This window comes from Amborella trichopoda, chromosome 2 (assembly GCF_054954075.1).
Source record: "Amborella trichopoda isolate Santa Cruz 75 chromosome 2, AtrichopodaSantaCruz75HAP2 v2.0, whole genome shotgun sequence".
Lineage (NCBI taxonomy): Eukaryota > Viridiplantae > Streptophyta > Magnoliopsida > Amborellales > Amborellaceae > Amborella > Amborella trichopoda.
This window is the reverse complement of record NC_142337.1, coordinates 2749660-2821748: the sequence shown is the minus strand read 5'-3', so window position 1 is coordinate 2821748 and position 72089 is coordinate 2749660. Positions and strand designations below refer to the sequence as shown.

General features: G+C 35.5%; 2 protein-coding genes and 2 long non-coding RNA genes across 7 annotated transcripts; 2 read left to right on the top strand and 2 right to left on the bottom strand.

Annotated features, from left to right (window-relative positions):
• The first annotated feature begins 5184 nt into the window (after window positions 1-5184).
• Window positions 5185-13099, top strand: LOC148783037 (uncharacterized). The gene is made up of 2 exons (XR_016048845.1): window positions 5185-6302; window positions 10852-13099. It is a non-coding gene; the product is annotated as an uncharacterized LOC148783037 (long non-coding RNA).
• On the bottom strand, window positions 11741-15380 carry PID (Protein kinase superfamily protein). The gene is made up of 2 exons (XM_006836240.4): window positions 14346-15380; window positions 11741-12620 (listed from the first exon to the last, which is right to left on the bottom strand). The coding sequence occupies exons 1-2, from the start codon at window positions 14900-14902 to the stop codon at window positions 11873-11875; spliced, it is 1305 nt and encodes a 434-aa protein (XP_006836303.1). The 5' UTR covers window positions 14903-15380; the 3' UTR covers window positions 11741-11872.
• A 26348-nt stretch (window positions 15381-41728) lies between these two features.
• Window positions 41729-64040, bottom strand: LOC18427184 (nucleolar/coiled-body phosphoprotein). Of its 4 annotated transcripts, none has more exons than XM_088857405.1 (7): window positions 63723-64040; window positions 63015-63079; window positions 45610-45641; window positions 44037-45200; window positions 42633-42722; window positions 42471-42532; window positions 41729-42024 (listed from the first exon to the last, which is right to left on the bottom strand). In XM_088857405.1, the coding sequence occupies exons 4-7, from the start codon at window positions 45117-45119 to the stop codon at window positions 41919-41921; spliced, it is 1341 nt and encodes a 446-aa protein (XP_088713531.1). In that variant the 5' UTR covers window positions 45120-45200; window positions 45610-45641; window positions 63015-63079; window positions 63723-64040; the 3' UTR covers window positions 41729-41918. The 4 variants fall into 4 exon arrangements, with proteins under 4 accessions (XP_088713531.1, XP_006836304.2, XP_011620761.1 ...); XM_006836241.4 differs by having other exon boundaries at window positions 44037-45178; XM_011622459.3 differs by having other exon boundaries at window positions 44037-45175.
• A 7222-nt stretch (window positions 64041-71262) lies between these two features.
• LOC148783036 (uncharacterized) lies at window positions 71263-71716 on the top strand. Its single transcript, XR_016050362.1, has 3 exons — window positions 71263-71377; window positions 71464-71539; window positions 71619-71716. It is a non-coding gene; the product is annotated as an uncharacterized LOC148783036 (long non-coding RNA).
• Window positions 71717-72089: the final 373 nt, after the last annotated feature.

Genomic DNA, 72089 nt, shown 5'->3' with positions numbered 1-72089 from the left:
TCTGTACCATCTCTGTAACTATTCAAAATATATGATATAAGAAATTTTGAGTTACAAAACCCACACCCATTTATTATAACTCCATTTCATACAACTAAAAGATTGGTTAAAAGGAGAATAAATCAAGACAACTATTGTTTTTTGCTTTTATTATAATTCAAATGTTATTTACAACAAAATACAAAAAACAACATCCAACAACACAGAGTAACATCCAAAAATCTGTAGTAAGCAACTAAATTTGAAATTACAAGTCCAACATAGGATAAGTCATACATTTTCAATGATAACATAGGGTGTTATATTAAGCTATAGATTTCAATTTACAGATGGATTCATTTACATACAGTCACAAAACACAAACCCATTCAACTACTAAAAAACCAAACCCCCAAAACGCAAAATGAAACAAACAATATCCAAAAGCTTAAAAAAATAATATAAATAACCCGTAAAAATCAAAATAAGGCATTGATGGGTCAAAGATTCAAAGACATCCAAAAAAAATAGAAAGCAATTTTATTATATTACGCATTTCAAATTGCAAACCAATATAGCATAAGTTATACGTTTTCAAATACAAAGGCATTGACACAACAACACATTTAACTATATTAAGTTATTGATTTCAAGTTCTAATAAAACCCCCGAATTTGAAGTTCTCAATAGCCCAAAATTTATAAATTCTTAAACAATATATAAGAAACAAATATAACTCAATAACTCATGTATATCATTAAAAAATTAACAAAAACCCCAAATTTACAATTATAAAAGCCCCAAATAATTACACTTTTTAAAAAACCTAACTATCACTCAAATATGTTGTCATTTATGGATATGAAATTTCCATCAAATAAACCCTAAATCAACCGTTTCTACTCAAGTGTAAAACCCTAAATCATAATATACGATGCTAACTTCTAAAAATCGATGAAGAAATCATATTATACATACCTTCACTACAAATTTGAAGTCCATCAAATGCCGTCAAAATGAGTAAAATGCAATAATGATCTTTCAAAATACTTTTATCCATATCTAAATAGCTATTGTGATTGTGAAAAAGGTAAGAGAGAAAAATGGGGGGATTGAGAAATTCTTCCACCGGTGCAGCCCAAGAAACAGTTCCAGATTTTAAAATGGGCCCCGTTGAATTTCAGATGTTCAACAACCGAAATTGTATTTTCAATTGTTCAACACCCGAAAACTCTAATTCCTGTATTTGAACAACTGAAAACTCTAATTTCGGTTGTTAAACAACCGAAACCAGAGCGGGAAGGTTAAATGACCTACTGCCGTTTTCGGTTGTTGAACAACCATTTTTTTTTTTATTTCGATTGTTCAACACGAAAAAGGGTAAAGTCATCGTTTTAAAAAAATTATTTTTGAAAGGGAAAAAACAGAGATCCTGATAATAACGGAAACTAAAAGGTGGATCCGTAATAACGCATATTATAATGGATATTAGTGTAATTTTCCCAAATACTTTTCTACAAATTTTTCTTTGCTTAGGCCAAAGAGGCTGAAGCTTCGGTTGAATTGGCCCGAAGCAAACCTGAATCATCCCAATGCGGCCCGAATCTGATCGAAGTGATAGCACCATGCTTCATTTCTCTTTGGTTTAAGCCTAAAATCCATAGGCTTTGGCTTCTCCGGCCAAAGTGAAGCGATTTTGACAACACTACTTTAAGTAGTGGGAGACGGGTAGTAGTGGGGAATGGGGTCCATGACTCGCTTGAGTTAACTTAAACTCCCTGAGTTATCTACAATTTTGGGGTACAATAAAAAATTCCAAAAAGTAGTCAAAATATAAGAAGGGAATATAACCTTTTTTATATAATTTGGGTAATTTTTTTTCAAAATGATTCGTGAGTGTTTTGATATAATATCTATTTTTATATTTTTTTAAATCTCCTTTTTATAAATCAATTTTTTTAGACCCATTTTTTTATACTTTTAAGCCCATTTAGATTTTTCAAAAAAGAATATTTTTTATTTTTAGAACCATTTTTATTTTTCGAAAAAGATTTTTTCGAAAAAGTTTATATAGAGCTGAGGCTCTAAACAATCAAATTGGAGCCTACCACAAAATTTTCATTAGAAGGGGTTGTTTTGATGCCCAAATATCCTCAAATTGATCATCTCGACATCAAGGTGTATGGACATGAGAAAAAAATGGATTTTAAGTTTTGGAAATAGTGTATTTTGTAACGTATTTTTTTATCGTCAATTTTCAAGATTTTCAAGTTTTCATAGATCTGTCGAACTACACTATTTTTGAAGCTTTAAACTTTATAAATAAATATGAAAATATATTTTAAAGTTATCACAAAGATTTCCAATATTGAAGCCACATTTCTCGACACTATTTGAAGGTAGGCTCTAATTTGATTGTTTAGAGCCTAGGCTCCATGCAAAGCGCACCCTTTTACTATAACTTTTTATTTTTTATGACTTTTTTCCCTGAAAAGTACTCACTCGGGCCCAAGAACTGACCTTACTTCCTTCCCTCTCACTAGACAGAGCACTCACACGTGAGAGGAGGAGAGAAGTTAGAAGCTGTATGTGGAAGTCGAAATTCTTATAGTTGGGAGGGAGGATTACTCTGCTGAAGTCCTGTTTAGCGAACTTGCCAATATACCTTATGTCGCTTATACACATGCCAACCTTGATTATCAAGAAAATTGAAATGTCAATGTGCAATTTCTTGTGGGGGTCCTTTGGTGAAGAGCAGAAATTTCATCTGCTCCGATGGGACCAGGTTTGCAGCCCTAATAGTGAAGGGGGTTTGGGCCTTCGTGAATTAAAATTTATGAATGAAGCTCTTCTCTGTAAATGGTGGTGGTACATCTTTTAGTGTTCCGACCAATTGTGGGTGGAGGTTTTCTCTTCGAAGTAAGGCAGAGATAGGCAGGGGATGTAGTTAGGTGGTGGACGGCTTAATGAAGCGTCCTCTTTGTGGAAGCCCATTTTCAGATGTAGACCGACGATTGCTAGTTGTTGTCGTTGGCTTGTTGGTAGTGGTACTTCGATTGCTTTTTGGCATCACTAAGTGGTTGGGCGACATTCCCTTGAAAATTAGCTTTTCTAACCTTTTTGCCAAGGTTCTTCATCCTGATGCCTTGATTTCTAAAGTATTGGAGGTAAGAGGATCCCGGGTGTTTGGGCATATCTCTTTCCCATATGATAGGCTTAATGGAGTTATTTATCGAAGGTGGTTAGAATTGTTGAAGTGGTTGGAGTTTGTCTATATATCTCAGAGCTCTCAGGATGAGCTCATCTGAGAATTTGAAAACGATGGTATTTTTTCGGTCAAGTCTGGCTATAGACTATTCTTCCATGACATATGGAGATGGTCCCTTCCCCAAGTGTCTAAAGTATGGAAATGGCCTATTCCCCAAACAGATGGAGATGGTCCCTTCCCCAAGTGTCTAAAGTATGGAAATGGCCTATTCCCCCAAAAAATGCAAGCCTTCCTTTGGTTAGCCGCACTCAACAAAACATTAACAGTCGATAATCTGATTAAGCGAGGGAAAGTGTTACCAAATGTATATCTCATGTGCAAATCTGATGAGGAATCTGGTAACCATATGTTCATTCACGGTAGAGTTGCATCCAATTTTTGGTGCTGGTTCATTAGACCCCTTAGGGTTAGTGCTCCTCTTCCGTCTTCAATGGTCAACATTGTAGCTCAGTTTGCATTCGACCATCTTCCTTCTGATGGAGTTCTGGTTTGGCAAATTGCCAGAGGTGCGGTAGTGTGGGAGATCTGGAAAGAAAGGAATAGGCGTACCTTTGATGGTATCAGCCTGTTAGATGATCGTTTGTTTGATAATGTCAAACGTATGATCTGACAGTGGTTCTCGGTCATTTAGGACGGTTGGGGTGTATCCCAAGCAGATGTTATGCTCAATTTGCATAACTTATTCCTACTCGGGAAAAGGAAGATGAGAGCCAAATGCTTCTGGTCTCCTCTGGAACTTGGTCGATTCAAGCTGAATTTCGACAGAAGCTCGTTAGGCAACCCTAGGCCAGTTGGTATTGACGGCGTTTTACGCAATGAGTAGGGAGTGTTCATTTTCTCCTTTGCAGGTCCATTAGATTCTACCATAGCTAACCATGCGGAGCTTGCCTCTTTGTTGCAAGGGATAAAGTTGTTTATCTCGAGCAACATTGACAATAATTGTATCTTTAAAGGGGATTCTTTAAATCTGATTAGTTGGTGCAACGAGGAGTTACGTATCTCGTGGAAATTACCGTTGGCTGGAAATTTTGGACCACTCTGCCCCTCTGTCTGTTTCTTTCTCTCGTGTTTTACAGGAAGTAAATGCTCTTGCGGATTAGCTCGCTAACGGTGGTGCGTCTTTGCATTCCCTTGTGATTTATAAAAGTGTAATCTCTTTTGTTTAGTATGATCTAATAAAATTTGGAATGTTGTCAAAAAAAAAAAAAAGAAGAAGTGAGAAGCTTTTCCACTGCACGGATCGAAAAATGACGATATTTTGGACATCACACTTTTTCGTACGTGCCCATTGACGTGGACGTAGCGTGAACAGGATGCAATCGTACCGTATCCGAAAATCGTCCTTGAGAGGCTCTCTGATGCCCGTCAAAATGACGAACATGCCCTTGCTGCACTCCAATGGGGCGGTCGTTACGTAATCGGGTGGGTTTTTCTTAAAAATGATGAAAAGTAGCCTCTCATCCAATCTTTTTCTTGGCCTTGGAGGCGGCGTTTTTTTCGCATCATCAAAACTAAAGTCTTGAAGGTATTTTCGTCAATTGGACAACAGTTATTGAAGACAGCTCCATTCGCTCCAAGAGAAATAAGGAGGTACAATCCTGCACGTAAGATGAAGGTATTTTTGTAATTTTATATTAGGGGTACTTCGGTTATGGAATCATCAATTTCCATCCTCAGGTCAGGTCGGTCGTTTCCGACTTTGTAAAAAAAGGGTAATCCATTCGACTCCTTGAGATAGTTTTATCGGAATTTTGAGCTCGTTCGTTTAAAAAATAGGCAATTTGGATATGTAGAATAACCTATTTTTTACCTATATGGTTTTTGTATTTTTTATATTTTTAAAATATTTTGAATTTTTTATACTAATTATTATGATGAAAAATTGGTTTTTAACCCTGATCGATAATCCAAATCGGTTCAACCAAGGGCCGTGAGAATTTATGGACCCCTCTAGTACGCACTTCGCAAAAATGGGCATTTTCGTCATTTTACAGCCATCCCGTCCCTTCGTTTCATGCAGCAAGCAGGAGTACTGGAACCGAGGACCGTTCATTAAGAACCAGGGTTATTTCGGTCATTTTTCAAGGGTCGTTTTGTTACTTTGACGGGACACGAGGGGAAAAATATCGACAGGAGAGTGAATTATGTCATGCCCACCTGTGTGTGACTACTGTGAATGAAAGGAGGGAGCAGAGGTTCAGGTCAACGGCGTTTTAGAGAGAGAAAGCCTCGGGCAGAGCGGCGCATGCCCGGCCGCCATCCGGGCAGGCTTGCCCAGTCCTCTTCTTTCTCTCTCTTCCATCCCTTTCTTTCCCCATCTTCCCTCTCTCCACATTTCATGGTTCGCTCATCTCTTTTCCCACCCCACCCCAGAAAACGGTCACGTCTCTTCCCCTCTCTCTCTCACCAACTTTCCACGCTTTCTCTCTCTAAAAATCACGGTCATCATCTCTCTCCCCCTACAAAACCTTTGGGAGGTCCTCTCTCTCTTCCACACTTTCTCTCTCTCTACAAAATCCACCGCCCTTCCCCTTTCTCTCTCTAAATATTCATGAGTAACCGACCTCTTTCCTCCACTATATTTCTTGGCAACCCTTTCTCTCTCTCGACATGGCGAGCCCCCTCGCTGCTCTCTCTTTCCTCTCTCTCTCTCTCTCTCTCTCTCTCTCTTCAAATCGCGATCGAGTCAACACACACTCCTCCATGTACATAGGTATGGCACGTGCGAAACTGAACCTTTGGGTTCCAGCCCCAACCCTAGCCCTTTGCTCCTAAGGGACGAAAAGCCTGCGTGATCACACGCCCGAACGGCCAGAGACCAGCGCACTCTTTACCCCTTACACGTGTGGAATACGTAAACGCCCTCGTTGTGACACGTGTCGAAGCGCTGATACACATGAGGCCCAGATTCTCCAGGCGATATCGCAGGTTTGCACGACACGTGCGGAGCGACGGGAGATTTGCGCTGAATGGATCGTCAAAGTTTCGGTCTGTTTTTTCGTCACTCGGCCGAAATGTTATCTTTTTACAATCTCTTACATCCCCGCATCTGTAGGTTGGTCTCTCTCCTATGCTGAGTGTCTTTTTTTTGTTAGATTAGTGACAATTAAGTGGATAAAGCCCAGTAAACACGACACAAACAGGCCCTTAATTTATTGTTTCGAGGTCATCAACATCTAAATCTTATTCCAATGATTTGAGGCTAACTATATGAATCATGTTCCTTCATTTTTCTCTAATATAACAGTAGAGAAGGGAATCCCCGTTTAAACCCATTTAAAAAATAAATTTTTAATCCAACATTTCAAGAATTCAGGATCTAAAGTTAAGATGAATTATAAAGAAGAATTTTTAATATTTAAACCCATAGTCTATAAAGATGTACAAGTATTCTCTCTCTACTCTCTCTCTCTCCCTAGAAAACGTATGCAACAAGGCAATAGATGCCTGCAAAGGCAGATTATGTAGGAGTGCGCGGAGACACAACGAGAGGACACAACTCAACAACGAAAGACACACACCCACGAATTTCCTCACCCACATAAATATTAAATTAAAATAAAATAAAATAACCCGGGATTAATGACCCTAAAATCTCTCCCATAAGCAACAAATCTAATCTAATTTAAATTATATTAGCAGACACTCAAAAGTCAAAGTAATTATATATATAACTACTCTAACATGCATTTTTTTATTCAGCTGTTTTTTATTGCATTCATTAATTTGTTGTTAATGGTATTTATTATTCATCTAAAGGGTTCGGAGTACAGTTTAGTCGGGCATCAACTTTAAACAATGCATCTCTAAACTCTAACACGTGATGTTATTTGTGTTAAATATCCCTACGATGACCGGGAAATCTATTTTTAGTCTATGAAATTTTAAACTTAAAAAATTATATAAAATGAACAAATTTATACAATGACTCGAAAATCTACTTTTAGTTTTAATTATGAATTTAAACCTTAATAAATTATATAGAATGAACCAATTTATATGCACTTGAAAATCTTGAAATAAATTATTTAGACGAGGAAAAAGATTATAGAAGGTTGCAACTTTAAAATGTAGAATTAAAAGTGCACCTCAAAAATCACTTGAAAAATGTTGTTTCAATGTTGAAAACCCTTGTAATTGATCATATTCATATGGGGATGTATGATTATGGAAAAAAAAAAATTTGAGTAAAAAAAATAGTGCATCTTGCAACACATTATTTAGACCATCCGTTTTCAATATTTTCTTATGTTTATAGATCTACTTGATTTTTACCATTTTTGGAGTTTAAAATTTTATAATTAGATGTAAAAATAGATTTTCAGATAATCTTAAGAATGTTTTGCATCAAAATTACATGTTCTGATAAAATTTGGAGGGGCGCCTTAATAGGATTGTTTAAGGTTGCAACCTTATTATAGAAACCACACGTGGAAAAAGTTTATATAGAGCCGAGGGTTTGAACAATCAAATTAGAGCCCACCTCAAAAATTTCACTAGCAAAAGTTCCTCAAATTGATAATCACGATATCATAAACATGAGAAAAAAATAGATTTCAAGTTTTGGAAATAATGCTTCTTGTAATGCATTTATGGACCGTCAAATTTCACGATTTTCAAGTTTTCATAGATCTGCTTCATTTATACTATTTTTTAAGCTTTAAATTTTATAGTTAAAGAAGAAAATATATTTTAAAGCTATCATAAAGATTTACAGTATTGAAACCACATTTCTCACCACTATTTGAAAGTGCGCTTTTTATTTTGAATGTTTAGAGTCTCAGCGCTATACAAACCACACCCTTTAATTAAAGGAAAACGCTTATATAATGTTGCAACCTCAAAATATAAATTTAAGGTGTACCTAAAATATCTATCAGAAAACATTGTTTTGATGTCAGAAAAAAATCTAATTGATCATTTCGATATCAAGATGTATGAATATGAAAACAAAACATATTTTCGAGTTCTTAAAAATAGTACATCTTTCAATACATCATCTGGACCGTTTATTTTCAAGATTTTCATGTGTTTATAGATCTACTTGAAGCATCTTTGAAGTTTAAAATTGTATAAGACAGGAAAATGGATTCTAAGATCATCTTAATAATTTCTTACACCTAAATTACATCTTATGATAAATTTTGGAGATGTGCCTTACTTTGATTGTTTTAAATTGCTACATTGAGTAAACTGATATATTTAACAATAGGAAAAATAAAATAGTAAATTAATCGATTAGAATTAATATTCGAGTTATACGCACTCAAAAGTCAAAATGCTATTAGTTATTTAACAACATATTTACTTATTTAATCACTTACAGTACATTTTTTTCCCTCATTCTTATTGTTTTATTAATCGATATGCTGTTACCAAGCTAATAGATATTTATCATTTAATTAAGGGTGTGGTTTCTATAAGGTTGCAACCTTAAATAATCCAATTAAGACGCACATCCAAATTTTATCATAATATGTTATTTTGGTATAAAAAATTCTTAAGATTATCTGAAAATCTATTTATAACATTTTAAACTCCAAAAAAAAAGGTTAAAAACAAGTAGAAATATAATCATATGAAAATATTGAAAATGGACGGTCTAGATAACGTATTGCAAAATGCACTATTTATGAGACTGAAATCTTTTTTTTTTAATTCATATATATTAATATCGAAATGATCAATTAGAGGGTTTTTCAACATTTAAACAACCTTCTATGATGAATTTTTAAAGTACGCCTCTAATACTACATTTTAAGGATGCAACCTTATATAAACGTTTTCCTTTAATTAACGAGTTTGATAAACATACAAGGGTTTCCCGTCTGTACGTGGTACCTTTGTTTCAGGTTTGAAGTGCTTTTTTAATTTTAGCATGTATAGCATACTCTCACGGCAGCATATTGTGTATCTAGTCCCTCATTCAAAAATACATGGAGATTTTTTTAATTTAAAATTACATAAACCACTTAAGAATCACTATATAATTATTTTTACAATAAAAACCTTAAATTTTGAGTTTTTTTTTGACACTTTGATCTAATCATTCAAAAATTAGCTCTCTAGAGATATCATTACTTTTGGTACATTTGAATTATTTTTTTATTGAGATATATAAAATATTTTGGCTTTTTTTGGGATGGTTTCAAATTTTTTATCGATAAAAATTTGCAATAAAGGGAAGGCGGGAATCTAGGTTAAAAAATGGCGGAATCTGATTGGTGGAGGGGACAACCGTTGTAATGTTAGGTTTTGGGGACAAGGGAGGTAGGGATGCGGGGTTGGACGGGGGCAAGAAGCATGTGATGTGGTCATAAGGAGAGAGAGAGAGACGAAGGGAGATTTTTAGAGAGAGAAGGAAATTTTTAGAGAGAGAAAGAGAGACTATTTCCTCGTAGCAACCTCTGCCTGAGACACAAGCCCACGCCCCCCGTTCATGGGCTGCGCAACAAGATTTGTTTTATGAACAAACAAAACGTCCCCCTTTCTCTCTCTCTCTTTCTCTCTCTCTAGAGCTTAGGTAGCAAAACATCAGAAAGGATTGCGATAAGAAGCCGTTCATTCTCTCTCTAAAAAACAAAGCATGTAGAAAAACGACTACGCACATTTGTCTCCTCTCTCTCCAAAAAATGATATGAATGTGAAAACATAGCCCTCTCCATCTCTCTCTCTCTCTAAATAAACATGTCTTCTCGTATCACATTCTCTCTGTTTTTGGTGAACTGTCTCTCTCATCTTCATAAACAACGATTCACCACATGGTAATATGATTCCCGTTTCTAAACTATCCCCATCACTCACTATCTCCCCTTTTTTCTCTCTCTACAAATCATTAGACTTTTAAACCTAGAAACTTTATTCGGGAATTTTTTTTTTTTTTTTTTTTTTTGGCTAATGTAGTGGGGAGGACAAACCCTACCCGTCTTTTCATATAGATTAAGGAGTTAGCTTTTGTGAAATTCTAAGATTGAAAACCACAATGTGATAAGTAAGCTCGGGAGCCCTACCCCCGTTCCTTCATCGGGAATAGTTGATACATATAAAAACATGGTGGATGGGAAATCCGGTTACCCACCGTCCAATATTACCTTAATTTATTTTTAAGCACAAAAAACCTAGATGAAAGAAGGGAAAAAAAAATGTGGTGACTTATGATCCGACTGAAGGGAGAGCATAATTCTAAATTATTGAAACAATATTCGGATGATGGTAAATTTTTGACCGGTTTAATTAGTAGAGTGGGTGGTCCCAAAACCCAACTCGAGGATAAACGCTGCACCGGCCAAACTTTTTAACTTTTTCACAGTATGTGAAGATCTCTCACTATTTATATTCTCTCTGAAAACAACCCTCAAGCTATTTTTGGAAATAAAACCTATTTTGCTATTTCTAGAAGTATTTTATTAAAAAAGGAAATTTCCTTTTTCTAAGGCCAATTTTATGATACATCTAGCAAATTTATTCAATAGAGATTCTAAAAAATCTTGTGGGTGACTTTGTTTTCAAGTGCCTTCATTCTCTTTTTCTTTTTCTAGTTTTGTTTTTAAATGTTAATGGTGATTTTATTAAGTGATTGAAAGTTTACAACGAGTGTACATCAGATAACAAATGCAAAGAAAGCCAGGGAGAAAAAGATAGAAAAGAAAAACCAAGAAAAAGGAAGACAAGATGGAGGGAGAGGGGACGAGAGTCGAAGAAGAGAAAGGAAGGCGGCAGAAGCTAAGTTGTGGTCATTTTTGCTAAGCTATCTGCTGCTTCATTCTTTTCTCGATTAATGATCTCTCTCTGCGATGTAGATTGAGTATTATTTCATCCATGGGAGGGGTCAAATGGCATGGCCAGATTGAGCAATATTTCATCCGTGATACGGGTCAGTCAAAATACTTTGGGACCGAGTATGGGCTCTCACACCACCCGATGATATTCACAGATGTTAAAACTATTAAAGTGGATATTTTAAAAAGTATATTTGTTTTGAAGTTATTTTATCACGAGTGATGTAGAAAAAGTTGTACTCGTAAGTTTGTGTAATAAAAAGTTGTAAAACTATTAAGTAATTAGTAGTTATTATTGTAAATTAGTAATTATTATTGTGAGTGGGGAGTTATTGTATGAAATAAAACCTCTATTTAAAGAGAGGTGTGTGGTGAAAAAATTGGGTCACATGTTTTAAAGTTAATGTTGAGTGTCAAGATTGTAATGCCTTCGTATACCCTATTTTTTATTTTTGAATAAAGTTTTTCTTCCACCTCATTTTAGTGCTTCCTTTTTTTTTTTTATTGGGTTGTGAGTCTTGGGCTAGTATGACATTGTTACACGAGTTGAGAAGCGGATTGTTCCAATATTGTGGTATGCGTCTTTCTCTACCGCATAATCTCTATCTATAATGATGCAATCCGGTCCATCATTAAGCCTTAAAACACCTTTTTTAATTTTCTAAACTATAACCAAACTAATAATAAAAATAAGGGGCCATTTCCATCAGTAAAATTACCAAAGAGCAATCAGCATGTAACATTGTATACAATATATACAAGTAACGGTCAGCCCCAATACCTGCCAAATTTAGGACCCCCACTAGATTTAGCAGAGAGTTTTCTTTTCTGAACAAAGAGGAAACAATTAAAAATAATCAAAATAAGATGGTTTTCTCTGATAACTTGTCTTCGTTCGCCGAAATCCGGGAATTTCAGGGGGCGTTGCAGACCGAATTAACGCAAAATTCAAACCACGAAAAAACGGTTGCGTCTTGATTTCGGCCGCACCCCTCTTGGAACCGAGCCGTTTTCTAGGGTCCTTTTCTAGAAGCCCCGTTATCAGGCTTCTTAACGCCGTTTCCAACGTTCTTTCGAGCGAAATCCCAGGCGGAAAGGTCAAGGGCCTCTTCACAATGTTCCTCAATGTAACGCTGTTATTTTCCCCAGAGAACGGCGTGCAGCCGTACACGAGCTCGTACAAGAAGATGCCGTATGCCCACCAATCTACGGCGTTGCCGTGGGCCCCGCCCGATGCCACCTCCGGCGATATATATTCGTGGGTACCCACAAAAGAGGAGGATCTCGCATGTACCGGCTCGGCGATGAACTCGCGATTAATAGCCGGTTTTTTGAGTTTGGGCCTCAAAAAACAAAGGCAAGATGGAGCAACATCATCATCCGGCCACTTCTCCGGTGAGTTTCGGTTTGCCGGAGAAGCGACGGGGATCTCAAGTGATGCATTTGTAGCTGTTGATTTGAGGGAGAGATCGAAATCGGAGAGCATGATATGACCGTCCGATCTGAGGAGGACATTCTCCGGTTTGAGATCTCGGTAGATGATGCCCAACATGTGGAGATACTCTAGTGCTAGTAAGACTTCGGCTGCATAAAATCTGTAAAAAAACATAATAAATAAACAAGTTTTGATTATTACAAATAAAATAAATGAGGGCTAATAATTCAGGTGTTAGGTATTAAGAGTTAAAAAATATGAATGGGAAAATGAACGATGAAAAACGGGGAAGAACGAAATAAAGGGATCAAGAAAATAAAATTTTCAGAGCAACTCATTTTGGAATAAATAGTGATGAGAATAAAGATATTTTTATTGAATAAAGTAAAATTCAATAAAAAAATATCATGGAAGAGAGAAAGAAACAGTTGTATTGAATAAAAAACATGAGCTAAAGTTTCAGTGAATATTTTGAAATCAGTTCATACGGTGAGAGACAGCATAGTTGGAAGAGTAGATAGATGAAAATTATCTTGGGGTTATTTATGGTCATGTCACATTGACTCAAAAATCACAACACTATTGAGAATAACAAAGTCCATATGGCCAATAGAAGTAAGGGAAATAACATAGTATTGTACCATTAGCGGGCATAGAGAAAGGTTTCTTTTTTGACAAAATGAGTGTTAAAGGATCGCATTTTCTTACATCTCCATCAATATGAGAGAATCTTATTCTAATTTTAAAAAAAGAAACTTTTTATTTTGATTAATATTCATTGATAATAAAAGCAAATTTCTGTAAAAAAGTCAGGTCCTTCTTTCCCCACATAGATATTGAATACAAGCAACTATTTGTATCACCACTGTAATTTTTAAAATGAACGCGTGAATGCCCTTCAAAAGTAAAATAAATTCATACAAAACACATGAAATGCAGATAATCCTGGTCTAGAAGAAGCTATTATCCCAGACGGGAAGACTGGCCGGAAAGACCCAAAATCACTAGAGTCTCCGTATTTTCCAAATCTTTTTATTCAATGTAAAACAGTCCGACTCCCATTCGGACAAAATGATCGAGTTGGTCAAATTGATTCGGAATCGACCGCGGCCCGAGCCAAAGAGAAAGAACTGCTCGTATTAATGCATGGACAAGTAGCTGACCGGAAAAAGGGAAGAAAACCCAACAACTGTTATTAAAGCCCAGGAAAAGGACAATATTTTTGAAAAAAAATGGTCCAGGGTGCCTTATTGGATGGTTGCAGAGCCTCAACTAACACACTAATTGATAAAATCTGTAAAATAAAGAGTGAAAACTTCACAAAAAAATGAAGCAAAAAAAAGCATGAAATTTAGGACTAAACTCAGTAGAAAAGACAAGAGGAAAGAGAATAGAGAAAATGATTAATTTGGCATAAATTAGTTTATTGTATGGAGATTTGAGCAAATGAGAAATGGATACAGATTTTTTAAAAAACCAAGCTTTGTATTGTGTGGAGAGAGAGAGAGAAAGCAAAGTAAGAGAGAGAACGCGAGCGCGAGAGCAAACTACACCCATTGAAGAGGAGAAGCGTAGAGAGAGAGAGAGCAAAAATACTCCATTGAAGAAGGCAGATAGAGAGAGAGAGAGCTAAAACTACTCCGATTGAAGAGAAGAGACGGGGAGATTACTAAAACTATGCCCATTGAAGACGAGAGAGAGAATGTCAGCTACTTAGCTAACATAGAACCCACCTTAAAAATGGAAAAAGAAAGAAAAAACAAAAAATAATTTCAATTTTTCAGCTCTTCAGAGAAAACCCACAATCCAATCAAACCAATTAAAACCCTAAAAAAAAAAAGATAATTTTTTTTTAAAAAAAAGAAGCTATTTTTCATTAACGCACCTGGCTGAGCTCAAGCTGAACCTCTTCCGCTTTTGGCTATGTCTGAGAGTATGGAGATCCCCACCAGAGCAAAACTCCATTACCACACAAGAGAAATTTGAAGCCTCAAACTCTGCGTAAAGAGTAGGCAAAAATGGATGATCAAGCATGGCCAGAATCTTCCTCTCCATTTCTGCTCTGTGAAGCTTTTTCTTCGCCTCTAAAGCCTCTTTGTCCACAACTTTCATGGCGTAGTAATAATCCCCTCCTCTCAATCTAGATAGATAAACATTGCCAATATCGCCTGAACCCAACCTCCTAATTAGTCTAAAATCCCTGAAATTGAGGCCCCCATGCTTGATTTTTGCAGCTTTAATGGCTTCCCAGGCCGAGTCGTGGGTTTTGTGGGGCTTTAGTGGAATGGCCGGAATTTGATTTTCCGGCGACTTTCCGGTGAGGTTTTCAAAGGAGAGGCGGCTCAAGAGACTCCCGCTGCTGCTATCGCTTGCTGAGCTCTGGCCGGAATTTAACATGTCGGAATTTGTCTCACTGTCAGAGTCCGGTGAGTAGTCGGACATTTTCTAGTGAGAGAATGGGAAGATGCTTTAGACTTTAGAGATAGAGAGAGAGTGGGAGTGGTGGAGAGAGAGAGAGAGAATGGGGTGGGAAGAGTAGGAAGGGTTTTGTCGCTCTCGGTTTCTCTCTCAATGGGTTTGAAACCTTGAATCTCGAATGTAACGAGTTACGGCGAAGGATTTAAATCCCCCTCTCTCTCTCTCTCTCTCTCTCTCTCTCTCTCTCTTTTTTGGCAATAAATCTCCTCTCTCTCACTACCTTCTTGGCGAGAACCCTCTCTCTCTAGAGTCTCTCTCTTCTCTCACCACAAACACTCTAAAGCTCTCTCTCTCCTCTCTTTCGAATATCTGATGTTAAGTCTCTTTACTGCATTCCATAATATAAAGGTCTCTCCCTCTGTGTTTCTCTCTACACATGCAACCCTTCTGTCTCCACCACAATCTAAGTCCTCTCTCTTTTATTCATTAAACTCAAAAAGAATAGACAATAGAGCTCTCTCCCTCTCTCTCTCTCTCTTGAAAGAAAAATATATATGTATGTATACATATCAGGTTAATATCGATGAGAAGATGAATATTGTAGTTAGTATACATGGAAGGGTGTGGTTTCCATGATGTTGCAACCTTAAACAATCCATTTAAGGTGCACATTCAAATTGTATCATAACAAATAATTTTGATGTAAAATGTTCTTAAAGATTATCTCAAAATCTATTTTTATATCAAATTATAAAATTTTAAACTCAAAAAATGATTAAAATCAGGTAGATTTATAAATATATGAAAATCTTGCAAATGGACAATCTAGATAATGTGTTGTAAGATGTACGATTTTTGAGACACAAAATCCTTTTTTTTTTTTCGCAGTCATTCATCTTCGATGTTGAGATGATCAATTAGAGGGGGTTTTTTCAATATTAAAACAACATTTTCCGATGGATTTTTTAAGTGCATACATAGTTCTATATTTTAAGGATAGGTAAAATGTCTTGTATTCTATGGTAAGTATAGTATAGGTGTGATTTATTTCTATTATTGTTATTTATATTTGTCTATATAAAACAAGCCCCTTTAATGAATGAACACCAAGTCTCTTTAAAAAAAAGAAAAAACCCTATACCCTTCACATCTCTAATATTTTAAACCGACAGGCTCACCCTCTTTACTCTCACTAATGAGCCCTTTCACACCTTGCTTAAATCTCTCTCTCTCCACACAATGCAAAGCTTGTCTCTTTACCACACTCTAGGCCCTCTCTATCTGTTATTAAACTCAAGAAAACATAGAAACAACTCGCTCACCGTCTCTCTTCTTCTAATATTTTAACTCACAGGCTTTCCCTCGTTTCTCACACTAGTGAACCCTTTCACACCTTATTAAAGCTCATTATATATAAGAAAACTTGTAAGTTTCAATGGTGAAGGGTTAAATTATATTGACATCCTTTCAAATCAAACCCATGTAATTTAAGAAGCTAAATTTAGCTAGAGAAGATCTAGACCGTTCAATTAAGTTTATTTTCAACATAACGTCTTACCCTCCATACCCATCATTAACATGTCCAAAAACAAAAAAAGACAAAAAAAACCACACATCCTAAATTTTAAGCCAAGGCTCTTGCGCCCAACCCCCCCCCCCCCCCCCCCCCCCCAACGGACAGGGTCATTGTACCCTTAAATTAGGGTTTAACACTCGGTAGATGTTACATGGAGCTACATATGTGGGGATCTAATTGCACAAAAAGGTCCAACCATGACATAACACCATTTTTTATAGAAAAAAAAATTAGTTAATAATACCACTTATCTATTTGATATAAGAAAGTCACAATCAATTTCGGTGGTCAGACACAAATTTTGTGGCGGGGAGTGACCCGTTACTCATGCTCAACATCCAAATGAAATTTTTTGAACTCTGCAACACCCACCAACTGCAAATTGTGAGATTTATAAACTTTGTCACACACCAAGTTGTTAGATTTCAAGTCTAATGGCTACAAGTGATTTTAAAATCCTAAAAGGCAATGATGAATGTTGTCATGGTATACGATCCTTTTTTGTATGGGAAAATATAGGAAGTGACCATTTATTTTTAATACAAAGAGGTGACAATCACTTTGTTCATCAAAATTCAAATCGGATGGGTGTGAATATATATTAAACTCTAAATTTAAAAAAATATTCTCGAATTTTATGACATACTTCAAGCCATCCAATTTAACATTTAATATCTATTACCAACTCTGATCTCCTTGCACACAAAAAAACAAAAGGTTCTTATGGTATTTGTAAATATTTTAGCTCATATTATGGGTGAAACGCAAAGAATTTGACGGAGTAAACGGTATTAAAGCAAAATTTAAGGGTCCTCCTATCGAACCCAAGAGTCTTATTAGGTCAATTTCGTCACCAAGAAAAACTAACCTTGGGTTAAACATACTATAAGCAGAGTTTAACCAGTGTTGAGGTAAGACTGGTCGGTTGCATGCGTCCTCAGATCACACGTGACACCGTGAGTAAACTTTACACGCCTGTGTATGACAAGCCACATGGTTCTTACTTTGCTTTTTACACGTGTGGTGGAGTCATTGATTCATTCATTGGAAAAGGTCTATGTTAAGGTAAAGTTTTGAACCTCACAAAATAATTCCTAACTTTTTGCGTGCAATGTTAGGTCAAATCAAAGAGTTAATATTTTGACACTTTACCATAAATATGAATATTTATTTCCCCTGCACTATGATATGACTATTCTTTTCCATTGTATTGAACTTTTTCACTATTCATGGTTTTAAATCATTAATTTTGCACATTTAAGTTATAATTGCCTTGGGTATTTTTTAAAGTGATGCGTTTTTTCATGCTGTTGTCATCATTATTGTTTTATTATCATCTTCTCATTATTATTAGTATCATAGTATCATTTCTCAATTGCATTATTAGTATCATTATTGTGATCATTGTTACTCTGGATATTGCAATGATATTTCTTTACGACCTTTTTTGCTCATGGAGGAAACCGTGGCCATACCTAATTGATATAGTAAGGTTTTTCTGGACCCGAGTGGTTCGGTTCTGGAAGGACCTGGGTTGCATTTGGTTCAAGTCGGAACAAACTTTGAACGACCCCCTCTTCCCTGTCCACCTAACAAATTTAGACTCGGACCTGGACTTGATAGACACAGTGAGTAAGTTTAGTCTAGTTCATTAGATTTGGGGTTTTGCGGCCTGATGCCCTCCTTTAGAGATATTATAATGATTTTGAAAATATGGTAATTAAGAAAATGAATCATCAGTAATTTAATTGGAAAAGACTTAAAAGCGGAATTCATGTCCTCGCATCCAGGTCTTAGCACTAAGGAAATGGGAAGGGCGCACAAGCAACTATACAATGCTTTAGGTTAAACATGGCCATATCCAATAGCTACAAAAAAAGTTTTGTATATTTTTTTAATAGGATGTATTAAAAAAATAAAATAAAATAAAAATTTGAATAAAAACTTAACGAAAATCCCTTTAAATTATTTTCGGGGTATTTTGGTAAAAATAATTATTGAAAATAATTTAAATTTTTTTATAAAATGCGCCATGTAAAAATACACCTGTATCCCACGGCATATCTCTCATGTTAGTATTTTCTTGTAGAAAAATATTTAGGTTATTTTAAATTTCAAAAAATATAATTTAAAAAAATGTGCTTTTGTGCATATTTATTTTGTCAGAGGAGAAGCATTGATAAAGTAAAATGAGAGAACAAAGTGTATATAGATATAATAAATGGGATTGTATACAATGAAACCATTTACCTTTAATATAGGGAGGTCACAATTACTTACAAAGTTGGAGAAACTTTCTTTTGAAGCCACTCAATTTTACATCCAATTGTCTAGATTAATTGTCACTACCTATTACCAAAGATAAATGGTCTCAATATGTACTTCTTTTTTTGGATAAGTCAGTGGAGGAGAAGGTCCCCCTACCCGAATTTTCATTAATAGGAAAAAGAAGAACACATTAATTTACAAACCCAATAATAGGGCAATTGCATCAAGTCATATACTAATAAAAGAGAAAGAAAGTCTAGCGGTCAATAATGCCAAATAGTTGCGCCTGCATTGGCCTATCCTCTCTCAGCAAGAGCATCAGCTATCATATTCACCTCGCGAAAGATATGAGCAGTATACCATATATGGAGCAAGAGCCTTCAACGACAGTTGTCAACTAACGTTTGTATGTTCTATGGGGCACTGCAATGATCCTGAATAGCATCTACTAGCATGGATGAATCACTTTATATTTGTATTAGGAAGCAGGCCATATGAATAACTAAGAGAATACCTTCTTCAAGAGCCTAGAATTCTGCATAATTATTAGATGCAGCTCCAAAGTGTTTAGCAAATGCTACAACAAACCCACTATTGTTGTCTCTTATGAGTCCACTCCCTCTTGTCAAACCAGGATTGTGTAAGTACGTACCATCAATATTCAATTTATAACACTAAGCTCAGGAAATGACCATGTGACTGAGATCGATGATTTTGGCTTCTGCGGGTGCCAGTTAATCTGTAAATTTTCGATAACCGTATTTTCTGACAAATAGAATGTGCCCATTTTTTAACTTTTGCTAGAGTCTTGACATGTGAAGTAACACGAATTACAACCTGCTCCCTCCTTAGAGCATTAGATCTAAAGATTCATATGTTCCGCTCCTCCTATAGATACCAGATGGTTGTGAAAAAGATAGTCGTCCAGATGTCGAGTAAACCATGTGATTTGAATTTGAAGGCTAGCCACCGAAGAAGAATATCCAAGGTCGTAGTACCATGTACAAATCTCTTGCCATACTGCCAAGCTAAATATCGCCAAACAATCAGCGAAAAAGAACAGTGAAACAAGATGTGACATAAATTGGCATTATTGTTTCTACAAAATGGGCAGATAGTAGCCATATGTGTACCTCGTTGCTGAAATATGATTGAATTCGGTAACCGACTATGCATAGATAGCCATGAAAACCATTTGGGTAACATTTTGAAGACCAAAGAGCACGAAATAAGGGTTGGGGTGACCTTTATACCGAATGAAGTTTTGCGCTGGTTTGATTGAGAAAGTTCTATCGGTAGAATGAATCCATACCAATTTCTTGAGCCACATGATAGTTTTTCCCTACGAATTTAATGGAAAGATCGTTCTTTTATTTATATTATTTCTCAGCAATTCATCCTCCTCGCACGCACCCTCTAGTTTAACCTGCCGGAATTTGAGTTTTTCGTGTGAATTTAGGGTTTAGTTTCTCTCTCAATTGAGATCTCAAATATGCCTAAATTTAAGTTTTCTAGTTAACTTAGTGCTCAGTATCTCTCTACAAGTATTTGAGTTTTTAGATTGAATTTAGAATGTAGTATCTCACGCCAAATGAGTTCTCTACTATGCCCAAAATTGAATTTTTTATGTGAATTTAGGATTTTCATCAAAAATAAATAAACAAAAGATGTGAAATTAGGTCTCTCTCTCTACAAGTGGGCCTAGGACAGTTACGGATCCGTAGCTTGCATTTACATATGTTCGAGATATAATCAATGGAGAAAATCTTTCTGAGTTTTCACCTTTTATGACCACCATAAATTCTAAATGTTTGACGAGCTTGACACAAGGTTTCCCAGCATCTTATAATTCACAAAAGTTCTCTCTCTCTCTCTTATAATTCACAACAGTGCTCTCTCTCTCCGTGAAAAAATTTATATAAGTGTGAGGCCCTAAACAATCAAACTAAAGAGCACCTCAAAAAATTATTAGAAGAGGCGGTTTCGATGTACAAAAATCTTCAAGTTGATCATCTCGACCCTCAAAATGTATGAACATAAGGAAAAGTGGATTTCAAGTCTTGAAAATAATCCATCATATAACGTATTTTATGGAACGTCAATTTTTAAGATTATCAAGTGTTCCTAGATATGCTGGATCTATACTATTTTTTAAGCTTTAAATTCTCTAATTAAAGATAAAAATAAATTGTTAGGCCAATACAAAGTAATGAAATAATATCTATCTACACTATTTAAAAGTGAGCCTTACTGTGATTGTTTAGGGCCTCGGCGTTATACAAACCACACCCTATGTATATGTATAGCACCACTTATTGTTTAAGAAGGTACTTTCACTAATTGTTTAGGAAGGTAGTACCCAATATGGCACCACTGATTTATTCTCTATATAAGGAAATAAATCTCTCTCTCACTAAGTTTTTAGTTTTTGACTTCTCACACTAAACAAAATATCATGCAATTCAATGGTCTTAGGAGTCATTTTTAATTGGCAATAAGATTATGATTTGTGAATTGTGTGGATGGCCTTAGTTGCTGAGATCTTGATTTGCCTTAAAAGTCAATATGGAAGAGACAAGGGGACACTGCACACTCATCCCAAATCTTTGGGAACAGCCTTGCTAAAGCTGGAGAAAACTCATTTGAAAACTCTTCATCAAAACAAAAAATAATCCTTTTAAATGCACATGACATGTATAAATAATGTTGAGGTTGGAATAGAATGGGTTGGCCCAATTCTTAAATTTGGTGCCAAAAAAGTGCATAGCATTAGTCTTTTAGGGGGTCCCTAAAGGAGCAAATGAGTACAACTGGAACATCTCCTTTGTTGATGGGGTTAGAGAGAGTGTGTTGGGTTAGAGAGAGAGGGGGAAAAAAGAAAGAGAGGGAGTGTGTCCCATGAAGGTGTTCCCCACAATGTAGGGGGAAAAGGCAACCAAAAGTGCTCAATGTGGAACCTACATCATCATCATCGTCATCATATACAATTATTAAGCACATAGAGAGAGAGAATGACAAGTTGAGGAATGCAAGGTTTAAAAATACAGATCGGTAAACCGGATCGTCTTTTTGGAAAATTAGTTTCATTGGTCGGATTGGCAGTTCGGCCGAGTGAACAAGCAAATAAAAATAATAATTAAATAAATTAGTGACATCAATTTTGAAAAAACGAAAAATGAAAGATCTAGCTGGTTCCCGACAATTTGGCAGAACCAAGATAGCCCCACTGGTTCCCGATTGATCGACCGGTTCCGATCCATATCGCCATTTTTTCAAACCATGGTGAAATGCATTGATGGCTTGTGCCATAACCTTGAAGAAAAATTCTTCCAAACAATCTTTGTTTTTCGTAGAAGTATAAACTATTGGAAAAAGATTATGTAAGGGTGAGCCCCTAAACAATCAAATTAAGCTGTATCTCAAAAATAAGAGGATGTTTCGATGCCCAAAAATCTTCAAACCAATCATCTTTACCTCAATATGTATAGACATCAGAAAAAACTGGTTTCAATCATCTTGACCTCAATATGTATAAACATCATAAAAAACGGGTTTCAAGTCTTAGAAATTGTGTATCTTGTAATGTATTTTATGAATCATCAATTTTTAAATATTTTTAAGTGTTCATAAATATGCTCAATCTGTATTATTTTTTAAGCTTTAAATTTATAATTAGATATGAAAATAAATTTTCAAACTATCACAAAAATTTTTTGTACCGAAACAATATCTTTTGACTATATTTGAAAGTGCACCTTACTTTGATCATTTAGGGCCTCAGCCTTATACAAAGCACACTCTTTTCAGGCCATCACAAAGATTTTTATTATTAAAAAATAATCGTTGAGCACTATTTAGAGGTACCCCTTGCTTTTATTGTTTAGGGCATACATAACACCTCTCTCTCCCCAAATCTCTCTCATTAACTCTCTTTCTATCTCTCTCCAAGTCTCCCTCTCTCCCGCTCCATCATCCAAATCTCTCTCTTACTTCTCCAGGTCTTTCACTAGTTTTTTTTTTTCCGTATATAATAGTTAATAGTAAAAAAAATTGTGATGGTTTGAAAATTTATTTAACTTGAAGGTTTTTTAACATTATAACGATTTCTTCTAGTGAATTTTTTAGATGTACCTTGATTTAATGGGTGCGATTTGTATAGAGTCAATGCTCTAAACAATCAAAATAAAGCGTACCTTCAACTAGTGTCTAGAAATGTGGTATCAATATTGAAAATCTTTGAGATAGCCTTCAAATATATTTTTTATTTCTAAATACAATTTAAAGTGTAAAAAATAGTGTAGATTAAACAGATCTATAAAAACTTAAAAATCTTGAAATTATGACGGTCCAAAGATGTATTACAAGATGCACTATTTCTAAAGCTTGAAATTCTTTTTTTTCTCATGACTATGCATCTTGAGGTCGAGATAATCAACTTGAGGATATTTGGGCATCAAAACAACCTATTGTAAAGCACTTTTTGAGGTGCTCCCTAATTTGATTGTTTAGAGCATCGCACATATATATATAATTTTTTCTAACTGAATTGTTTAAAGCCTCAACCTTATACAAAAATTTTCCTATAACAATATATGAAAAATAACTTGAGAGAGAGGGGAAACCTACAAACAATTATCAAAATAAGAGGCGAGAGAGGGCTTAATTTGAAAAATGGGGGCTGCCGGTTCCCATTTTAAAATAATTAAAAGAAAAAAAAAAAAAAAAAGTGAGAGGGGGTGGGTTTCTATGTGAGGAACACGTAAAAGATGAGAGAATAGTTAAATGTGTATTGTGTACTTTTGGCAGTGTCGTATAGATAAAGATAGATCGAGAGAGGATGGAAACAAAACACTGTGTGAGAGAGAGAGAGCAAAACAATGGAGAAATGCATATATAGGAAAATTGTTTCATGCGGGCTGGACCGCATTTCTACATATGCGGTCTAGTGTAAAGCATCCATCTTTCATCTAAAAACAATTGAAACAAACGGTTCAAATGTTTTTTTAATAGATTTATTATTTCTAATTTTTAAAATTTATTAATTTATTCGTATTCATGATCTCCATATTAGAGATTATATGACTTTAAAAATTAAGTCCAAAAAATCATCTCAAAAAAAATATTTATTAAGGGGTCTCGATTTCTACATGTGCGGGCTTGGCCCGCATGCTAATATAATGAAACAATCTTCAAAAATCATATCCATTTATTTGATCCAAGATTTAAAATACATACTCTTTCCGGTCTAATCAACAATGATGAAAAAAAAAAAAAAATTGAAAATACTATTTAGAAAGTATTTTTTTAGCCCAATTAATATAGGTTGTCCATTTTGATAAGATGCTTAAATCTAGGCTTTAGAAGGATTTCTTTACTTTTACAATTTTTTTAGATGCCTTTATGATCATTCGATGAATAATGTTAAAAAATAAAAAAATAAATTTCAATTTGTAAATGTTAAGACCTTGAAATTCACCAATTGAATGGCCTAGATTCGTTGTTAGATGGGACTCATTTTGACCATATCTAGGGTCCAAATTGAACTTCTTTTTTTTGGATTAATTATTGAGATGAAGAGAGTATATGTGCAAAATTTTGGGTCATACAAATACCACAAGCATGATTTTCTAGAAGTGTTGTTGCATTAGATCACTACCCATATATATATATATATATATATATATATATGTGTGTGTGTGTGTGTGTATGTGTGTATGTGTGTGTGTTGGGGGGGGGGGGTGGGGTGAGGTTTGCATAGAGCTTAGGCTCTAAACAATCAAATTAGATTGTACCTTCAAATAGTATCCAGAAATGTGGTTTCAATATCGAAAATCCTTGTGATAGCCTTGAAATATATTTTCATATTTATTTGTGAATTTTAAAGCTTCAAAAATAGTGTAGATCGACATATCTAGGAAAACTTGAAAATGGACGGTCCAAAAATGCATTACAAAATATATTATTTCCAAAACTTGCAATCCATTTTTTTCTCATGTCCGTACATCTTAATGTGGAGATGAACGATTTGAAGATATTTGTACATATATATATATGGGAAAAGTTTACATAGAGCCCAGGCTCTAAACAATCAAATTTGGGCCTATCTAAAAAATTTCACCAGAATATGTTGTTTTGATGTACAAATATCTTCAAATCGATCATCTCGACATCAATATGCATGGACATGAGAAAGAAAATGGATTTTAGGTTTTGAAAATAGTGATCTTATAATGTATTTTTGGACCATCAATTTTTAAGATTTTCGAATTTTCATAGATCCACTTGATTAACACAGTTTTTTAAGGTTTAGATTTTATAATTAAAGATAAAATTATATTTTAAGGCTATTACAAATATTTTTAATGTTGAAACTACAATTCTCGATACTATTCAAATGTGGGCTCTACATTGATTGTTTAGAGCCTCGGCTCTGGTTAAAGAGAAAGAGAGAGAATTGCTAATTCTGGCATAATAAACCCAACGGTGATTATGCTTTCTTTGCCGGCAAAGGTGTAGAGAGAGAAAGAAGAGAGAGAGAGAATAAGAGAGGCAAGAACAGGAGGCCCTATTCGCGGTGCGCTCTGGCGACAAATGGACAACTCTATTCTCTCCTCAAAAAACCAAATTCTCACCCGACTATCTAAGAAAACAAGCATAGAAAGAAACTAAATTTTACAATAAATGATTTTTTTAAATAAGTTTTATAAAAAACATAAAAAAGTTTATTAAAATATATGTGTGATCAGTTTAATAAGGTACATCTGCCGTAAATAAACCATAAAAATCCTAGGTAACACCCTGCTCGATCACACTGAAAACTTGCTCATTCAGGTACACGATCAAACCAAGAGTACTTTTTCTGTTAAAATTTTGGAATCATTTTTAAAATTTTAAAATTAATAGATGAGAGTTTATCATTAACAAGTAGATTTTAAGTTTATAAATACCCAGATTTGACTATCTAAAAATTGAACGAAGGCACATGAAAATATCTTTCAAAAATTTAATGTAATTATGATATTTATGTTTTTTAATCAAGGTTCCTTTTGGTTGTCTTTTTTTATTTTTAACCAAAATACCTCCATTTCGATACATGAAGTGATGGACCATTATAAATTTTTTTGAAAAAATTACAAAATACCCTCAAGACCACACTTTCTATACAACTTACCTCCAAACTAATATTTTCTCTTACTTTTTTCTCCAAAACAAACATTCAATGTAAATACCCCCAAAGGAAAAAGTTCAATTTTTAGACGGAAATGCCTTTCCCATACAAAAATATCATTTGAGCGAGATTTGACGTTGATTTTTGGACCCTAGTAGCACATTGCCGGAGAGCACCATCACATTGCTGAAGCGCACTAGTGCGGGACCGCTCTAAGACAATTACTGGACCGAAACTGAGTACTGCCAGACCGCCCTTTATGTAGTGCTCATGTACTGGAATCCTGTAACATCTACTGTTGGACTGCCCTTTACAACTAACAGGCCGCCTTTTGCAACTGCCGCATTGCACTTTACATTGTGCCGGAACTCTATTGTCGAATCGCATTTTACATAGTATCGGAGCCTTACTGCCAAACAACACGTTACACAATGTCTGAGCCCTGCTGCCAAACCACACTTACTCAATGCCGAAACCCCTATTTTGATAGAATAGAGGAGAGAGAGGCGTGGGTAAGGTAAAAATAAAGGAAGCTAGTTTATGCATTTTTTTATTTTTTATTTGGTTGGGGGTATATACATGGAAAATGTATTTTGGGGAAAAAAGTGAGAAAAAAGTTAAATTGGGAATAAGTTGTATAGAAAGTGAGCTTTTGTGTTTTTATTTTTATTTTTTTATTTTTTCTTTTTTTTTTGTGAAAAAGTTGGTTTGGCAGTTAAGCACTAGTGTGACATGTCCATAATAATGTTCATCCGGCATTCCAAAAAACTTCCCAGAGTTGGGTCTTATTCTTCAATCCAACATTATTCTAAAGAATAGGGTCCAGTGTCTGGAGTGTGGGCCGATTTTAAAGAAAATTTAGATGAGTCCAACACTTCAAGTATCATTATAGGGTTATTTTGGATAAAATAAAAAAATTGAACAAAAATGGACCCTGAATTAAAATACAAAAATTTTAATAGTATTTTATGAATAATGAACTTATAAGACCCTCCCACACTTATGTGTGTAGGATTCCAAAAAATTATTATTAAATTTGACATAGATTTCTAAAAAAATTATCAGATGAATGTGAAACTTAACTTTTTTTAAAACCTATACCAAATTTAATTGTGGTCATTTGAAATCTTATATATATATATATATATAAGCATATTTATAAGTGCGGGAGGGTCGCATTAAATCATTACTCATACTTTAATCTTTAAAAAAAAAATACTATTATTATTATTTTTATGAGGTGGTTATGCATCGAAAATTGGAGTTCTTTGGACGGATCTTTTACCCAACGGAGCACGTGCCACCGGGACTACGCCACGACGTACTATATGCATTATACGACACGTGGCAAAATTTTATTGGGTGATGTGCTCATTACGATGCCCCCGAGAGCGCCGTTCTCGATGCCCTCAAATAAACGCCGTGGTATCGTACGGTTCACAGCATCTCGTCGTCAACAATGACGTCATTGCTACGTTTTCCACACGTCAATATGTAAACCGTTCATTGTGTCTCATAGATGTGATACGGACTGTCCGATGTCTGGGCCCAGCTTGTTCTCAGGCCCCAAATTTCGTCGTTTTTAATTCGTTCGAAATTTGTTGACGTTTTTGGTGCCGTGGTACTCAATGCATGATATTCTAAATTTGCTAATTGAAAGATATTCAAGTGTTTATAGACCTGTTAGGTCCACTGATTTTGAAGTGTAAAATTTTATGATTAGAAATACAAATAAAAGGGTGTGGTTTCCATAAGGTTGCAATCATAAACAATCCAATTAAGGCGCACTTCCAAATTTTATCATAACATATAATTTTGTGTAAATTTTTTTTAAAATTATCTAAAAATTTATTTTTATACCTAATTATAAAATTTTAAACTTCAAAATGGTTAAAATCGAGTAGATCTATAAATATATAAAAATCTCGAAATTGACCGTCTAAATAATATGTTGTAAGATGCATTATTTATGAGACTAAAAATCTTTTTTCTTTTTTATATTCATACATCTCGATGTCGAGATGATCAATTAGGGGATTTTTCAACATGAAAATAACCTTTTTCGATGGATTTTTGAGGTACATCTGTAATTTTACATTTTATAGTTGAAACCCTATATAAACTTTTTCGAAAAAGAAAATTTTGATACATCATAAAAGCACCGAAACAACATTGATATGCTTTATTTTGATTGTTTAGGGCCTCAACCTGATACAAACCACACCCATTAAGAAAGAGTACGGTTTTCATAAGATCGCAACAATAAACAATCAAAGTAATGAGCACCTCCAAAAGTTGTTCTGATATGTAATTTTGGTATTGAAAATTTTTATTACAGTTTGAGAATCTATGTTTATCTATAATTATAAAAATTTAAACCCAAAACTAGTACAAATCAAGCAAATCTATAAATGCATGAAAATCTTGAAAATGGATCGTCCGTGTAATATGTTGTAAGACGTACTATTTCTAAGACTTAAAATCTCTTTTGTCCTCTATATCTATACATCTTGATTTCGAGATGATCAATTAGATATTTTTCCAACATCAAAACATTTGTTTTCAAAGGATTTTAGAGGTGCACCTTAATTATATATTTTAAGGGGTCAACTTACATAAAAAAATTTCCCTTAAAAAATGATATTCAAATTTTCTCTCCAAAAAATAGCCACTTGACCCATAGAGAAAAGAAGTTGCTAAATTCAATCTTTCTCTAATTGTATTGCAGATACCCAAACCCGGTTGACGGAACTATGGGAAAAGTTCCTTTGGAACAACCATGGAGTACCAAAACCAGTATCCTAACATGCAGACCGACCTGTTTGGTCCACCATGTAGACTTGACCCTGAACTCGAAACTCTGGAAGACCACTAATAAGCCGGGAATGGCCCCAAGGCAAACGGAGATCCGCAATAGACCACTTGAAATGAAAGGAAAACCAGTTTGTGACCCAGAACACTAACCAACAACGCCAACTCTAGTGGTAGCTTCGTCACAACTCTGCGGACACTAGCATCAATGATAGGGCTAGTAGTGTGGAAATGATAGTGACCCAAATCACCAAACTAACACTTCAACTAACATCGGATGTAAAAGGCCATCACTTATCTCGAACGAGGGCATTAGTATCGTTGATGTAGGTATCAGTAACATCGCTCCCTAATTGGCTCAAATTGCCGCCAATCTACCAAACCCCTTTTGACGAATTTACACCTGAAAATGAGGTGGGGACCAAGGTCTATGCCGAAATTTTTGAGTATAAACATGTATTTAGTCCAAATCAAAGTTTGGCACAATAATTAATAGTCAAAACCAATGACTCGGACTCGGAAGTCTTATACCCAAGTCCGAGTCGTCCCATTTGTCTCAGGTGAATCCTGATCTGAAGTAACGATTTTTTTTATCAAGAAAATTGGGGTTTTGGGTGGACTTGAGCCGAGCCCGAGGTTTTGCCTCTAGAATCACCAGGGTCCAGATCTTTAGCCGACTCAGATGATTCCTAACTCCGATGAACAACTTTTCAATACTGGTTGAAAAAATGGGAATTTGGTAGAAATTGGAGAACAATGAGAGTAAGATGAATTCCGTTTTCTCATTCATTATTTTGGTTATTAGGCACAATTCTCTCAATACATTAATAATTAAAGACTCCAATACCTATGAAATTATGCACTCTTTTTTACTATTGAGATAATTGTATTGCATAGACATCAATACTTAGCTTTCTTTGTTTTATATTATATAAGCATTAAAAATACCAATTTCAAAATTAACGTTTTAGATGATAATTTGTACACCATTTAAAAGAAAGGCATGGCGAATTTCAAATACTTAAGAAAATATCTCCATACCTTCAATTTTTAAGTTTTATATCTCAATAGATCCAAGATTTCAAAATATATCTTGAGCCATAAAAATTATAAGTTTTATATATTTTAACCTCTTAAGCTAACTTTATCCCCCTTTAAATATATTTTTTTGCCCAAAACAAATATAAAAAAGACATATCTTTTTTAAACACCATCATTTCTCTCTCTTCACATGATTTTTCCCTGAATCTTTCTCTCTACTTATTTTCCACTCTCTCTCCACCCGTGTCTCTCACTCTCTGTCTCCCCCGTTAGAGAGACTAATAAGGTGAATGTTAGAGAGACAAAAATTTGGAGGAAATATAACACATAAAGAGATGAAGATTTAGAATAAGCATGTCATTTTTATATTTGTTTGGGCTAAAAAAATAATTAAAATTGGATAAAGTTAGTCAGAAGTTTGGGAGATATATTTTGAATCTTTGGATCTATTGAGATATGAAAATAAAAAATATGGGGTACAAGGATATTTCCCCTAAATACTTTATAGTTGGATTTCAATGATATGTTAAGAAATAAGAGTATCGGTTTTCCAAATTATCAAACGCAAATCAATCTCATGTTCTTCGTGTGCCAATACGTAAAAAAGAAATTTAAAAATGTGTTTCACCTTCCATAAAGAAGGTATGGCATGTGCAAGAGAGAGAAAGATCCTAGACCATTTATTATAGAAAAATTATTCCATGCGTTGCGGGACATAATTCTATATTTGTGTCCCCCCGAGGTATAAATCATCCATCTCAAAGAGGAATGCAAATGAGTGATCTATCTAAAGAGAGTAGAAATTAACAATCTAAATGTTTTCTTCACAAAAATATTATTTTTAATTTTAAAATATATCTATATTTTTGTATCCATGATCTCCGTTTTAAAGAATATATCTCCTTAAAAAATTGGATAAAAAATCCATCTCAAAAATAAATTTTTAAGAGAGGATTCATTTTTACATGGACTCAATGAAACCGTATCCTTTATTATCGTTTTGCCAAGCCACTATCTCAAAATGATTTTATCAATTAATGATGTGTGAATGAGAGATAGAGAGAGGTAATTAAGGGTATTTCTGACGTCAATTAGGATATCTGTAAACATGATCAAGAACAAGCTCTAGTGGAGAGGTGGTCAGGGGGACAAGCTCCACACCGATACATCCAGAATTCCAATCTCATCAGGTCTGAAATTAACATTAAAAGAAAAAAAAAAAAATTGTAACTAGATCAAAGCATTTTACTTGTACAATGGTGCAAAATCAATCAAACTCCAACATGAAAATGCATCCACAAATTTGGAAAACAAGGTCTATTCATAACAAAGCAATAGAGAGGAAAAGCGTCTCTTCCAAAGTCTCCAATTAACAAAAGGGTACTCACCTAGTGGTGGCAACGGGTCGGGTCTGGCAATGGATAGTGCTCAGGTCTAGGTTTTAGACCCAAACCCGACCTGAGACCCGCAAATCTTGGACCCATGTGGGGTATACCCAGCCGATCTTGGGTCGGGTCCAGGTCTCACCCTAATCTAAAGGCAAGGGAAGGAAAGAGAAAAAAAAAAAACTCAAGGGTAGATCCATAATTTCTTCCAAATTTCAAGGCAAGTTTCTTAGTTTTTTTGGGACAAAAAACTGGGCAGGCACAGGTGGTTTTTAGCAGGCAACCTGCAAGGGAAACGGCAAGCAAGAATAATTGGAGAAGTCCCTTTCATCAATAAATAAATAAAACACAATTATCAGTAATTTTCACAAAACCATAAAAACGTAAGAGAATAATTGGCATAACATGCTAGTGATGCCACATGCCAGAGATTTTATTTTCCAAAAATAACAACCTAAAAAAAAAATCATAAATGGCATTAAATTAATATCCACAATGATAAAAGAGACTAGATGTTTGCACATATCTATGAATAAATATTTATAAACAAATTTAATATCCGTACAATTATTTTTATTTTTCAGGGCCAGCTCTAAACCTAAAACTTGTTGCAGGTTGCTCTTGTGCTATCGCTTTCTTTGTGCAAAGGACATGTCCATAATTTGTTATCCTTTTCTAGGTATCATAAAACACTCTTTTTTGGCGATAGGAAACTGTCCTGCTCCTATGAGAAGGAACATTCACATCTCTTGCCTGATACTTCATCTCAAAAGAACGCCATTGAAAGAGCTCAGGCGATACGTTCCATTACTGAAAAGTACAGAGAGGCAAAAACTGTGCAACAGTAAATAACCAACTTTAAGATGAATGGGACATGACGCTTTACCACAGTAAATATCTTGTCTACCCACCATGACATGGCTCTTTTACCACTTTATCATCACAGGTATGCGTTACACCTAGTCCACCCTTTGGACAAATGGATGGATCGATCGATCTTGCATTTCAAATAAAATTTAGATGTAAATTGTCTCCACCATCATAAATTCGTAATCATGAATGCAAAAACAACATTAATGAGCTTTGATGCTTAAAAATATTTTTCTTTTCGCATTTTTTTTCATGTCAGTTCATTTTAACAATTTAAAAATCATTAGATTTGGCATCATATTCGCAACTCCATAGCCATGCATCTTAAATGAATATTGGTTTAGAGTGGTTTCAAATATATATGTTTCGGGTCCTAAATCGCTTGAAATCAACCCGGATAAATGGGTCAGCCAAATCAAGCATCCACCATTTCCAAAGTTTATATTGAGATGAAATGAGGATCTAAAATTTGGCCGGTCTATTATTTCAGACCACCACGGTCATGAATCTGCATTATAAATAAATAAATCCCTAAAAGCCAGTTGATAACGCATTCCCAAATCTAATATGTATTTTGTTGAAGGGATAGTATATAATGGGACCATATACAAGGTGGTAACAATTAATCTTGACTCTGCATTTATTTCATTGACCAAGCTCAAAAGAAATTTTTTCGAATTTTGTGACACACCCAAGCTATCATATTTCACATCGGATGGTTAATTGTGACCCTCACATACTAAAGGTAAATGGTCACATTGTATACAATCCCTTTGTTGAATGATAGTTTCAAACCTTGTGATAATGGATGTAGAAATGTTATGTTGTGGCAAGCGCCACCCAAACCACCTCTTACCAACATCTGATACCTTTTCACAAACTTATAACGGAGATAAATTGAGAACATAGTTACATTCGTAGGATTAGAATATCTTAAATGAAAGAAGCCTTGAGAAAGATGAAGATAGAAAAAGCTTTATGACCAGATGGTATCTCGATTGAAGTTTGGAAGTGAATAGGGGAGTTTAGCATATATTGGCCTATCAAGTTGTTCAACAAAATATTAAGAACAAAAAAATGCCGGAAAAATAGAGAAAAAGTATTGTGGAACCTATTTAACAAAACAAGTAAGACATACATAATTATACAAACTATCGAGGGATTAAATTAATAAACCACATTATGAAGTTGTGGGAGATAGTGATTGGGCAATTACTATGGCTTGAAACGAGTGTATCAGAAAATCAATTTGATTTTATGTCAATGAGGTTGACTATCAAAACCATTAACCTACTTAGGCAACTGATTTAGAAATTTAAGCTGAAGAAAAAAAGACCTTAACAGGGTCTTTATTAATTCAAAGAAAGCATATTATAAAGTACCAAGGGATTTAATTTGGTGGGTATTGGAAAAGAAATGAGTCACCAAATGCTATATTGACATAGAGAGATATATACAATGGAGCACTAACTAGTGTGAGGATGTCTAGAGGAGGGACAAGTGACTTCTCCATGACAATGGGCTTACATCAAGGGTCAGCGTTGAGCCCGTATCTTTTTGTTTTGGTTATGGACGAGTTAACCAAAAACCTATAAAATGTGGTATTGTGGTATATGTTGTTCGCAAATGCATAGTTTCAATCGATAAGACTAGAAGCAGTGTCAACGCAAATTTATAACATTGGAGGGATGTTCTAAAATCTAAAGCTTTTAAAATTAATCGGACTAAGATAATATATGGAATGCAAGTAATAGTAGGAGTAAAAACAAAGCAGTTAAGATTGATGGTCAAGAAAATACCTAAAAAAGATTGTTTTTGATATATAGGCTCGATAATCGAGGAGAATTGAAAGATTAAAAAAGATGTCACACATATAATTAGAACTAGATAGGTGAAATGGACATATGCATCTAGAATTTTATGTGATCCCCGCATGCCATTGAGACTAAAGAGGAAGCTCCATTAAACGATTATAAAACTAACTATACTTTATGGGACGAAATCTTGGGCGGTCAAGAAACAACATATCTATAGGATGAACGTAGCTCAGATGAAGATGTTAAGATAGATGAGTGGCAAGATAATTAAGGACATAATTTAAAGTGAATAAATATGAGAGGACTTAAGTATAGCTTCAATAGGTGATAAGATGATAAAAGTAAACTTAGGTGAGCTGGACATGTGTAACTTAGACTTAATACAATACTAGTTAGGGACTGTGATTCGGTTCAAATGGAAAGTTCTAAAAGGACAATAGGAATGCCCAAAAGAACATAGGTAGAAGTAATGAGAAAAACTATAGTGATTTTTTTTCGAAGATATGACCCTTAATAGAGAAAAATAGAGGAATAAGGTTAATGCAGCCAACCCTAAATAATTAAGATAAGGCTTGGATGATAATAATGATGATTTGAAGATCCAAAAAGTGGCCAGCCATTATCTCTTATAAAAAAGAACAATTGAATTTTGAGGGGCATAATCTCATATCACCATAAAAAAAACTGAATTTTGAGCATTTAATAATGGGTGTGGTTTCTATAGGGTTGCAACCTTAAACAATCCAATTAAAAATACGCCTCCAAATTTTATCATAATCATGTAATTTTGTGGTAAAAAATTCTTAGGACTATCTTAAAGTCTATTTTTATATCTAATTAGAAAATTTCAAACTCCAAAAATGGTTAAAATCAATGAGATCTATAAACATATGAAAATCTTGAAAATGGACGACCTAGATAATGTGTTGCAAGATGCACTATTTTTTAGACTAAAAAAAAAAGATTTATATATTCATACATCTCGATGATCAAATAGAGGGTTTTTCAATATTAAAACAACATTTCCGATAGATTTTTGCATGTATATGTAAGTAATTTTACATTTGAAGGTTGCAACCTTGTATAAATTTTTCCCTTTATTAATTGATCTTCTCTTCTTTCTTCTTTCTTTTTTCTTTTTTTTTTTTTATAAAACCTTTCATATCAATAAATAGGTTTCAACATAGATCAAAACATTGGCACTCCAATAATGAAATCCAAAAAATCCAAAATTTCATAAACAAAAAAATCTAACTAAAAATTGCCGAATTTCATGTGGGAGGAACGAAATTTCGCCAAAATTTCGGTGCGCAGGACCCACCTCGTTAAATGTCAGACGAGTTGTGATAGGGAGGGACGATACGGGCTGGGCATTCAGGCCCAATAATTACTCCAAAACGATACAAGTGGTTCAATGATATGCTGCGTGGCATGATCTGAGTATGCCACGTGCCATGATCTCATTGGATCACCCATCTAAAAGACTTTGAGCTCCGGTGTTTTTTTTTTTGGATGAGAAATACGTGAGGGTGAGGTTTAAACAGGCTGCCTCTAGGTAGTTTTGATGCCAAAAAAAACTTATTATAATTTGAAAAGTTTAACTTTTAAAATAAATAAATTTATAAATATTTATAAATCATGAGTTTAGACTATAGTTAGCAAGTCAAGGAATAATAAAATATCAACTTTATTTCAAAAAATCGGAAGAAACAATCAGGTAAAAAATACATAATAGCCAAAAAATAAGGTAAGTTATAGTACAGAGAATATTTCGGATTGGGAAAAGTTTTAATAAGGTTGCAACCTTAAAATGTGGAATCACATATGTACCTCAAAAATCTATCGGAAATGTTGTTTTAATGTTGAAAAAACCCTGTAATCATTCATCTTGTCATCGAGATGTATGAATATGAAAAAAAAAAAAAAAAAAAATTTTTGAGTCTTGAAAATGGTGCATCTTGCAACAAATTATCTAGAGTGTCCATTTTCAAGATTTTCATATATTTATAGATCTACTTGATTTTAACCATTTTTGGATTTTAAAATTTTCTAATTAGGTATGAAAATAGATTTTAACATAATAGTAAGAATTTTTTATAACAAAATTACATGTTATGATAAAATTTTAAGATGCGCCTTAATTGGATTGTTTAAGATTGCAACCTTATAGAAACCGCACCCTTTCAGATTTAGTTCAAAAACAGAAAATGAAAAATTTGGAGATGCAAAGATGACATAATATAGAATTATGATTTGTAGCTATTGTATAGATACATTAAAGCCATTAAACAATAATTTATAGATTTACTAATCTCGTAAGAGTAATATTTGACAATTTTTTGTTGAAACTTTCAACAAAATCAACAACAAAACACATCGTAAATCTATTGGGAGCATAAAATAAAACAACAACAATAAGACTAAACACAAAAACTAATTAACAAATAACAAGAACTGTGAACCTAGAAGGTTATTTTTCAAAGAAGAAAACAAAAACGGCCATAAATATAGGATTGCAGTTAATTAAAAGAAAACGTGATTACCCAAAGTGTAAAATAGTAAGTCATCCATAATCCAGAGAGAGAGCTTTAGATCTAGCCTTTTTTTTTTTTTTTTGGCACAAGAATGATTGTACCGGTCAGATTCCAGATAGAGATCCGGAGAATGAAGTAGCGACTGAGGTGATCTCAGATCAGGCAGATTTGGGTTTCTCAAATTTTTGTATTATTTTTTTCTTTTTGTGTTTTCTAACTAATTTGAGAGGGAGTTTTTCAGATCGGGTAGGCCAAATTTTGGTTTTCTGAGTTCTGGGCCGGAGTTACTGTATAGGCCAAGAAGCAGAAACTAATTGAATTTCTGGTCATTTTTCGATTTAACAGATCAAAACTCTCGTTGTAGAACAAGTACTTTATAGTCGATTGCTCACTCTCCAGTCCAGAGCAAAAGAAAGACTGAGATTCTTCATAGGTGATAGTGCTCTCTCTCTTTAGAGAGAACATGAAACCAAGGTGCGTGATTGTTTCTCTCAATAAAAAGGAAAACTGGGATGTTTGATATTAATGGGTGGGATGTTTGATATTAATGGTTTCTCTCTGAATAATGGTTTCTCTCTAAGTGGTTTTCTAAAGGGGTTGTTTTCTCCATAAGCCATGAGGAAGAAGCTCTCTAATACTGATAAGTTCCAAAACAGGACCCAAGGATACTGAGGAGAGAAAAAAAACATAGATCTGAGAGAGAGAAATTTTTCACAGGGGACTTATCAGATCGGATTCGAGAAGGTCAATTTCAAAGTAGGTAGAAGATCCCGAGGGAAAAAAAAAAAAAAACAGGTTGGTCAAATCGGGACCGGATCAGATAGACAAACTCAATGGATACCACAAAGATGAATCTAGCTCTAATACTCTATATTTATATAAATACAAGATATTGTATCTGTCTTTCTCAAAATATACATATTATTATATACAACTTTTATATTAACCAGATAAACAATATATACTTTTATTTCACAGTATACATCAATGAAATAAAAAATAAAAACTAAAATTAATCAAACTTTTTTATGGATAAAAAAAGCAACAAAATGCTTAAACAAATTCAAATCTTGTACTAAATTCGTAGCTACATCAATCTTTAGTGTCATTGCATCTCTCTTGCTATATATAAGGACGCTATGGGTTTAAAAAAAAAGCTTTTCATTTGTTACTCTTCTTCTAATTCTCCCTGTTATTTGGAATTATACGATTTCTTTGATTAGATTTTTTTGGAAAATATATTGCTTCTATTTTTTCATACACTTTTCTTAAGCGAACTCAATGGTGAAATTTTTTATGAAAGTTTTTGTTAAATCAAGATTCTTAATTTACTCCTACTAATAATGTATTTAATTTTAAACCAAAATTCAATAATACTAAGTTGATGAAGAAATAAAGTTATCGGGAAGAGGTTTTTTGAAAAGTTTCTTTGAAAAAAGATAAAAGACATATTTATATCGGTTCAATTACAAAACGCGATTATTTGAAGATCTTTTAAAAACTCATTTTGAAAAATCATGTTTTAAACGGAGACTTGCTAACTACAGTTTAGACGGTCCAAATAGCTTTATACACGACATATTATTTTAGGACTTGAAATTCTTTGTCTCTTCATAATTATACATCTCAACATCGAGATGATCAATTGGAGAGAACACGTTAGAGAACTCTAATTCTCTAATTCAACAAGTTTAGATAGAGAATTTTTTTAATTTAAAAATTCGTCCATTTTCATGATTGCCATGGTCGGGATTATCGACCCCCAAAATTTTGAAACAAAATCTATTTCTCGGATGAATTTTGGAGGGAGAACGCATACCCTATGCCAAAAGACCAATACTTGCTCTAGTAAAAACCTTACTTAAAGAGTATTTTTTCATGAAAATAATAAATCTAATATTGAAATGAAATCATCTGATTTTCAGATTGGCATCTTACTCAAAATCTTTTTTCTTGTTTTAAGAAAACGCATCAAGTTAATCTCTGGCGGATTTCAATAGTCTAAAGGAAAAAATAATCTTAAGGGGGTCTCCCAAATCTACAACATCTAACTGAGATTAATGAAATAGATTACTGCCACATTAATACAAGTAATATATATGCGCTATGTAGTTTTGTTTTTTTAGAGATTAGAAGGACTAATTTGTATATTTTTCGATATTTTCTTAGGGGCTGATCTGAGGGCTCAGGACCCCAAGTTTTTATGTGGTCCACCATCCAACATGATCTGCTCCCTACTTTTTGCTATTAATCGTACTTTTTGTTATTTTCTTTTGGTCCATCATCCAACATGCTCTGATCCCTACCTTTTTTTTGTTTTTGTGACTTTAGTAAAGAACTTTTAGGGTTCACAAAGATACCCTAGTCAACTCCCTACTTTTTTTTCTTGTGACTTCAGTAAAGAATTTCTAGGGTTCACAAAGATACCCTACTCACTCTGGAATAAGCAGTTTCAATAATTATTTGAAGACGGACCGCCTAGCACATACGCAGTCCATAGGGTCCAGGTAAAAGTAGGCGAAGCAGCCACCTCGCTTGGGCACTCCCACTTACTCTTTTATGTAAAACTTAATAGAGGAATAATTTTAGGACTCTAAATTTTGGGGATGTACCATCTTCGACCCACATACTAACCTCAATATATTTTTTTAAAAAAAATTCCTAACTGCAACCCACAGACTAACCTCAATAAAAAAAATTTAAAAAAAAATTCATAGCAATCTATGCACTTGATGATTTCTCAATATTAAACCGACGCTATCCACTTTTTGGAGGTTTAAATCCAAGTGTTAACGAACTCACAAATCAACTTTTTTCTTTTGAAATCTCGTGATTCTTACGTGTTGCCCAAATTTTGAAATTGAAAGTGTCCTCCCTAGTAAATCTTCAGACTAAGGTTGCAGGTGTATAGCATGCTCCTACAGGAGCATAGAGTACACGTTCTTGATACATTTAGGACCACTGTAGACATGCGTCTCTTGCATCTATGCCACTTGCAAAATATATTACATGAAAAATTCAAAAAAAATAATAATTTACTCAAATATTTGGAACATAATAATTATTCCAAACAGTTCCAAAAATATATTTATAAATTTCTAAAACATGTAATTTATATGAATAGTCCCAAAATATAGTAAAGCAATAACCGGACCCCACTTGTCACATAGTTCACAGACAAACTTCATGCCTTTTAAGCATTTGGTTGGAACAGTACATTGATGGCACATAGATATGAGCCCCCCATGCATCCACTATCCAACACTGACATATGGGCAATGGACGGTGGAGATTGGGTAAGGGGGGAGGGAGATGACAATAATAGTTGTGTGAGAGACGAGACAAATCAGAAGTAGTGTGTGTGTCTCTCCTCCACTGTCCACTCCCCACCTTCCATGCATCAGTGAAAGAGATAGGTCTCATGCTATGCTCTCTCTCTCAGTGAAAGGGCCCTCATGCTAGAACACCCTTCCCCCTTTATCTTTTCCATTCTTCTCCTTTTTCTCTCTCCATGCCTGAGTGAAAGAGAGAGGGGCCTCATGCTACTCTCTCTCTCTCTCTCTCTCTCTCTCTCTCTCTCTCTCTCTCTCTCTCTCTTTCTTGCATCCCAATTGGTTAATCCTCAACCACAATTCAAACTCTCTCTTAGCATCCCAATTGCTGAATCCTCAACCACAATTCAAGCTCTCTCTAGCTTCCCAATTGGTTACTCCTCAACCACAATTCTAGAGGACCATAAAATATGAATCTATGTACCATACTGTAGATGTGGTACATTCAATCTTAACCACAGTCAGAAAAATGAAACAATAAGTAAACATACATTGAATATTCTAACGATCCCTTTGACGAGGGATGGTAAAGATGCTATTTACCTAAATGTGGAGTATAGCATCATGGCATCCAATGGATGTGTATTGGATGCCAAGCAACTATGATTGGACAATATATAATTGTTTTTTTTTTTTTTTCTGAGAAATAATAAATTGTTCCACCTTAAATCAGCGCATGCAAGTGAACCCCAATTCACAGTATCGGACATTGGTGGTGTAGGGAGGCAGGTGCCTCAACATAAACCATACTCAAAAGTCTACGAATATTCTCTTCAGACACAGTGCGGAGATGTGACACACCACCAGATTTCACATGTAAAAGCCAAGGGTACTGGTGACGTTTGTTTAGACAAGGGGACACATACAAAGTAAACACATACAACCACCTAATTCCACATTTGATGTCTAAAAAGTGTAATTGATTGACAAAAGGATAAAAGCCATATGGTATACAATCCCCAAATAGTATTGGACAAAGAGCAAACGATCACACTTCGAAAGAGATATAGAAAGAGCTAAGCCATAGGTATAGGTTTGGGGGCAAAAATGTGCTTGAAATGTGAGATAAGAAATTTATAATATAATTATAAGGGAGAATAACCAGGATAAATGTAATTGCTAGTGAGAGATACTTTGGGGATAGATAACCCAATAAATTGGTTCTATGGGGATCTAACCACGATAAATGTAAATGGTGAATGAGAATTTCAGGGCACTGAATGAAACTCGCTCCGGCTACTCAAAACTTCAGAGGCTGTCGAGCCCAGAATCAAACCCATGGGAACTCGTCAGGGCTGCCAACCTCCCAAATTTCTTTAATATTATTTTAATTATTATTCACACCCAACCAATTCCCTAGCAAAGTCAGTCAAGTCCATCAGACCTGAATCGGGCTTGGGCTTGGGCTCGGGCAGGTCCTGACCAGGGTCCTTGTTTTTAACATTGGTAAATAAGTTAGAATCCCTTTACTAGACGAAGTATTTGGTAATTTTACTACTTTTAGATCACTGCTGGTTAAATGAACAATCTTCCTGAAAAGGTCACATACACACCAGGTAAGGAAACGAGCTTTCAGGGTATGAATGACAGATTCTACTTCGCTTTTCTCGCGCCTGGAAAAAATCTGTGATCACTCGGACGTTGGAAGTGCACCGTTAGAATAATGTCTACAAGATCTACTACTTTTTAGGGCTTAAATTTTTCTTTTTCCAGATCCATTATTGTCAACTTCGAGATGATCAGTCAGACGCTTGTCTGAACCCAAAACAGCAGTTTCAGGAGAGATTTGAGCCATGGCCCTATGTTAACCTTTCGCAATAACAATTATTATTATTTTTGGTATGAATATAATAACACGAATTGATGATAATATGCTGCTTAAAAAATTCTAAATTAAGAATTATTCACATCTGCCAAATATTTATCCTTTCATTTCTAATGATTTTGTAGCTAATATTTGAGAGCAACAGTTTATTGTTCTTTGAGATCAACAGTTTATTGTTCTAGAGGAAGTATATGAACATAACTCTTTCAGATTAACTGATGTATTTTAGTAAATAAACTCATGGCCACTATTTATAGCAAAAAAGAAAGACTCGGATTACAAATTAAAAATTCCACAAGGTAATAGGTTTTTAATCCCACAATAGAAACAAAATCTAATTGACAAAACAAAATTGGGAATTACACGAGCATTGTCTCACCCTTGTCCATGGAAGCCTCAAAAATGAAATTAGTTCACTCTTCGTCTGAGTAATTGAACTTGATGGAATGAGACTGCAAATCAATCTGTCCTCCTCTGTAACTCCCTCGCTTCTTCTTAGTTTTCTCATGTCTAAAATCCCTAGAGAAAAAGAAGCAGCTTCTTACAAAAAATAGCAAACATATTAAGATGAATAAAACATGGACGACTTGCATGTGACATGATTTTCTATTAATGAGTTATAAACAGATATTTCCACTAATATATTTCAAGTTTAAATAAAGATTGTATACAATGAGACCATTTACCTTTGAGACAACGTAGTCACAATTACTTACAACCATCCGATGTGAAATTTGATAGATTGGATGTGTCACAAAGTTCGAAAAAAAAATAATTAAAAGTTTGACCTTGGTCAATCAAATAATTGTAGCCGCCCAATTTCACATCCAATAGTCAAGATTAATATGACCACCTTGTACCAAAGGTAAATGGTCTCATTATATACTTTCCCTTAAATAATTTCTGAGTACTAATAAATTGAACATTTCCACCGACACAAGTCATAAATGAATTCTGAGACATACTTTCCTTTAACTTGCCCGAGAATCTCTTGTGCCTTCGCACCATAGCCACTGTCAGCACCATCCTGCAAATCAAATTAGGCAAAACAAGGGGGGAGAGAAAATTTTAAGTACATTGAGTAATGAAAAATAAAACCATAGAAATTCAGCGAAGGGAAAGTTCACCTTTCCCCAGTAAGAATTATCCTGCAGCCTGTCATCCACAAACTTTACCTCTTCCACTTTTACTCTCTGAAATGCCTTAAATGTTTTTGGCTGCATAAAGAAGGGATTCAATATAAAAAAACAGTGAGAGAGAGAGAGAAGGTTTACTAAAGAAAAAGAAAATGAGAGATAGATAGAGAGAGATATCCAAAAAGTATAACTGTTTCTCTCTCTGGTAATACAACAGTTTCTCAATTTACTACAATGAGGAAATACATATTATCAAACCCAAAACTGATGCACAACACAAAAACACCATCTGTGTATCTAAATGGGAATCAAGATTCTCAGTGTGTGTATGTGCATATCATCAGAGTGAGAAGCAACAACAAGTAGAGAGAAGACACCAAGATCTTGTTTTTCTTTTTTAAAATTCTGTGCAGTTTCGTTTTGAATGTTACAAAAAGCAAATGATCCACCAAGCCTCAGGTGAGAACATAATAGCCACTAAACAGGCAAGTGGACAGAACTGAACCCCTATTTGAAGCAGGGGAATTTGAAGACATTAATAGGCCACACTTCAAATTTCACCTAACATAGGACATCATTTAGCCAATTAATAGCATCAACACTTGAACTCTAATAACCAAATTGAACCCATTATTACCATAGCACCAGATACATTGGCAATGCAAGAAAGCATTTAATGATGCACAAAACTCTCGAACCAAGGGCCAGGAAATGACCATAACATACTCTCTATTAAGTAGTAAAAGCATGTCCCCAGCACAAGCATACTTCTGCGCACGAATTAAAGAAACTAACCTACCATAGGAGAATCTCCTCACACCACACCTTTCATAAAGTCTACATGAACAGGTACCTCAAAATCCAAACTTAATGAACTGTAATTGACAACATGTAAATTAGAAGACGATCACTATGAAGGACATGAAGCCCAAAAAGATAGTGTCGCCTACGAACTGATAAGGTAATGAATTTACATTCCAATGAAAGCTTGAAGAGCAAAAAGGGCAAGTGGGATGGATAGGTAATCAAAGAATTTAGAGCCACAAAATTTTAGAAGCTGGGGAGACGGCTTCTACGGATGCTAAATGATGCAACCTCCTAAACAAGATCAAAGATTATGTGAGATTGCTAATGTCACCTACCATTGAGGTCGCCTCTTTTAACATTGTACGCTAAAAGTGGTCATATATCACTCCTGTTTGACTATATCGTGCACAAAATTTGGATTTCGGTTGAAGTACTTGTCCATTGCTGACTACTCCTATAATCATTACTAGTAGATTGCAAGCACCCAAACCACCTTCCCTCCATGGGTTCAAGAGAAAAGCCTAGAACCACCGTAACTTAAATATGTAATTACATGAGAAAAACTACAGAACATAGAAATATTTGTACCTCAGCTGAACCATTGGATTCTTTCTTTGATTTTAATGCAGAATGCCCTTCATTTTCCTTCTTCATAATGCTTCCATTGTCATTCCCATCAACATTTGCTTTCCCATCACCTTTGGCAGGCAAGCTCTCCAGATCCTTGGCTTTTGGCCGTTCTTTGTAAGTCTTGACAACCTTCTCTGCCTTCTTCTTCTTAGCTTGCGCAGGTTCATCTTCCTTATCAATGCTTTCCTCAAGGCCACCTTTTCCTTTCTGTTTCCTATCTTGAGTTTCAGTGACATTTTCAACCAGAGAAGCAGCCTCTTCAGTATCTTTCCTTTTTCTCTTCTTAGAATCCTTTTTTCCTGCACGATCTATATCCTTAGAATCATGAATATTCTCATCATGAGTCAGTTTTTCTTCCTTCTGATGTTTTCTGCTAGAATTATCTGCAGTTACGAGCAAATTATCTGAGGATTTCTTATTATACTTAATTTTCATGGACTTGGATTTATTCAAATCATAAGCAGTTTCTGAATCCTCGGACATCCCTTTATCTTCCTCTTCAAATGATTCTGGATCATCAGGTTGACCACTACCATCAGGAAGATCTCCAGAAAGTGAATCATCTTTCTTCTTCTTCTTCTTCTTGTCTTTGGGTTTTGCATCCTTCTCAAATGGAGTACCATCATCAGTTTTATCAAGCTTCACCAAATCCTTATTTTTCTTTTTCTTCTTCCCTGTAGTGTTTACATGTGAGTTATCTGAAATTATCTCCTTACATTTGTCCTCAGCATCAGACTTTGATTTTTTCCTTTTTAAATCTCCAACAGCATCCAAATCCTTGGGGTCCTCCTTGTGTACCTCTCCAGATTCAGAAAGAGTTTTGCTTTTCTTTTTCTTCTTATCTTTAGATTTCTTGGGTGATCCATCCAACGATATGTTTTGACCATTAACAGTAGCCAAATCAGAGTCATCATTTTTTACCCTAAGGTTGTTATCTGGGGCTGACCTAAGGTTGTTATCTGGGGCTGACTCCAAGACTGATTGATTCCCTTTGTTTTCTGTTCTCTTCTTACTATGTGAAACTTTGTCAATGGCATCCATATTGTTTTCATCCTTGAGTTTCTTGGTAGCTACTCCCCTTCCTGAATCTGCAATTGCTGCTGTTTTGGAATTGAAGCCAACCTTGAGAATTTTACATGCAATATTAGGTAATTAAATGTTTCAAAAGCAAAATCATAAAAGAACATCCATTTTCTTCAACATTAGTTTAATTTAAATAACATGTTTTAAAGAAGTAATGTGCTTTAACAGCACTTTGTTCCATATAGATAGAACATTCTAGCTTCTCATCAAATTGTTATTTATATAGATAGGGTCTACTACAGTCCTACAAAAGGAGCGAACCGACGGGGCCGTTTTTCAAAAGAAGTAAAGTGTGTCAACAGCAATTTGTTCCATATATGCAGAACATTCTAGCTGTTAATCAGATTTTTATTTTTATTGCTAGGATCTACTACAGTATTACTGTAACCTTGACTATTTGATCTTAGTTTTAAAATTTTAAAAACAAAGAAAATTTGTCCAAACTTACCTGAATTGGTCAGATCCAATTCAAGATTTTCACTGCACAATAGCCCCAATAACAAGTCAGTGTAAAACCCAGAATTGTAAAGGAAAAGAAAAGAAAATAAGAGCAAGTATCAAATAGATGGTAGATACATGACAGAAATCTCTGAAGAAGGTAAAATAAGATGTCTAACACCACTTACCAACTTCAAAATGGATAGAGAGAAATAGAATTAAATGAATACACAACAATACAAACTTCAATGTTGATACAATTGTGAAGGGATCTACATAAAATGTAAACAAAAAATTGTTCTTGAGTTATAAAGAAGTTGCATTACTATGATATGTTTCACAGTGATGGTTAAGCAAGTGCTTTCACTGGGTCACACATAAATGCAGGATTCGTGACGATTTTATGGCTATACCTCTGACACAGCTTTAACTATCATATTGAAGAAAAACTCACTGGCAGTGAGGCACACCATCTAAATGATGGTTTCTCAAAAAAGAAAGAGGCCACAAATTGTTAAAGTTCCTTAAACATGCAATGCACAAGACTCTATCCAGTGTTGGGAAACTTGGGCAACTCCACTAGGATTCACCCTAGTCACTCAGGCTAGGCAAACTGCCAAGCCTGGAGCAATACACACTCGAACTGGCTAGTTCCCATTATTTTATTATTTATTTTGCTGGATTAGACCAAGTCTTTGGCCAAGTCCATCAGGACTAACTCAAGCCCAGGACCCTAGCAAGTCCCGACCAGGGTACCAACGGGTTGGGTCCAGCCGGACCCAGGACCAAGCCCGAAAATATGCTGTGGGACCCAAACCCTACCCAAAAATCAAAATATCTATATATTTAAATACATTTCATAAATATGTTAAATACATATGCATTATTTCAACATCATAATTATAAATATATCTATATATTTATAATTATAATATTTAAATATGACATATTAAATATTTCTTAAATATCGTAATTATTCAGGTTGAGTACATGTCGGTCTACATGGACCCGGATACGAACACTATTTTGGACCCAAACCCGACCAGCTGGGTCCAAATTTTGGACCCATACCCGGACCTGGGTCGGGTCTATCCATCAGGTCTCGAAACGGAACCGGTTCCACTGCCACCCCTAGTCATGTTTTCTTATATGAACAATATCTTTTTGCTTGATTTTCCTTTTCTTTTTCCCCTTATTTTCCGATTTGCTATCCTATCATTCTTTGCTTTTTTGAGTTTTTCTTCCTTTTTTTTTCTTTGTTGCCTATTCCTAAGTTCCCTTTTGCTCCCCCCCAAAAAACATATAAAAAAAAAGAAAAAGGAGGGGATTATTTTTGGAGAAATTGCAAGAGGGGTACTATTTTGGAAAAGTACACATAATTATTAATTAATATCATCGTCTTAATTTTTAGTGGGCATATTAGTAAAGTATTAGCTATCTTTTATTGAGCAAAGAGAAGTATAATAAAAATTATTTTAAATGGGCTAGTCATATCTCAAATTCCTACTTGCACTTATGAGGGGATAACAACTGCCTTTAAGAAAGTAATTATCTTGCGTCAACTTCATTTAAATAATTATTTTTCAGTATTTTAATACTTGATTTCTTGAAAATAATTAAATTGGTTGATTTAATACATTTTGAACTCTTAATCTCCAATAACACTAACTGAACTCTAAATTTTTATAGGGAAAATGACATACCCCCTTTCTAGTATTAATAATCCCAAATGGACCCTTGGGTCCACAAAGATCGCACGGACCTACTCCAACTTTTAACCATGGACATAAACCCCTCCTCTTAACTCATTCTCACTCCAAGTTACATATTTGACGCCTATCTTTTGACCAATACCACTATAATCTAATAGAGAAGCCAGCGCAATATGTCCTCCAGTAAGTATTGGGAAAGTAGTCATGCCGAAAAAGGGAAGATTACCGGTGAAGCCTAGTGATTTCCGGCCACCGCAAAACTCAAAAAGCGACTCTAGCAGTTTTGGCCCTTTAAGAATGGATACTCTTTTTTTGGGAGTTTTTAGCCTTTTTTTTAAGTTTTGGGAGCCTAAATTTTTTTCAGTATCTTGGATTGGTACAAACTTAAATCTCAGAAAATCACATCAAATTTTAGTGGGTTTTGGCCCATTTCAGTTCTAGATTCTCTATCACTTTTCCTCCTCCTTTTTTCTTTTAATAAACAATACTGAATTTTGGGATTTATTTGATTCTCTGTTTCTTTGTTTCTTTTTTTTTTTTTCAAAATTTGTCACCTAAAACACGGTAACAAGACTCATCCAGAGAATGAAACGGAAACTTATATAGTTCTAACATCCAATCCTCTCATGCTGAGGCTTCACTTCCATGGCTACCTAAAAATCACACTTTGAATGCCACAAAATACTTGTTTTTGCTTCACAAAATATTCTTTTACATACAAACAACTATATAAGGATGAGCCAATCAACCATTACGACCATTTGCGAACCTATTGTAATAACCATTTGCACGTTTATTCGGTATTTCCATGAGATTCTCAACTACTTGCTTCAATTATTGACAATTTCTAGCTAATTCAAAACATGGTTATCGATCTCTCCAATAACACATCCAAACCATGCATCAACAGATTACCAAGCTCTGTGCTCACACCATGGAGGCCCTGTGATTCAGCCGCTCCATTCTTGCCTCCAAAGCTTGAACTTTCCTAAACCCAAGCAAAAGTAATTTTAGGGAAAATAGGAGAGAGAGAGAGAGAGAGAGAGAAGAGGTTATATCACAAGAACCTTTTTTATTCGGACAATGGGTATTCATAAAAAAGAAACCGGGCATATTTGTCATTAAGATGGAAAGATAGGCCAACAGGGCACTCGATATCCAATACTTAAAAGTTAGAGGGGGTCCACAGGATATTTGTAGACCCAGGTGTTTATTTGGAATCACTATTATGCAGAGGGGGGTAAAGGTCTTTTACCCATTTTTATAATGTGTGAATGAACTGAAATAATGGAAAAAAGTCACTACCATTAACATGATGAGAAAAGGCAACCTAGATGTCTACCTCCAGGAATGCTGTAGATTATAATTTTCTAATAATCCATATATGAATGACATCATCATTACCTGAAAGTTTGATCACAGTTTGGAGAAATCAGGCCCGACCAACTGGCGATTCCATCGAACAAGAGGCATGTGGTGAGCAAACTATCTTGGAGAGTATCACCCCAAATGAAGAAGAAGTTTTCAAGGCAATCAGCCCCTAAGCCTCCAGTATCCTTTCGCTCCCCAATAACGAGCAACTAGACCCTTCATGGGAAGAAGAATCTCCAAGCATAAATATTGCCAAAGCCATGGTGATTTGAAGAAACGTCAAAATCCTATGGAGACAAGATGGTGCAACAAAAGGCCCCATCGAGGCAATTGCAAGCCAAGATGAGGTGGAATGATGAAATGATGAAAACCGTGCGCCAAGAGATGGTGGTGTCCCATGAGGTCGAGAATGCTCACGTAGCGCACCAAACTCCCTCTATCAGCTTCCCACCACCATGGGAAGCCATCGGAGAAGAACCACCAAAGGAATCGCTACCCCCAACTACACCTCCCTCATTGCTGGTCTCTTCTCCATCGGCCCAGGTTGTGGATGAGGAACTAGTGAATGGCATGGTAGTTGAAGCATTGAAAAGATACAATATTCCAGCAGTAGAAGGTTGAATTGCTATCGAAAACCTTATCCAGCTCATGTTGACCAAACTCCATTCCCACAAAACTACCAAAGGTTCGATTTTCCCAAATACGATGGCACTCGTCACAGCAACACATAGCTCACTTTGTTTCTGCTTGTGGAAATACTGTAAACAATGAGCATCTCTTGCTCCGACAATTTGTGGGGACTCTTACATGAGCCGCATTCAAGTGGTACTCACCATAGGTTCTATGTCATCATGGGAAAGCTTCTATGATATAGAAAGGAACGTGCAGCTTCAGGAACTTCTTGATGTAAGGCAAAGGCCACATGAGCCAGTGATCAAGTACATCAAAAGGTGGTGCAACCTGGCTATAAATTTGGCCACTCTAGTAAGCGAGCTTCAAGAAATGGACAATGCATGTCAGCACAGCAGGTCCCTCCACATTCGCCAAAATGATTGACAAAGTTGTGCGAATGGAGAACTTGCTCAAACACTATGGAAAAATATCAAAACCCTTCACAGTGGTGGAGGATGATGGTCAATTAGTAGTCACCATGCCAGACACTATGCATTCCTCGTGTCAGAACTAGCACAAGAGTTATTCCTTTGACGAAGGCATGGTCCCCGAGTTGCTTGAAGCCCTCAAATGATCGAGCTACCGAGGTCAAAGAGGCTCGAGGAAGATGGAAGGAATGACAACCATGAGTACTGCCAATATCATCATAGAATGCTTGGTCATATGACCGAAGATTGTCGCGCTAGTTGAACTTGGGGCCCAATTCCATGCAAGATGCATCATGAGCCCACGCAATGGTCCAAGCCGCACGACCTTAAACTTGCATGGCACCGGTCCAGGCTACATGACCATAACCTAATAGCACACGTCCTAGGCGCAGGACCTTAAACTGCATCGCACAACGGCCCAAGCCGCACGACCTTAAACCTGCGTGGCACCGGTCCAAGCTATATGACCCTAAACTAATAGCACACGTCCTAGTGGCATGACGTTAAACTGCATAATACACGGTCTCAAAGGCAGGACTTTAAAATTGCCTCTGTTAGGCCTTGGTGGATGACCTTAAAATACACCAATTCGACAGTCACAACAGCATGACCTTAAACATGCCTCCCCGCGGTCACAGCGGCATGACCTTAAAATTGCCTCCTTAAAAAGATGGACATGATGAAACCCCGCGAGGACGTCATGGGTAAAAGAATCAAAAGAAAAGAAAAGAAAAAGAGAAGAAATGACGGACATGGTGTGCACCCCAAAAGCCACCATGAGCAAAATATGTTCAAAAAAGGAAAAGGAAAGACAACCATACTGAAAACACACAATGGCACTAAGGGAAAAAGTGTCAAAATAGAGGGACTGTAGTGAAAACGCTTCGGGTCACTCATTTTCAAAATAAGGACGTGTTGATCCTATTCTACAGGTCATCACAAATAAAAGTGTCATGGTCTTACGTCCTCGTAGCATGACGTTCCCCCACAAAGCTAGCAATCGCAAGAGGCCCCTCATTCCTCACCTCCAACTAGATTGGGACAAGTTGGAGTGATTTCTCGTCGTCCCGATATGGCAACTGGTTCGCTGAGGCCCAACCATTGCTAGCAAGAGAACCCTCATTCCTCTTCCCATTCCTCACCTCCAAGAGGCCCCTCATTCCTCACCTCCAACGGGTCCGATAGTGTCATCCCTTTTGCAAACTTGACCTGCTACGTTTCAACGGTCGCCAGTTTGCCCATCAAGGGCACCCACTAGTCGGCCTCAAAACCAAAACGAAGTTCCTGCAACACCGGGATCAAGTCCACCAAGGACCCTCAGCTGTACAAATAAATCGACTGATGTGGGGGAACGCCCTTAAAGAAGGCACCCACTCAGAGCCAAAGAAAATTGGAAGGTACTGGATGCAATCTAGACCATCCCTTCCCTGCCAACTAAATTGGGACAAAACGCCGACTAAGGGAACCCACTAGTTGGTCCATTCGGGGGTGTTGTTGAGACAAAACGGTAAGCCCTTCCACAAGGCACCTTATCGGCACACTCTCCCAAAATAAACGGATTCCTGTGGCATTGGAAAGGAAGCCCTTAAGCAAGGCCCCCAATCAATAGAATCCACTTCGGTCATCCCTACGGGAAGAAGTGGCATGATCTCCTCCTCAAGGATTGTACTGACACCAACGATCGAGAAACAAAAAAAGTTGAGAAGCAATAAAAATGCCTTAGTAAGGATTCGAAAGATGAACTTCGACATCAAATTTTGCTCTGAATGCTACACTTCTCGCTTCTCTCGAAGAGAAGCATTCGGAGGGGCAAGTTGTTATATGTCATTTTTGACGTACTTGTATTCCCGAATCGTATAAGAAGAGAGTCAGTAACAACCTATTCCTGCCGGTACCCAAGACACCGCCAGACCACGGGAACACTGCAAAATAAGCCTAAAGGTGGGCAGCCTTAAAATGAACACTAGAATGGTCTCAAAAAGCATGAAAATATTAGTTTGGGATGCCCAAAGGACGCTCACAAAGTTTCGTTACTTCCGACAAGATTTAACATGATCAGGACGAAACTCAATTCTCAAATCCAGCTCCTGTCATGCTGAAAAGAGACTTTATAACTACATCCTTATTTTTTGAGCTTCAAAATAAAACCAGACCACCACCATCAGATCCAGAGCGTCGAAAAAAACCCAAGGACCAAATTTGGGCTCAATCGAACTTTCCATGACCATTCTGGACCCAAATTACCACAAACGGGTAGGTTTCATACTATTGCGATGTGGCCTCAGTGAACCAATTGCCACATCTGAAAACTCTGTTTTCACCCCTCAGAACGATTTTCAAGTGTTCATAGCTCGCTAATTTGGAATCGAAAAAAGCCCAAATTCGGTCACGAACTAGACCTCGACGGCCTGGTCATTTTCACATATGGCACGCATGGCGTGGCCCGAGACGAGAGAACTTCTAGAGAAAAGGTGGGCCCAAAAGCATGAATATAAGAATTTTGAAAGTGACATCTCGTACTTTGAGAGGTCATAACCCCAGATCCAGGTATCGGATCGATGCAAATATAGGTATGTTGCAACGGCATCGCGAAGTGGTACGGTTGGTATAATGTTTGCGTTCAACTAAAGGCCGGATAGCGTGAATTTCAAAGTTGATGGCAAAAGTTTCCTGGTCGCCGAATTTGGAATGTGCTCAAATGAAGATCAAATCGGACAAAACTTAGTGCAGAATGATCATGACAATGTCCTCTTCAACTCAAGATCAAAAAGAGGATTCAAAACATCATGGATCGTGCACTACATTGGCAATCAAAGGCCATGAACTTGGCCGGATTTTCACCCTTCAGGAAAAGTCCTTTTCAAGATGATCAAAGGACATCAAAATTTTCAGAACGGATCAAGCATCAATTCTACGACAATGAATCATCCCAACCATTGCCACAAGAGTCCGAAAAAGCTCCCGAAGTTTGGCAATGGTGAGAGGCCCTTCGAGGAGGGATGGTTGCGTTATTAACCCAAAAGATTTAAGGGGTATTTTGGTCATTATGTCCAAAAATGGGATTTTATATTAATGCATTTAATGCGTAATTTTCAGCAATTTAGCTTAGTTTTGAGCGTTCCACTCATGTTTGGTGGTTGCTCTATATAAACAAACTTAGGTCAATTGAAAAGGGCTGTATCATTCGTTAATGAAATTGAGGCATTAGCATGCGTCTACTTAGCTTTGCTTCTATCTCATGGATCCAATGGTGAGGAGAGAAAACTTTTAGAGAGAGAAATTGCCCCTAGCCCATACACCCTAGCCTACCTCGTGGTCCACGCGCACCAACCTTGACTCGCGGCTAACCAAACTCTCTCGTGTGCAAACAAAAAGGCTAAGGCAGCATGTCCATGTTAGGTCACATCTCAAGTCCACCCTCTCTCCTCTCTCTTCTTTCCTCTTTCTTCCTCTCTCTACATCGTCTTGCCTCATGCAACAACACAGAGCCACAGCAAATCTGCGGTCTCGTCTTTCTCTCTGCGCCTTTCTCTTTTCCCGTGTGCTATATTTCGGAGCTGCAGCACCTGCGACCCCGTCACTCTCTCTCTGCGCTTTTCTCTCTTTTGTCGCGCATTAGGACTCGAAGCCACTGAACCTGCGACCCTGTCTCTCTCTGAGCCTTTCCCTCTTTTGCCGCACGATAAGTTTAGAGACGCAGAAACTACGACCCCATCTATCGTTGTGTTCTTCTTCTCCTCCTAGCAACTCGGAACCACAATAAATCTGCGGTCCCATCATTCTCTCCTCCTTTCCTCTTCCCATCCTTTGAGTGTGACCATAGCAAATCTGTAATCTCGCTCCTCCTCTTTTCTTCTTCCCGAAGGGTAAAAATCCGACGAAATTTACAGCCTTTGATCGCCGATGTAGCGCGATCCGTGATGTTCCAAATCCTCTTTTTTATCTTGATTTGAAGAGGACATTATCATGATCATTCTGCACTAAGTTTTGTCCTATTTGATTTTCATTTGAGCACATTCCAAATCTGGGAAATCGCCGGAAATGGGATTCCGACGACTAGGACTAGGAAACTCTAATCATCTTCAACCTTGAAATTCATACTACCCGGCCTTCAGTTGAACGCAAACATTATACCAAACTGTACCCCTTCACAACGGATACGTATTTGCAACGATCCAATACCCGGATCTTGGGTTATGACCTCTCGAAATACGAGATGTCCTCTTTCAAAATTTTGATTTTCATGCTTTTGTGCCCGCCTTGTCTCTAGAAGTTCTCTCGTCTCAACCCACGCCATGACTCATGCTATATGTCAAAATGACTGGGTCGTCGAGGTCTAATTCGTGACCAAATTTGAGCTTGTTTTAATTCCAAACGAGCGAACTGTGAGCACTTGAAAATCACCCCGATGGGTGAAAACACAGTTTTCAGATATGGCGACTGGTTCACTGAGGCCACATCGCAATAGTATGAAACCTACCTATTTGTGGAAAATTGGGCCCAGAATGATCCTCCAAGGTCCGATTAAGCCCAAATTTGGTCCTTGAGGGTTTTTCGACGGTCCGGATCAAATGGCGGTGGTTTGGTATTGTTTTGAAACCCAGAAAATAGGGTTGTAGTTATAAGGTCTCTTTTCAGCATGATAGGAGCTAGATTTGAAAATTGAGTTTCACCCTGATCATATCAAATCTCATCGGAATGTAACGAAACTTTGTTAGCATCCTTTGAGCATCTTAAAGTACCATTTTCATGCTTTTTGAAGCCATTCTAGTGTTCTTTTCAAGGTTGCCCACTTTTAGGCTTATTTTGCAATGTTCCTTTAGTCTGGTGGCATCTTGGGTACCGACAGGACCAAGTTGCTATTGGCTCTCTCCTTATGCGACTCGAGAATACAAGTACGTCAAAAATGACATATAACAATTATACTCCTGTCAAATTAGAAAGTAGTCAAAATAATAGTCCCACAGTTACATGAAATACATGGAATAGCTCAACTTATGGGAATTAAGGCTATTTAATTCACACAACTAAATAATAAATATGTGCCCATGCTCGTTAACCATTTTCAACTTGGAGACAAGAAGTCAACTGATAAATCCATGGCATATGGACAGCTAGTTGTCAGTTTTTGGTACTCAAGGATCCCAAACTATAACACTATGTTTTACTTTTTCTAAAAACAAAAGCAAAGACATACCATGTGATTAGTCCATATATGGATAGCCAGTAGAAGGCGCATAAGGCCTACTCCTCTCCTTCAAAGGGAAAAAGAGAAAAAAAAAACTACTTTTCTTCTTCACTACTCCAACTTAACTTACAATTTGATCCTATAAGACTGATTAAGGGACTCTACAAAGTTCTGACAAAAGAATCCTGCAGGAAAACTTAGAGAAGTCTTATAGATCTCTCCACCAAAAGGGGCATACATAAAGGAAAGACATATGTTGGATGGTGCTTTGGTAGTACACAAGTGCTTGAAGTATAGACATAAAGTGAAAGAACCAGACCTTGTTTGTAAGTTGGATATCAAAAAAGTGTATGACCATGTAAATTGAAAATTCTTCACTAAATGATGTGCAAAATGGGTTTTGGGCCAAAGTGGTTCTCCAGAATAATGTGCTTCGGATCATCAGCAACAACTCAGTGCTAATAAATTTATCTTAAAAAAAAAACAACTCTCTTTAAAAAAGCTCGGTGCTAATAAATGGCTTCTTCCCATGGCTTTTATTGAGTTCTAGAGGTTAAAGGCAAGGAAACCCACTGCCGTTGTTCCTCTTTCTGATAGTGACTGATGCCTCAAGTAGAATGTTGGAAGGTCTATACTAAGTGGGTGTACCGAAGGGATTCACAATGGTTAGGAATGGACCACGTCGATCATTTATCTCTACCTAAGTATGTAGATAATATGTTAGACTTCTGTAAACTATCCATTTGGTAAATTGATGGTCTGTGATTGCTCATCAAATGCTTCGAGGAGGTTTCAAGTATGAAGATATAGCATCGACAAGTTCATCCAAATTATTCAAAAAGATTTAGCATCACCACGATAAAACTAATGAAGATCAATGTTAGAAAAAAAAAACCAAAAAGAAAAAAAGTACGCGAGTTTGAAATAAAAAATTGTATCTTGACTGAGATTGTCTTCTTGTTGCGTTAATCTGAGAGCCCGACTATCCTTAGTCTTGATCCTAAAGAGAGTGAGCCCACTCCGGCGAGGCAATGCTCAGGGTCACTATTGGGGCAGATTGCATCACATCCAGCAGGCCTTTTTTTTTTTTTTGATAATTGTTAACTTGGAATTAAAAAGGTCGAGGAACAATACATAGTACATAAGGTGCAAGTTGGGCTCTAAGCTAAACTCAACCTAAAAAACGTGGTCCCTGAGGGAAGGACCAAGAGCAATCCGGTCACAAGTTGGACTTTACATTAAGTAGTTAACATGGTGGGGCATATAGAACTGCCCAAGTACAAAAGCAGATTAGCGAGATTAGCGAGCTGCTCCTTTAGCGAGTGCGTCTGCGACTGCGTTTGAGGTCCTTCCGGTATGCTGCCATGTGACTAACAGGTCCTTGCATAAATGGTTAATCTCATCAAAAATGTGACTCAAGTACCATGGTGGGTCGCTTTTCCCAGATCCCCAGGTTATGATGTTCTTTGCGTCTCCCTCTACGAGTAGGATTCTATCCCACGTGGGGTTAAAACGTTTGATTCCATTTAGATGGGCCAAAGTTTCTGTTGTTTGTGAGTCTTTCGTTCCTATGAACTCCGAGAAGGAAAGGAGGATGGTACCTTCAGAGTTTCTAAACACTCCTCCAATTCGCCAAGGTTACCTAACGAGCACCCATCAAAGTTGCGTTTAATTTGCCCTTCTAGGGGAGGGCTCCATCTGGGATTGAATTAACTTTTATGATGGGTGAGGACTAGTAGATTACTCCATTCTTGTGTAAAGGAAGATGCCGAGATTCACATAAACACCCAGCTGACCTTTAAGTCTTGAGTAAATATCTCAAGCGTCTTGATGGGATTCTTTCACATCTATTCCTCATAGCAATCACCCATGTAAGAAGGGTCCAAAAAGGTGGTTTTGCCATTCTATCTCTTATCTTTATTAATTAAAAAAAAAAAAAAGAAGAAGTCCCAAAAGACTGACTCTAAGCAAAGGCTGACTCTAAAAAAAAAAAACAAAAACAAAGACACCAAAGCAGACTTTGAACAAAGACACACAAAAGACAGACTCTATTTTGGGATTTTTAGATAATAAAGAAATAAAGACAAACCCTCAAAGAAACACAGAGAGAGAGTGAAAACAAAAAAACAAAAACAAAGACACCAAAACTAACTCTGAGCAAAGACACAAAAGACTGACTCTGTTTTGGGAGTTTTTGATAATAAAGAAATGAAGACAAACCCTCAAAGAAACACAAAGAGAGAGTGCGGGACAGGCAGAAGCACACTTGACTAATTTTATTTATTTTTTATATTAAGAGGGAGAGATAGACAGAGAAATAAATGAGAAAGGCAAGCCATTTTGTGACTTCTTGGATGAAATATCAAGGGTAGATAGAGTTTCTCTTCTTCTTTCTTTTTCCTTTTTTTTTTATAAATAGAGAGAAGAGACGGGAAGGGGAGAGAGGACAAAACCACTCTATCGGACCCCTCCTACACAGGTCATTTCTACTAGGAAGAGATGAGAAAGAATCCTCTCAGGATGCCTGGGAGACATACTCAGACTTACAGGCCTACTGGGTGTGACTCACTCTGAACAGTACCTCACCAATAGACACCCTGAACAGTACCTCAATAGCCACCCTAAACAGTACCTCACCACAATGGACTCACTCCTTTTAGAGGCAAGCCAAGGATAGTCGGGCTCTCGGATTAACACACCAAGAAGACGATCTCAATCAAGAGCTAATTTTTTATTTCAAACCCGTTTGCTTCATTCAATTGGTAAGGGATACAATTCATAGGCCTCGAGAAGGAATCTTTGTTCCTCTTTTACCTTAAATCGAATAATGAAAAGATACATCAAATCCTACTTTACATCATATCAAAGGAAAAGTAATCAAACAGTAACATTTTTGCGTCACTTCAAAAACAAAGCAAAAATGATACATCTCTTCAAGAAAAAGTAAATGAATAGTATTACTATTCATGAATAGTGTCTGACATTCAAAAAATAAATGAATAGTAAACAAATAGTTTTTACGATTCAAAAAGTGAATGAATAGTGAAAAACGATGAATAATAGAATTATGCAAAAAGTAAAAGTCACTTCAATGCTTTATATATTCTTCGAATGGACAAGTGTCTTCTTAGTCTTCTTTGAGGATATACACATTTTCTTCTTTGAAGGCCTCCTCAAGTTCTTCTGTTCCAATTATGCTCCAAACCATCAAGATTACTTTATCTGAAAAATTGCCCTGATCTGCTCTGGTTGGGCATTGAGATGGCTATGTGACTATCATGTCTGCAAGCATATCAGGGTTTTCTAGGAGCAGAATTATTATTTCTTTGATAACATTTATAGGGCTTAAACTAAACACACACTTAAATTATTTTTAAAGAAACTGACATCAATTCTCTCCATGTTTCTGCAAAGCACATATGAGAGAGTCAACAAGCAAACTGACTAAGAGCCTAGGAACAACCTACAGCTCAGATACCAAAAGAGAAAGCAAGTTCTCAAGGAAGACAGTTGTGCAGAAGAATCCCTTTGAAAACGATTGAAATACACAAAGAATTGAAGTGACTTTTGCTTTTTACATAATTCTATTATTCGCTTTTCACTATTCATTCACTTTTTGAATAGTAAAACTTATTCATTCACTATTCATTTACTTTTTGAATAGTAGATACTATTCATTTACTTTTTCTTGAGGAGATGTAAAGTTTTATCATTCCTTAATTTTTACTATTTGCTTTTTTGAAATGATGTAAAGGTATTACTGTTCATTTACTTTTCCTTTGATATTCTTTTGATAGGATGTAAAGTAGGATTTGATGTATCTTTTTCTTTATTTGATTTGATGTAAATGAGAAGCAAAGATACCATACTGAGGCCTATAAATTATATCCCTTGCCAATTGAATAAAGAAAGAGAGTATGAAATCAAAAATTGTCTCTTGATTGAGATCGTCTTCTTGGTACATTAATCCGAGAGCCCGACCATCCTTAGTCCTGTTCCTAAAGGGAGTGAGTCTATTGCAGCAAGGTACCGATCATGGTCGCTATTGAGATAGATTGTATCACACCCAACAGGATAAGTTTGAGTAAGTCTCCCAAGCATCCAGATAGGTTTCTTTCTCAAGTCTCCCAAGCTTCCAGATAGGATTCTTTCTCATTTGTTCCTCATAGAAATCACCCGTGTAGGAGGGGTCCAAGAAGGTGGTTTTGTCCTCTCATCTCCTTCCCGTCTCTTCTCTCTATTTATTATATAAAAAAAAAGTGTCATATGGAGCCTAGGTGGCCAATGAAGGACTGGCCATCTAGGAGTAATACAGATGCCTAACTGGGCACCTCGGTTTTTGAGGTGCCGCAAACACACATACATGCATATATGTGCACTCCAAATGCAAATATATGCATACATATGTATAATGTTTTGCATATATCTGAAGAATTGTATCCTAAACAAAAATTACTTTTACACATATACTTGCAAGAAGGATGAAGAATCAATGGCCCACCTGCACTGCTAGGTGGCTAAAAAAGTATGGGAATCGCACCTTAAATTCTTTGGATTTGAGTGGGTCGTGCCACCCACTGTTAAAGCATTATTCCATAAATATTACACCCACCTATCCTTGTTAGGATGGATACTATAGAAATTAACTACAAACAAAGTTCAGAAAATCGAACAGGAATGGTTAACCGGACATGGGGCCGAGAGCGGTTAGAACTAGAAACGGATTAACTGGGCGGTTAACCAAACTAACCGGTCTCGTAGATTTTATTTTTTTTAAAATGGGTCAAAAACTCCCAAAAATATATAAACAAAAAAAAAAAAAAATAGAAAAACTTACACTATCTTATTACCTACATTTATCCAACAAAAAAAATTGAAACAATTTTTTATATAAATTAATATATGAATACTATGGAGATATAAAAACAATTTATAATTTGACATTAATTACAAAATTTATTTTCCTATTTGAAGAATGTCTTCAATAATCATATGATAAAAAGCAACCACTATTTGAAGCATGCAATCAACAATAGGAAAAATCACTTAAAGAAACATAATTAAAAAAATTGAGGAAAAAAATAAGAACCACGCAATTATTTTTTTTGTTAGAAAAAATATAATATTAAAAAAAGAAGAATCGATTTTTTTCATATTCATCAAAAAATATTTTTTTTATCAAAAAATATAATTTTATTAAGCAAAATAGAAAAACGCTTCCCATATTCATCAAAAATAATAATTTTCTTAAGTAATTTAATTTTTTTTTCAAAAACCTCTAAAATTGAGCAACATTTCAAGCAAGAAACGACCCTCAATGTTCAGATAATTGAACAAATCAACACAAAAGCCTTGTAAAGGCTTCGATCATCTTTCAAACGCACCAAATATCATATAAAAATATTTGGTATTTTTATTTAATTTAAAAAATCATGGAAAATTCAGATCTATGAAACTTTCATGACATTGAGCAAGAAAAAAAATTCATATAAAAAAATTTACTCAATCATAAATAAACATACCTATTTGATATGACAGATGAAGCCTTGATGATCAAACTCCACAAATCAATTTGATAAAAAAGGACCAATAAATTGATCCACAATCTATTTTTTTGGATTGAACACAGGTTCTTCAAGCAGCAGCTTTTCGGGCCAAATCAACCCCCAATCTCTTGTTTTTTGAACAAATTGAAACAGGGATGTGGTAATTGATTCAATTATGATTCAAAACCCTCAAATTTCATCAAGAACCATTAGCTATTGAAGATGATATTGACGAAACGGCAGATCGAACCCTATTTCTTCGAGTAGCAACTTTTCAAGCCAAAACCAATCCCCAATTTCTTGTTGTTTGAACAAATTGAAACAAGGATATGATAAATGCTTCGATTATGATTCAAAACCCTAAAATTTCATCAAGAACTATTTGCTATTGAAGATGATATTGACGAAATGGCAGAAATTCAAAAGGCGTGAAAATCCGCCACTTCAATCCACAAGAACTATTAATTTTTTGACCTTTGATACGAATATCCTTGTTTTATAGGCATCCAATAATGTTTTACAGTAATCAAGCACCAAAAATGCCAAAAAATGGCAAGGAAATCGAATCCAAAAAGCTGGAAAAGTGGATTCATGGGTGCTGCAACAAACAACGGCCTCCTTCTAAAATAATGCACATTATTTCAACCTAACCTTTATTTTTCTAAAAACGTCATTATATCGGCTACTTGGTTTAGTTAGCAGAAAAAATTGCCTGTTGGACAAAAATACGGCCAGTTCTACCCCAAACCGGCCGGTTTTGGGCCGGACATTTTATGGGGGTGTAGCCTAGGACACTAGAACCCATTGTTCGCAAAATTGCTCGATCTAACCGCTAACCGCCAGATTAGATCGGAACCGGCCAGTTCCGGTTTTGGGTGGTTAGGGTGATCAACCGGTATTTAAAACAAAAAATCAAAAAAATGTATAAAAATTCTCAAAAATAAGGAATTTGATTTGTAATGCATGTTTAAATATTCTTTACATTATGGTAAAGATTAAAAATTGTTTTGATCATTAATACTCACTTTTATATTTTACCATCTTTTTTAGAAAAATAGCACTTGGAAATTATAAAATAGGTTAAAACCCATTTTTTTCATTAATTTTCAACTTCATTTGAATGTGTTTTGTTTTAATCATTCTTTATATTTTAGTAGATTTTTTTTTTGTTTTTTGTTTTTTTTTTCAACACTTTTATGACCGCCCAGTACTTACCCACTTAGAACGGTTGAATCGGCTGGTTTACCAGTTAGGCCAGTTAAACCCCTTCTAAGCCCATGTTCAGTTAACTGTTCCAGTTAGATTTTGTGAACACTGCTAAAACCACAAAACCGACCCTAGCTGGACTTAGAACCCTAGCGGTTGCGAGCTTAACTGGCAGGTTCCAATTTTCACTGGCAGGTTCCAATTTTCACTGGCTGGTGTTTTTAACATTGACTCCAACAGCCACATTATGGTCCATATGGTTTAAAAGACAAGGAATGACTTTCCATGGAAGATAAACAATGACTTCCTCCCTACAAACCAAAAGCATTGAAATTGGCAGCTTCATGGGCTGGTCAATTTAGCAACCAGTGGAAGTTCATTATTGAGGAGGTGGGGAAAAGGCAAGACCAATAGGTCTGCAGTATGGCGGCCACCACAACCAGGCAGTGTAAATGTAAACTATGATAGTAGTTCCATAAGAACATTAGGAAAGGCAGGAGTAGGAGTTGTGAGAAAGCGTAGAGGAGAGATCATTCTTTCCTTCTCAGGGACCCTTGAAACTATGCCATGCAAATGACCCAAAGGCACATGCTTTATTGAAAAGTCAGTGAAACCTGAATCCACTGTGGACGACCATTTTAGTTAACAACATCTAGAGAATGTAAACACACGGGATGGTAAGAAAGCAGATATCCGCTTGGGATGACAGACATCTTCAAAGAGATTTTTCGCCTATGTTACTATGAGACTACGAACTTTAAGCACGCCCAGAGAGAGTTCAATGATCTAGCCGATTCATTGGCCAAGGGAGGAAGCTCTCGCCCACATCTTACAATCACTAAGTCATGCAGCTATCAACTAACCAATTTTGAATTAGCTTGATATAGTTATAAAGACACAATGCTTGTAATTCAGCAATGCATATAATGCCGCATATTTTAATAAAATTAAGATATTAAAAGAAAATACAATTGATCAAACTCAGTTTGCCGGGAGCTCATTCAGAAACATAGAATTCTACCACTACCTACTATGATTATAAGAACCTCACTTTCTTGATAGAAAAGCGGAAGGCAAGAGCTAGTTTCCAGATGAAAACAGAGAAGAAATACTTGGCCAAGTCCTATTAATGCAGTCCCAAACCTAGTGGAATAATCATAAACCTATATAAGAATCATAATTTGCTAGCAATGAAGTAGAAATATGACGAGTGAGTAGCACTTTTCCAATTCAAAGAAGCAGATACAGATTAGGTGAACATGATAAATGGAAGAAGCGCATCATATGTATACCATATTGTCTCTAAATACTTGAAGTACATGTCCTCCAGGTCCAATGCGTGCTTCTTATCATCTACCTGGAATCAGGTGCTAATCATTAATTTGCATTAACAAGGAGATTTTCCGGAAAAAAAAATTAAACAAATCAAAGATCCTTGTGCAATTTTATAAAAAGGTGAACAACCCTCTAAAGTTGTCAATATGCATATGAAGGAAAATTGGGAGATATTGAGAGATGGATAGTGCAAAAAATAGAGAAACAGAGAACTTCAACCAAAAATATATGAGTTTGGAGGGGAAGGTCTCCAAATTATAAAACTTCAAGAGAGAGAGAGAGAGAGAGAGAGAGAGAGAGAGAGAGTTGAGTAAAGAGACAATGAGTGAGAAAAATCTAAGAACCAACACCAATGAAAACCTCAAACCTTAAGCAATATAACAAACTCGGTCCACGAAAAAACAAAAACTTCAAAAAGCAAGTACACCAGAATACAGCAGAGAGAAGTCAAAATACTTCTCCATTAACCATATGATCATTCGCGAGAGAGAGAGAGCATCGTGTTTGTTTACCAGTAACTACCGGAGAGAGATAGACAAAGAGAGAGAGAGACAGAGTGGCCTTTGCGTAGCTGCTCGAGCTAAAGAGAGAAAGACTGAGTTTTTGTTTGTAAATACACGCATAGAGAGAGAGATTAGAGTTTGTTTCTCTCTTCTGCAACTAACCTCGCACTGAGACTCCGATCGAAATGCAGCGAGCGTCTTAGAGAATCCATGTTTCTTCAAATACAAAGCTATCATCTGCCGCAGGCCCTTCTGGTTCGAATCTAGGGTTTTCTGACCCCCCTCCATCGATGAAGGTGCCGTTCCGTCTCCTAGGGAACCATTCCCAATCGAAGCCCTAGAACTGGCCTTCTGATTGAGCTTATTGAGCATGATTTTCCTGGGTAGAAATGCTAAAGTCGAGGGTTTTAGGGTTTGAGAATGGCATGATATCCTCCCCTCGCCCAGCATGAAAGGCCCCCAAATCCACGAACGAGAGATAAGGGTGAAATAAACGGGCCGCCCATGCTAAGACCTGATGGTGGAGACAGAAAGACCTTTGCACACCTTATCTTTGTCTCAAATGACAAATTTAAATTTGGGAAGTATATGAAGCCAAAAGATATTATACTCCCGTGGGTGTATACTGTCCATCACTCCCTCGGGTAAAAACCGATGCGAGATCAATTTTGGGAGGTGACCTCTTCAACCTGTATTAATCCTGATAGTAAAATAATAATATATAAGAGATTTTTTACTTTTAATATAAGAAGATCACGACTTTTTTTTTATTATATTTTAATTTGGATGGTTTTAAATATGTCATTAATTAAACTCAAACATAAATAAAACTTTGGAAACTTTATGACACACCCCAAAGCCCTTAAATTCAATATGTAAAGGCTATGAGTGATTGTGAACCCCATGTAATAATGGTAAATAGTCTTATAGTATACAATTCCATTAAAAAAAATTCCCAAACTACACTTTTAATAAATTCTCATAAGTCAGCTCATCTGACTAAATGTACCTTGCTCACACTCACACGAGAGCATAGTGTACAAATTCTAATTTTGAGAGTTATTGAAAACAAGTGATCATAAATTGGATTCAGGGTTTTAAAACCCATAACGGTGGGCTATGCGCTCCCCATGCATCTGTGTCGGATTGGCAAATTGTTGATCCAGATCAATCCGATTCGATGATCCATATAAATATTGAAAAAAAAAAAAAAAAGGTTTATGTTGGAGTTTAGAGGAAACATAGGAAATTATAAAATAAAAACTTAAACAGATAAACAAAATACAAAGGCAGTGTTTTAGGGGTAAACCAAGTTGGTATCGATTGAACTAATTCAATCCTAGCCGATTCTTAGTCTGGATCGAAGATCCAAGTCGAGAATCATTGGGTGTTAAAAGATTGATTGGACTAGTTGAAAATGCACAAACAATTAAATAATTGATAAACCATACGTGCTTTGATGATTTTTTTTCAAAACCAGTGTTGAAAAACCCAAAGGAAATTTGTTTTATGCAGGTTGGACCGCATTTCTACATATACAGTCTAGAAAGTGTAAAGCATCCATCTTAAAGATGGATGCAAGTAGGTGTTCCATCTAAAAACAATGGAAACTACATGTCCAAAAGTTTTCTTACTATAAATATTATTTTTTATTTTTAAAATTTATTAATTTTTTAATATTCATGATCTCCATGTTAGAATTTATTGATTTTTTCACATTCACGATCTCCATGTTAGAGATTACATGTTCTCAAAAAACAACTCTTAAAATCCATCTAAAAAATAGATTTATTAAGAGGCCCGCATAGAAACCAAGTCCAAACCCAAATCGAGGTGATCTAGCAATTGGGGAAACTAGTTAGGATTGATTAAGATTGGCATTTCCATGCGATAAAAGTGGCTAACTAAAAATAAAAAGTTTGAAAAAGAAAAAGGTAAAAATAAAATAAATATGAACATGTTGATTCGGCTAGGCCAAATAGCCCAATTCCTTGATAGCGTTCTCTAACATAACCAACTGATTTTCTAGGGAACTGACAAATTCCCACTTTCAGCTAGGAACCGGCCCATTCCTACTAATTACCAATTTGGGTCAACCAATTTCAATCCAGATCACTGTCCTTTCAAACACTACTCAAACTATGTTAACTCTACATAATGTTTGAAAAAACGGATTCGTGACTAAGATCGAACATCTGCAAAATTGATTGGCCGGATCTAACCTTAAAAAAAATTCAAAATAAAACAGTTATAAGTAATGTTATTTGGATTTTCAAGAAAAAATAGAAGCAATGTACTATGAATTTTTGTTGTCTTGTAAAAATAAGTGAATATTGATATCTCATTTCCAATTGTCTATTGATAAAGAATCCGATTATGTTTTTTCCCATTATTAAATAGTTTTTTTTCTCTCTCTCTCTCTCTAGAGATGATGAGGAAGGAAATGTTGGTTTTGAGGCATGTCTAAGCTATTTGCTCTTATGGTCTCGGTTTTCATGTATTTGATGTTGTTAGAGAGTAATTGATGTTTTGATATAGGTAATATGGCAAATTTTAAAATAAAGACATGGTGGTAAAACATCTAACTTATAATTTTTTGGTTTTAAATGGAAAAACAAAAATTAATTGATTGTCCTTTTATTTTTTTGGAAAAATATAGAATGAGACCATTTACTTTTGATACAAGGTGGTCTCAATAATCTTGACCATTGGATGTGAAATTGGGTGGTTGTAATTTTTTCGAACTTCGTAACACATCAAAGCAATCAAATTTCACATCAAATGGTTGTAAGGAATTGTAATCGCCTTGTATCAAAAATAAATGGCCTCATTGTATACGGTCCTTATTTTTGCAATATGAATAGAATGTTGGTTTTGTTGCCCAAACCTGAAGCCCTCGGCAAAACTCACATCATATCTAATTATCTCTCTTTTTGCCCCTCTCTTGCAACAATTGTTTTAGAGAGAGAGGGTGAGAATTATGCATAGATCATCACGTTTAAAATAATAATAATAATAATAAAACCGCTAATATAAAATTTCCATATTAAGAGTGAGAAAATTAGAATGAAGGTAGCTTTCTAGATTTGGGGCCAGGACCAGTGTTTAAAATTAAAAAAACTCGTCCGGTTCGACTCGAGAATCGCCATGGAGGGATCGAACCGCTAAAAAAATCGGGAATTGTCCGGTTCTAGAGAGAACCGGACGATTCTGCACAATGACTCGTTGATTCACTGTACGGAATTGGCGAGTCCCGTGAAGAACACGGGTTGCACATTGTTCTTCATGGGATTCTTCAAAATTTGTCATTTTTTTATCATTTTTCTTGTTTTTTTTGGCATGTGATCTAATTTGCAGGCTTTAAACAGCTTTATTCAGCTTTTACATGGATTAAATGGTTGAGAAATTTGGTGTTTTTGGATCACGAAACTTGCATTTTTAGGGTTTCCGCCTTTCATTGTATTTCATGCCAAATAGGGCATGAATCTTTCAAAAATTGTAGGCATTTTGATCATAAAGTTGTTCATCAAAACCTTTTGTTACTAATTTGTGATAATCGTTGAAAAAAACAGAGTTTTGGAGATTGAAGGCTCCGGTTCACAAAACCAAGTTAGAAGTTTGGGTTTTTTTTTTTTTCCGTCATATGATTAATTTGACTGCATATTTTGAAGATAACGAGTTCAATTTGTAGGGTTTTTAATCTTTATTGTGTCTATTATGATTTAACATATTCAATTTTATGTAATTTGGTCAATTACAGCATGAAATTTGAGATGAACACAGAGATGTATGCGGAGCCAAATTTCCGCCTTTTTTTTTTTTTTTTTCCACCTTTTGATTTTTTTTCATGATATATTAGAAATATTAAGTTCAAAATTTAGGGTTTTTATTCCTTATATTGTTGTTTATCAGAAAATGTACTCAACTGGATGTAATTTATTCACTTAGAGGTAGATTTTTGAGTTAAAATGGCTTATGTAAGATGGCTTTGTGAAGAACATAATTTATTTTATTTTATTTTTTTTTTATTTTTTTTATTTTTATTTTTATTTTTTTTTGTAATCCATGATTGATTTTTTTGTAATACTTGATCGATTTTTTTGTAATCCATGATTGAATTGTTTTTTTTTTTTTTTTTTTGTAATCCATGATCGAATTTTTTGTTTTTTTGTAACCCATGATAGAATTTTTTGTAATCCATGATCGAATTTTTTGTAATCCATGATCGAAATGTTTGTTTTTTTTTCTTGTAATCCATGATTGAATTTTTGTTTTTTTTGGTAACCCATGATAGAATTTTTTGTAACCCATGATCGAATGTTTTGTAGTCCATGGTCGAAATGTTTGCTTTTTTTTTGTAATCCATGATCGAAATGTTGGTTTTTTTTTTTGTAATTCATGATCGAATTTTTTGTTTTTTTTTTTTTTTGTAACCCATGATAGAGTTTTTTGTAATCCATGATTGAATTTTTTCTAATCCATGACCAAATTATTTTTTTCTTTTTTTGTAATCCACGATCAAACTTTTTGTTTTTTTTTTTTTTTCTTTTTTTGTAATCCATGATCGAATTTTATGTAATCCATGATAGAATTTTTTGTAATCCATGATAGAATTTTTTGTAATCCATGATCGAATTTTTTGTAATCCATGATCGAAATGTTTGTTTTTTTTTCTTGTAATCCATGATCGAATTTTTTTTTTTTTTTTTTTTTTTGTAACCCATGATAGAAATTTTTGTTATCCATGATTGAATTTTTTGTAATCCATGATCGAATTGTTTTTTTCTTTTTTTGCAATCCACAATCGAATTTTTTGTTTTTTTATGTTCATTTTTTTTTGGTAATCCATGATCGAATTTTATGTAATCCATGATCGAATTTTATGTAATCCATGATCGAATTTTATGTAATCCATGATCGAATTTTTTGTAATCCATGATCGAATTTTTTGTAATCCATTATCGAATTTTTTGTAATCCATGATTGAGTTTTTTGTAAATTTGTGATTTTTTTTTTTAATCCATGATCGAATTTTTTTTTGTAATCCATGATCGAATTTTTTGAAAATTTGTGATTTTTTTTTTTTAATCCATGATAGAATTTTTTTTTGTAATCCATGATCGAATTTTTTGAAAATTTGTGATTTTTTTTTTTTAATCCATAATCGAATTTTTTTTTGTAATCCATGATCGAATTTTTTGAAAATTTGTGATTTGTTTTTTTTAATCCATGATCGAATTTTTTGAAAATTTGTTTTTTTTTTTTTTTTAATTCATGCTCGAATTTTTTTTTGTAATCCACGATCAAATTTTTTGAAAATTTGCTGTACTTATTTTTTTATTTCTTTTTATCCATGATCGAATTTTTTGAAAAATGATGATTTTCTGAAAAGATGTGAAAATTGTGACAAGGTTTTAATTATCATGAGGTATTAAACCATATTTTAAATTTTTATTGTTAAAGTTTTTGTTAAAAAAAATGTATGTTGATAGATTATTTATGCAAAAAAATGCATGTTATTATATTTTTAATGCAAAACTGTATTTTTTTTATCTGTTGTTCATGCATTTTTTAGTTGGAATGACTAATGTTAGCTGGCTCTGTGAATAATTATTTTTGTTATTAATTTTTTAATGCAAAAAATGTATGTTCTTGATAATTGAGTTGTAGCCATGTTTGGAGCTTGCATTTTGTAGTATATTATCCTGAATGTTTGTAATTGATATGTACGAAAATATTATTGTCAATAGAGGTATTTTGCAATAACAAATAACAACAAATATGACTACATGAACTACCGTAACATATTATCACTACATATGGTGGTTATTTTTCTTTTTGAACTGTCAGGTTAATTTTATACTTTTTACATCTTAAAACAGTTGAATCATGTCAAGATCTGCAGAAGACCCTGCATGGCAACATGGGCTCAGACTTGATCCCAACAAAAAAGACAATATTATTTGTAATTACTGTCAAAGAGTGACAAGTAGTGGGGTACATAGGTTCAAGCAACACTTGGCAGTGGTTAAGGGAGAAGTTTCTGCATGCACTAGAATCCCCAGTAATGTAAAAAAACAGATGGCGGCAATTCTTAATGCTAACAAAGGTAAAAAAATTGCCAAACATAAGATGAATAAGGTGATAGCTAGTTTATATACGTCATCAAGCAGGAATGATACAGAAGAGCAATATAATAATGACCTAGAAGAGCAGTATAATAATGAGCTGGACATGACCACAAGATTGAGTTTACATGAACAATATCAGAGGGAACGTGGGTTTAGAATGCCCGGTGGGTTTAGCTCAAACATGCATGGTGGGCCTAGCTCAGATATGCATAGCGGGCCCAGCTCGAGCATGTATGGCGGGCCCAGCTCAAATATGTATGGAGGGGTTAGTAGCAATATGTATCAAGGAGAATCAGATGTTGAAAAAATTGTTTCTAGGTTACCTAGGAGTACCAGTATTGCAGGTCATGGTCGTAAAGACCCATTTCTCTCAAAGCCTAAGTCACAACAGATGACCCTAAAAGGCATGGTTAAAGGTACAAGAAACATGTTGGGGAGATATGTTGGTAAATGGTTCTACGATAAAGGGATTCCCTTTGATGCAGCCAATAGCTCATATTTTCCACCTATGGTCAGTGCAATCCAGAGAGTCGGGCCCGGGATAAAACCCCCGACGGCATATAAGCTCAGTGGGCCAATATTAGATGAAGAAGTAGAGGAAGTTAAAAAGTGGATTGAAGAATATAAAATGAGTTGGCCAAGGACAGGCATTACTCTCATGAGTGATGGTTGGTTGAATAAAGTTAGCAAAAAGGAGTTTTTAAACTTATTGGCCTATTCTCCAAAAGGTACAGCTTTTTGGTCTGACAAAGACGTATGAGGAACGAAAAAAGATGCAAACTTCTACGTACGACTATATGATCAGATAGTGGAGGAGGTGGGAGATAAGCATGTAGTCCAGTTTATTACGGACAATGCGCGTGCATGTGTTTCTGCGGACAGCAAGTTAATGGATAAGAGGAAGCATCTAGTATGGGCCCCGTGTGCTGCACACAACATCGATCTTATGTTAGAGGAGATCGGTGAGATCAAAATTGTGAAGGAGACTCTAGAGGAAGCAATGTTGATATCGAGATTTATATACAACCACTCTAAAATTTTATTTCTGTTTAGAGAACACTCTAAGAAAAAAGAGATAATCAGGCCTGCCATAACCCGCTTTGCGACCGATTACTTAACTGTGGACTCCATTCGAGAATCTGAATGTGCATTAAAGAGATTGTTTACCTATGAAGAGTGGTTAAATGACCGCCTCTCGAAGTCCAGTACCGGCATAAAAGTAGACAACATAGTCTCAAATAGGTCGTTCTGGTCTCGATGTTCCAGTGTTGTAGAGGCCACTGCCCCTTTAGTCACGATGTTAAGAATGATGGATGCTGACAGGAAAGCTATCATGGGTATCCTTTATGAAGGTATTGAGAGAGCGAAATTAGCTATTGGGGAGAAGTGTAATTTTGCTAGCAAAGTGATCGAGATTATAGAAAGGAGGTGGAACACCAAATTTGGACGTCCAATTCATTATGCTGGTAAATATCTATTTATATCATTACAATGTTTTATTTTAAATCATTTTTTTATGAAATTGTAAATGACATTTTTCTACCTATATATTTTGTAGGTTACTACTTCAACCCAAAATTTTTCTATTTGATTCCTGAACAACCCCACAAGATTATGGAAGGGGTCAGATACATTATTGCAAGGTTGGAGAGAAGCCATCGAAACCAAGTAGCAGCAATACAAGAGGTATTATTTAATGTTTAGGTAAGAACTTCACTGAGTTGTTATATTTGTGAGGAATAATGCACTAAAACGTAATATATTTGTTTTAGCTTGCTATGTATAGGGATGCTATAGAATCCTTCGGAACTAGACTTGCCAGGAATTCTCGAACTATGATGGATCCAGGTTATCCCCTTTGTTCATTCATATATTTAATCTTATGAATTGTTCTTGCCCTTACAATGCTTTTTGCATTTTAATCCAGCTGAATGGTGGGAGATATATGGTACTGATGCACCTCACCTAAAGAGGATAGCAATCAAGGTGCTCTCCCAGACATGTTCTGCTACTGGCTGTGAGCGCAATTGGAGTACGTTTCAATGGTTGCACACTGCTAGGAGGAATCGACACGCTTCTAAGAAGCTTCATAAACTAGTATACGTTCATTATAATTTAAACCTCCGAGAGCGACAAATGAGAAAGGAAGCTTGAAGACTATGAGCCGATACACTTAGACACAATATTTGTCACAGACACAGCAGACCAATGGGTAGTAGTAGAGGAGGAGCTAGTGTTGCACAAGAGAGCGTTCCTTGAGGCTATCGGTGATGAAGATCTTGAAGAAAGTGATGAGCAGCATGAAAGAGGAAGCAGCCAGCCAACGTATCCACAATTCGTCGGAGATGTCGGTGATATTGCACCTGATGAGGAAGAGTGAGAAGGGGGTCTATGAGAA

Bases quoted from the DNA above. Each gene is read 5' to 3' on its own strand.
- LOC18427184 (XM_006836241.4), bottom strand. From the start codon at position 64,010: ATGCTGGGCGAGGGGAGGATATCATGCCATTCTCAAACCCTAAAACCC. The intron at 63,080-63,722 runs GTTAGTTGCAGA...ACCTGATTCCAG, and splicing joins GATCGGAGTCTCAGTGCGAG to GTAGATGATAAGAAGCACGC. The intron at 45,179-45,609 runs GTAAGTTTGGAC...ATTCCAAAACAG, and splicing joins ATTGGATCTGACCAATTCAG to CAGCAATTGCAGATTCAGGA.
- PID (XM_006836240.4), bottom strand. From the start codon at position 14,902: ATGTCCGACTACTCACCGGACTCTGACAGTGAGACAAATTCCGACATG. The intron at 12,621-14,345 runs GTGCGTTAATGA...GTTTTTTTACAG, and splicing joins TTCAGCTTGAGCTCAGCCAG to ATTTTATGCAGCCGAAGTCT.